Genomic DNA, 70,756 nt, shown 5'->3' with positions numbered 1-70,756 from the left:
TTTCACATAAAGCTGGTATAAAATTAATCGTAATTGCCCTGTAGAGCGCAATAATGCAGCATGATTGTTGCAACCAAAGTCGAGGTCACTTGCAGTATTTCTTGTAAAGAAACTATGATTGCAGGATAATAAAGTTTTTCTCAATCACGATGAGAAACGATCGTTTCGCTTAGATATGCTTGTAGTTTATTAATAGATCTCTTTATATATACACCTGTACGGATACATATTTATTTAAATTGCTTTTGTGTGTCTAAGAAGAGTATTTACAAAAACTTATCAATACATACGCCGAGTATGTGTACGTATATTATTATTTATATATATAGGTTTAAGATTATTTTTATCAGTATTTTTTCATCCTTAAACTTCAATATTTCTATGAAGATTTTGTAAACTCGTTGTTCTTGGAACTTAAGTGAATTGTTTACACTTTAAATCGTTATTTTTAATATTTATATATGATCATATTGATCTTTTTTTTTATACGTCTGCTCTCTTTTGATGTTACAATATATGATCTACTTTTAAGAGTTTTAACAGTTCAGGTATGTTCAGTTTTTTGTGAAACCGTTAATGGGACCTACAAAGAGGAAAGCCTTGGTGACGATCTTATGATTTCGAATATAACAATAGGGAGAACCATAAATATATTTAAAAAAGACATAAATATTCTTTTAAAAGGCGAAGTTTGCAAACGCTATTAAATTATGGTTCACGACCTTGCATTTATGTGTGATTATTTCCTTTCTAGTCCATTTTAAGAAAATTCTGTGCGGACAACTATATTTATGAGATCGATAGACTTTTTGTACTGATTTATTTTGTTACCATATCTATAAATCGTCTCTAAAAGAAAAGAATATAACTTTAAGAAACATAAATTTTAATGAAATATAGTTGGTATAATGTATCAATCCTAATAAAATTTATAGGAACTATTTTTTTAAGGATTTATAGCTGGAAATTAGACAATGAGAATAAGTCAAATAATAGAAGGACTTCTATTTTTGAATGAAGGAGATTTTAGTGCTTAATAATATTTGTATGCAAATTTGCAAATATATTTTTCATTTCTATAAATTGATAAAGAACATAAAAAATGTCGACACAAGTTTCAATTTTTTATAAATAAAATTAATTTTATAAATTTTATAACAACATTAATTTTATAAATTTTATATTAATGCAATCCGAATTTACGTTATATTTTTAGTTTTTGTAAAAATTAACTACAAATATGCTTTAATTATTTATTTATTCATTCGGAATTTGTCTACGGTAAAAGGTTAATTTAATGGAATAATTAAGAAAAGAATAAAAGACTATTAAAAAGATACAAATGTTTTCACATAAAAATTGTAATTTAACTCGTTCACGATGTAATAATGGTGTTGTCCTGACCCTTCCTTTATGTTTTGTATTTTTAACCTTTGTATTTCTATTAAGCACTTTTTTCTGCCTATGTCGTAAAACCTATATTTTCGCTCGTTTCTACAATCATAAATTTCATCAGCTGTAATACCCAAGATACAACAATTCTGACAGTTTTGATTGAAAACGGGTCTCACGCGATATACTATATCTTGATATGATCATAATATGAAGATAAATGCTATGACATCATTATAAAATTCAAAGAGTTCCGTATGTTATTTATACTAAGTATAATTTATCAGCTATTTATGTTTCCTATTGTTAGTTTCACATTTTATATTTGTTTTTGTATAGAATTTTGTTTAAAAATATTTGTTTAAAAATTTTTGTGATGTCCGCAACTTAAAGTTTCAGTATGATCTTACTGTATAATCGAAGAATGTAATTAAAATTAAAACCAGTGAAAATTATTCTTTGCACAATTGTAAACGCTCTAATGTAAGCTTTACATTTCATTCTTAAATATATAGTCATGAATAAACATAACATGATTTCCCAGACACATGGAGATACGAGTGTCTAAGTTGAATATAATACAGTAAATTAGTTCCTTGCACATTAATTGTTCTTTGCACTTTTTTATTGTGTCTTATTAATAACTTATCTGATGATAATATCATATGCATATCGCTAGCGATTAATTCTTAACTAAAGTTAATTCTCGATATAATTGGTACTTAGGGTTTATTTGACAAAAATTATTTCATTATGCATTCAGTATTCTCGTCTATCTTATCAAGTTATTACTATATCTGAATTTTATTGGATAATAGAGATTAAAATAAAAAACGTATTTGAATAAAGGAATCTCTTTAAAGAGAAATTTACTCTTTTAGTTATAAATAAAAAATAGGATTTAAAAGAAATTAAATATTAGCAAACTTATTATATTACATCAAAATGATTACAAATAGATGGTATAGCAAAAATACACGTCAAACACTTTATAAGTTGTTTCAAATATTTAAAAAAAGCTGTATACAAATATATTCGAAATGAACGATAAATATATAAACAATTTCGCTTGTATAATGAAATTATTATTATTATTATTATTTGTATAATGAAATTATTAATGTATTTATATGCTACGCATTATAAATATACTTCTAGGTCGAATTTCTTTGTTTAGGAAAAGCGGTTCTTTCGTCATCGAAGACTATGAGAGAATGATCGAGTCCTTGGAAACGATCCCCGTCTCCGAAACGCGGAAGCTGCGCGTAGATTACACGGACCACAGTTAGACGAGGGTTGTGAAGAGAACGGGAGAAATGAAGGTATAAAAAACGAGATGCCGTAACCACACCACCGCCGCTTAAGGGGCAGCTTGCCGACGAGCTGACCTAACGGGACTACCGTAACCGCCCCTCGTATCGCAAGGGATTAAAAAATGGGATGAAAAAAGAAAAGAGATTCGGAGGTACCCTCAACCCTTCCGCATACCAGTGTTAATCGCGAGCCATTTGGAAAGCACCTTTCTCTGATCCGGTTCTCGGCAACCCCTTCTTTTGCTTTTCCTGCTGGTCCACGCATCGCTCCAACTTCGAATTTGGAGGAAAGGGGAAGGGAATTACCAATTTTTTTTTCATCTTCTTCTACCGTCTACCTCTTTACGCCGCCTCTTCCAGATCGCGGCCAAACCACTCGAGAAAGACTACTCTTCCTCCACCAGGTGCCTGAAATTTCGCCAGCTGTGTATTCCTCGTCACTTCCTGCTCCAAGAAGCAATCGTCTTGAAAATGTCTTAACGCCGCGAAACTTTAGTCCTTTGATCGTGGCGCTTCGTATCGTTTAACCAATTTACTTTTACAATGCAGCTACAATTTATATATGTCTATCCGACAACTCCAAAATTCACGAATCTCAAAAACATTTTTTATGTCTGCATTATTCAAATATTCTTACATGGTATTGGAAAATTTGTCGCTTACATGCTTATATATCAATTCTTTTAAAATAATTCTAAAAAATATATTGTGGATAACGCGGAGCTTTGTACAGCGAATAACCTTTTTCTCTAAATGAAGAATTCACGATTCGAATAATGCAAAAGGGTTTATTACATCTTACGCGACACTGAATACGTAATTAGCGACATGCAAAAAAATAGTGACAGTGTAATATTTTAATCGTCGTACGTAGCGAATACATTAATCCAAGTGTCTCAATCGGCGCTCATGGCCACAGAATTGCAAGATACCTACCGACGTGGAGGATGTTGATCAATATTAAAACATCATCCTATGCGCCTCGTTCAAATATGGCACGCGATTTATGTTAATTTGAAATAATTACGTGTGTGTCTTTCTAAAACCGGATTTTACAACTACTTTGTATATTGCGTTCATTAATTTGACATTAGCATTCCCGATCAATTCGCATAAGCGACACTTTTTTCACGACTGAAAAAAATGTCATAACGAACATCGTTCCTGAGTACGCAATTTCACGAAAATGCGTAAATATACATGTCACGTATCTCAGTCGACAAGACTCGTCCGTTAGTTTTTTGCGTCAGGATATTTAACTATGAAAGAAGCAGACATAGCTATTTAAATGAGGATATTTATTAATACACATTTATTAATAAGTCAATTTTAAATTATTCTTATTTAAATTATCCTTATTCTAAATTCCTTTACGTCATTTTATAATTTGTGTTCTCGTATACAAATCGTAATTGATATCATTCATATTTCTAATTCCTTATTTTCTCTCATCGTAGGATAAAACACATCATACATACAACTCGTTTAATTCTCTCCCCTAGCTGATGAGTGTCTCCTGTATCACTTTCGGTTTTAAGGAAGCCTCCTACGGCGTCCATGGAGGAATGTATGAAATCCATGACGGCACCACGTAGGAATCTCCTTTCGAATCCTCGAGGAGCGAGGACGACGAAGAAGGCTCAAAGGTTGCTGGTGGCTTGTACGCGTATTTACCGCCTTGATGATAAGGTTGGTTTCGTTATACTATCAAACCATCTGAAAAGAAATTGTGCGAATATTCTCTCGTTACCGTGTCTCTTCGCTTTCTGATATCTGCCCTCATCCCTTCCTCACATCGTTTCTGTGGCATTTGTTATTTTTATTTCTCTTTGTCTGTTTTTTCACTGTCTAAACCGCAAGTAGTATGCGATGGACCACGGCGCACTGCGAACGAACTCACTGACCCCTGAAAATATGCGGATAAGCAGAGGAAACCTCTGGTATCCTAAGCACCCTCAACGTTTCATGGCGCACCGATGTTCGAACACGATGCGTTAATCGCCAATATACGAGCGTATCGCGAATATAAGCGATATCATATGGTAATCGCGTCGTTTAATATTCCTTATTAATCTCTCCGTTACAGAACCGCGGTAACATACGACAAAATAATTGGTGCCACGCATTCCCGATTCTTATTCTATACGATAAAATCGATGCCGCCTAAGCGCCTACCGATCTTGGATCCTCTATCGGATTAATTGAACTAAATGAAGACGTCTGTGCGAGGGACTTTTTCTAAATAATAGTCGCCCATGCGCAATTCATTTCGCCCGATTAATTTGTCCGGCCGACGCGACGGAAGACAGGCGCGATGCATTTATGATGAAGATTCACTCACGATTCGCAATTTATCATCGGCGAACGAAGATCGAAGACGCGTTCGTCGAAGACGAGTTGAACTCGATGAACCGAGCCGCGATGGCATTCATATGTTACTGGTGGTCTACAGAGGGTGGGCACGAAAGCACGCGGTACAGAAAGAGCCGGTTACATTTAGCAAACACGAAGTCCATTGATCGACTGGTAACGAAAATATACGGTCATTCCTAATTGTGCGTGTCGCCACGTCTAGACATTCCCGATTAGCCAGGAGAGGCATTGATATTCATTCATTAGTGGCGCCAAATGCGTTCGCTTTCGAGCGCTGCTCTCTTTTTGATTCTGATTACTTCAGTATTTACATTTGAAACAATCAAATTATAGAAACTACAGATTATAGAAACATTTAAAAGAAATCAAACCTGTATTTTTTTAATTAGAAGTATGATAACTATTTATGAAGAAATACTTTTAACATAAAAATAAATTGAATAATTAAGTCGACTGGGACATTAAAGAATTGTGATCTTTTTAATTAAATACAATATGCAGTTAATTAATATATATCGAACAATATTATTATAATTATATGAATGATCGTGTTCGTGGCATTCGGGTGAGCCTGTTTGATTACGTAAATCGAAGGTCACGGCTGCCTTCGTGAAAAATGCCGATGACTCAATGGCTCGCCACACGGCGCAAACTCAAAAAAAAGGAACCGACAAAAGACACAGGAGACTCGAACATAGAAAAAGGAGCGAGCAGTACGTCCTTTCGCGGCAAGGACAGCACAGGTTCCTTTTCTCTGTGAAATATATATTGAAATGTACTAAGTCGGCTTGCTCGTCCGCTCCCACCAAGATCGTTATTTATATCAAGAGTCGAGTAAATTTTGTGTTTCCGCAACGTCAACCGTTTGATACCAATCGCACGTGAGTCTGACGATGGAGATCGCCTGAACAACAATGTACCGCTCATTTTAAATTCTCGCGTGTCCATCGTCTATCTCCATTCAGATAATGATCGACTGATCATGAAAGAAATCCGCTCAACAATCTTTAGAAAGATCGACACGCGTTTTCACCCAGTCGTACTATTTGTAAAAACATAAGAAAGCCGAAGATTGCAAGCCCTTTACGACCAACCCTTCGTCCCAAAACCCATCGATAAACGGTGAGAGAATCAGGAGAGAATGGAGTCGTTAGCATGTGCCAAAATAAATAACTTAAATTGCTTGTCGGCTTTTACCTGTTTTCTGAAAGATGTGCACCTTTCTTTCACGGGTCCTATTATCCGACATTCGTCCTACCTTATGCTTTCTCTCAAGAATTCGTTATCGACGGTATTAGATCTAGCCAGCAAAATATTGGCCGTGAACTGTGAAGTCGACGACCAAATTTGCTGTACCTAATACGGTAGAAGAAAAACATTCGACAGTGTTTCTCTTGAGAAAAATTTGCAATGGCGGATGCATGAAATGTCACGTCGTCTCGGGATTAAATGTCGTCCTGTACTACGTAATGCAGTACGCAATAGTATCCTAAGAAACGGTTATAATAGAAGTATTTGTACATGTACCTCCAACATTTCTCTTTATATACATATGTAAAAAGTGCTTTGAAATAAGATATTACTAAGAATCTTTAATAGCTGATATAATATGTTGCATGTGATAAGTTATCTTAAAAAAAATTGTAATTAATTTTAATAAAAGATTCGGAAAGCATTTCGTCAAGAATAATGTAATAGTAATTAAGGAAACCCGAATTATTTAATAATAATATGAAATATTTATGAAAAAAAATATTGTAAGTAATCTACTATTACATAAAAACTTTTAAAACGTGTCCATTCTTGAATAAAAATCTCTTAAACTTTTTTGTTAATAAAATAAAATTCAAGGTTTATAATATTATCAAGGTTTTATATGATTCTTTGAAAGCAGATGAAACATACATATACTCATTATAAAGTAAAAATAGAAATTATACCTGGAAAAAGCTACTAACAAGGGAAGTAGAAAATACCTGTGATTATGATTCACATGTTATTTCGAAGGTCACGTAGATGTAATTGTTCCGGTATGCCTGGCTTAGGACATCTTCGCGAAAGAATCACATTGAGAGGAGCCTGTTGAGAAAAATTCGCCGCGACATACACATCAAATGTCACATCTTGCACGATTAAATGTCGCCGTATTATACAAAGTAATGGTATTATTCAAACTAGCCATATAATTATGGTAATTGTACGACAAGGTTTGCAGTACGCGCAACGGGTAAATGTGAGATTTACATGCTTTATTAAAATTCAATTGGTCACGCTCGCTGTATGGACATACTTATACGAAAACATTATTTAACGAGCTGAACGATATATACGAAATTACACAATTTACCAATAAAGCCGAGATGCATAACCACTGCATAATGAGTTTGCCGAGTGTCGAGACGTCGAGTATCAATTTCACATTACATAATGGAAAAAAAGAGAAATAGGAGGCAAGAAAGAGACAAAACAGGCAGAAGTGTGTCTCGTATCCGCGCTAATCCACACAAACTTTCTTATTCCGCCCCGTAGCTTCGCTTCCGGTTGTGTAACAGGCGCCTACGCCACACATTGCATCTATCGCGTATATGCATCATTCTCTTCTTCATTCTATTTTCTCTTTCTCTCTTGCTGTCCTTTCCGCACGCACTCGAGCACCCTTGTTGCACATTATGTGTACCTTCACAAAAGATCGCGTTTTCCAGCTTCATACGAGCTTTTTTAATAGAACTCGTATAAAAAGGAAGGCAGAGGGTACATGAGGAAGAGAGAAGACTCGTGCAGCTTGTCGATAGTTCGACAAACGCTGGTGGTTTTTTAGTTACCGACCGACTGTCCATATACCAGAAATAGGGAATACAAATGCAGGAAGTAACGTATCCTGTGCGACCGATAGCTCAAGGGCCCTCGTGCGCTCTTTTTCTCGTCTAGATCAATTTACCCACCTGCGTAACGTATGTCCCTTCTCGATATCTTCATACGATACGTCGCGCGTCGCGTCGAGAAGATTGGGAGACTTTAATTATAGTATCTTCCTGCTGCGCGAGTAACGATGCATCGCTCATCAAAGTGAATGTTATCGTTAAGTAATTACTGCGATTCTCGTTAGAGATCTTTTTCGTTAGAAGAATAATAAATAATGTTTTCGTATAAGTATGTCCACACAGCGAGCGTGACCAATTGAATTTAATAAAGCATGTAAATTGTAAATCATCCGCGAAACTGAATCGCATATTCTGTTTGTCTCAACGATGTAAGCAAAACTTAAAAAGTCAGAAAAACTGTTCCTTATCGACGAATATAATTGTTCCTTGTGAAATTATTTAATACGATGCCACATCGTTATTCACAGTGCTTAATTCAGATTGTAAATGAGTCGGATACAAAACGAAGGAAGAAGGAGCGCGGTTTTGGTCGACCGTGAGAATGTGGTCGCGCAAAAGAATCTGAAAACCGCTCCTTTCGGGGAGTTTCGGAAGGTATTAAGGGCGATCATAGGAAGAATGTTTTCCGGGAAGGGTTACGAAAAGCGCGTCTATTCTGTCAGGAAACACATTTATCATGCGTAAGTTTTGACAAGATTGATGAGTCTGATTTGATTTTCATGGGAAGATATAAGAAATTCTTCTAAAGTTATTGCATCTAAAAAAGGAAAAGATAAAGCGATGTGAATTATTTATTCGAAATTTATTTAAAAATGTGAAACAGAGTTATTTCTTTTATGTATCTATATATATACTACAAATTTCTTTTTTTATTAAAATTATTTTTATCATTATTTTATTTCATTTAAATAAATTATATGTTTGCACAAAAGTGTGTGTATAAAAACAACGCATCTAGGCAAGTGTTTTCGCATACGTAATTAACAAAAAATAATTTGTTTAAAACATATTTAATTTATGCAAATATATTATAAAATACTAAGAGTTATATACTATAATACATGTACGCAACACTTTTCATATGTGAAAACTTGAGTCTTTAGTGGAATGTGGCATTTTTTGTCAGCGTTAAAATCTCCCAATGCGATGAGAAAGAAGTTATGTTGTACAACGCGGAAATGCAATGGAAATTGAAGGTATATTTGAAAGAAATTTGCAATCTAATGGCACCAATCATTACTCGTAAAACTTGATCACGTGAACGATTCTTTCTATGTAATCGCCACATATGCGTCATATGCGGGTACCCGGAAACTCTCCGTTCAACACTGTAGATTATTAAAATAATACACGTACTTTTTCAGCAATATTGTTAGCGTAATGGAAGGTTTCACAATCGCGCACGATCTTGAGGATGCGATAAACACGCTTTCTAAAGAATATGTGCCCTACTCGACGCAGGATATTGGCGTATGCGGAGGCAAATTGCTTACGTAAAAAGGGATCATATATAAAGTAGACGCATCCTGCTGTTGATCCCGCAGATCACTTTATCTCAAGCGTTCTCGGACGAAGAGAAATCGCGCTTTCGATGAATCAAGCTGATGCGACTCCTCTTCGCTTTCACTGATTGCTTTTACTTATTTCAAATGTGATATAGCGATGACATGGCGAAACGTGTTGGGCGGTCTCTCTTGGAGAGAGAATCAGTAAGAATTTATTTTCTATAGGATGATCCTAAAAAAAAACTTAAAGCAAGTTGCTCCAAAAACCCTAAAATCTAAGAAAGACTTTTTCTAAGACATCCTAAGCTTTTTCTAACTAGCGGATATTGAAAATCCTTTTGGTATTACCCAAATTTTACCTGATAGCTTAAATAGCTTGGAATACATCAACTTTTAACGTGTGTCTTCCGGTCAATGTGGTTTTTTTGGTATCGAAGAAAAGTGAAAAGTGAAAATATTGCTTTAACGAAAAAGTGCTTAAACTGCATATTATTGAGAGCAAACAATTCAAAGAAAAATTGTTTGACGGGAACAAAAAAATTGTAGATCCGGAAAATTGAAAATCAAGTTTATTTTAAACATAATTTCTTTGTTATTGGAATATACACATAAAAACATACCATAGCTTTTAATACTATAAGTAACAAATTATGCGTAATCAATTATGGCAATAGATTGTAACAAAAATTAAATATGTTAATAGTCAATTATGTACTACTTTGAATATTTCAATTATTCTATCTTATCGTTTATAATATTTTGGAAGAACACAATTTACAATCTTGTTATATCTATTGGTAGAATAAAATAATTTTCTGCCTATTAACATCAGAATGAAGATTATTTTGAATGAAAATCAATTATTCGAAATTATCTTCATAATATTTAAATACAAATAAGTTAATTAGGATTATATATGTTTGTAATTTAATATTCATAACATAACATTAATGTGTACTCAATGAAACTTTAGAGTAATTTTTTATAAAGAAATGTAACGATTCATAACAATAAATTATAACGGTCGATAAAGAAGATAAGTTGTATCCATGAATCATCTTGGATCGTTCCAATGATTTCATGCGCCATCTCAAATTATTCTCTTGATCATGATACTGTAACAGTATTACCAACTGAAGAACATATAGTTTCCAAAACTTAAATGTTTTCTTAAATAAAATATATATTTTGTTAATAATAATATTACTATTGTTACATTCATTTAGTTTTAATTATTTAAGTGTATGTAAATTCCATTCTTGATAATATTGTAATTTTATTGTTTAAAGGATTGGCGACAGACTTTACATACATCATAGTACGTAGCAATCATCTTACAGGGGCTTGATGGATCTGGTGAGAAATTAAACTTCTCAAATATATATTTTACTGAAATAATTACTTTTTTTTAATTTATTTATACCAAAAGAAATTTAATTTATTAACCTTTAAGAAAAAGTGTTTCAGTATACTGATTACTATTCAATAACTGATGATATTTCATCAGTAACTGATGAAATATCATCACTTACTAAATATTTAATCATTATCTTTATTGAAACACTTTTTCCTAAGGGTTGATTTGATATATTTGTTTGAGAATATTACAGAAATTTTATAGAAATGAAATGAGGAAAACATAAATGTATACGAAATATCAATTTATTGTACAAGAAATGCTTTTATTAACAATTGCGAAGATAATAATAAATAATTATGTTACACGAAAAATAAATAGTCAATGTCCACCGAAGAAATAATCTTGCATCGCCTCGTAAATGTATTTGGCAACATATCTATACATTGTCAATATCTTTCACGTATTTTTATATTTGATATAAAGATGTTCATTGTTAATTATTCTTTGGTGTGTACATGTTACACTTAAAGAAAAATAGTGAACGGCTTGTCGATGTTCCGAATAATTCTCTAAAGAAATTTAATTAATTCTAATTGCAACATATTCTGAATGTCAGGCGATATTAGAATATTACGGATTCTTAGACTTAATCAAAAATTTAATTAGCGTAACTAATTTCTCGATAAGTTAACAAATCCGCTGTCGCTCAATGTAAGTTTTGTTGAATCGACAAAACGATTCTACAATTATAGCCGGCATGGAGCCGACAGTCTTTGAATGAGCCGCTTTCGTTAACGAAATTGACATCGCAATGTCATCGATCGTCAGCGAGTTACTTGATTATTTGGCGTTTCTTTGGTCGTAACTTATTTGCTGACGTACGATCGGGAATGCGTTCATAAGGGCAATATCGATGATGATTGATCGATGCGTCATTAGTGAGACTTTAGGACGAGTTCAGTTGTAATTCGTTGAGCTGCTTGAAGATGAAGACGATGAAGAGGATCCTGCTGAGCTGTATGAATTGGAGCTGCCAGGCGAATAATAACTATAAGCAAGGTTTTGGGCATCCGCACCATTGGTCGGCGTCCAAACACGGGAATAAGGACCGTTACCATCCCACGTATTGACGGGATCGTAGCTCGACGTCGTCGAGAGCATAGATGGAACACCATATGTCGATGCCGGTTCCATAGTCATTCCTACGATCGAAAAATTTCACTTTTCATGCATTCTATGAAATTTACACAGCGCAAATGTAAAACTTTTCTGCTGTAATTATTCTCTAAAATTTAATACAAATCTCCATACAATATTTAATACATATCTCCTTTACGTTTTAATAAATATTGAAACATTTAATAAATTATAAAATAATATTCTTCTTATATACAAAAAAGTGAAATTACTTTATATAACTGATTATGAGAGAATTAAGAAAAATGAGTTGGGGTTCTATATTGATAGCAGTATATAATTACCTGTAATTCTCGTAATAAATATAGAAAGTTACTCTTTATGTTAAATATTAGAGCTACTACAATATTAAATATTTATATATATACATACCCATCGGCATCATCATGCCGCCTTTCTTGAAGAGTTGTATAGCAACAAATCCAATCACGATCAAAATGGCAAGCTTCGATAGAACAAGAGCTTTTAGAGCTTTTATTCCAACAATAGCAACAAAAATAGGCATTAGAGCCTTTAACTTCAATTTCAACAGCAGCAAGAATGGTAGCAGAAGCTTTTTTTTCAAAAGTCCTCGAGCTTGACTAGTGTCTACGTCATTGTTCTTAAATTCAATGTCAAGATCAATCAGACTTCTGCTAGGTCTGTATTTCAAACTAGCATCGACGAAAGGTAAATCAACTCCGTAATCGAAACTCTTGAAATATTTGAAGGTCCTGGCGACGATCGCCTCGTCAACGGTTTCGAGCGATCTCACTTCCGTGGTGGCCCCCAGTTTGTTATCGAGATGAGTCAAAATTTGATGCTTCAAACAAGATGTCCAGGATTCCATCTTTATACATTCATTCAAGGAATTTATCAAAAAGTCCTGATTAGCCGCGCAAGATCCAATCAACAGAATGATCGCGCCTACTGATGCTGTCAGTCGCACGTTGGTATCCATTTTCTTTCTTTGGCACGTTTTGTAAAAAATTATTTGAGTTATCCGTGTTTTCTTCCTTGCCGTCTCGTGTGGATTCCACTCGTTGTTTTCGCGGTACCGCGTGTCAATAAAAGCAATTGATCGTCCACCTGTGCAAGTGAGCGATCATCGGCAATCGAACTGCGACTGACGGAGGAGTGGCCCGTCCCTTTTATTTAATTTGTCCCCCTTGAATCTATGTTATTCGGTCGCGCATGTCGGGAATCTACGATTGAAGGGAAATTATTCAAATTTCACTGGCATAGAGCATCGTACCTCCAATTCCCCCCTCAAACTTCCCTCACGCTCATTCACTCATGCGTATACATGTATCGATTGTTGTGCGTCGCGTACGTTGTACATGATGGCATGCAACGCATACGGGAAACGGAACTTACGCCTCGCGTCTCTTCACCTTCGCGAGTTTTCTTACTTGACTCGTCGTAAAGTGCCAGGCGCCGTTTCGCGGGCCATATGCCTTCTACATATAATTATAATTTAACAGAATGAGTAACTGTAGAGACTCTCTTAAAAATCACAAGCCATGTGTATATGCATATATATGCGCTACACAAATACAGCGATACTACTATTCTAGCGTTACGATGCAATACATTGTTTTACGATAATTACAATGATTTACGTACTGTTAATGATGCCGTATACCTGCTTCATGCATATGACATCATGAATCGCAATAGTATTCGTTGAGAGAAAGCAGCATAAGTATAAATTTTATTATGATGTTGAGAAAAATAAAATTTTTGTCTCATAAAAAGTTAGGAATTTTATATATTATATATCCGCTACATTATTTTAATTCTTTACAAAATATTGATAACAAATTTTTCTACTGAATATTGATTTATAAAGTTACTTTTATTTTCGAAACTAATTTTATGCTGTTTATATGCAATACATTTGTTTTCTCTATGAAATTATTGAAACGTAGGTACTTCAATATTTTGTTTTCATATTTATTTCTACTTTTAAATTAAAAAAAGTAACAGTAAAAAATAGATTTATTACTGCTATATATATATATATATATATATATATTGTATGTATGTATTTGCTAAGTATGTTTGAGCTCAGATTTATTAATTAAATTATAGTAAATAAGAATAGTTGTAAAAAGTTATAATTATCACGTCATATACAGTAACAACATTATTAAATATATGTACAAGTTAAAATTTCAACTTGCTTATTTTCATTTACTTTAATTTATTCAATCTCCTATTCTTCAAAATATCTTAAAATACAATATATCAATCCATAAATGTGGACATAATGTAATCATTCATGCGAATGGCTAAACATAATATACATACATACAAATTGATATATACTTTAGATGCACGTATAATGTACATACATATAGATTTTCTTATTTTCATAGAAATTGCAGGTCACGTAATATGTTAAAATAGAGTGAAATGACTTTTTTAAAGTAGTGATTTCTCCAATCAACTTTCGTAAGAAACGAAAGTGATAACTGATCACATTCGCATATATGTGTGCACGCTTTTATAGAACTTCTTTAAACCTTAATTAAAATCTTACAAGGTTTTGATTGATTAAAAATATAAGCATTTTATTAAATATGAAAAAGAAATATAATTAAAGCATAGTGTGAATTAAATCAGTCGTGAAAACACAATATAATGTATAGACAAAATAATTATCTAACTTTTTCTTCGTCATTAAAAATAAAAAATAATTTAAAATAAATTACTTATATTTTTATAGAAGAAGAAATGAACATTCTTAAAACGACATTTTAAATCTTTTTCAAAACTTCAAAGATGTTTAAATGTTTTAATAAATAAATAATGAACAAATAATTGGTCTCAAATCTATATTTCTTTCTTTTAACATAAATTGTAGCATTTCTAATTTTATTATGTATATATAATTTTGTAATGTAAAAAAGTGCGTTGATTTAATATTATAATAAATTTATGAACATTAATCTGACTAATCTTTTATTCTTTAATAAATTTTAGCATCGAATGGTAAGCGGCATTGGAGAAGCAGGTTTTCAAATAAGCATAGATTGAAATGATTTGCAATAATAATTTATTAAATAGATAGTAAAAATAGGAAGCTAAGTATTTTACAAAAGCATCTATAGGTCGATAGTGACATTAAGATTGTGCATGAGCGGAGTATGCGAGATTGTGCGCAAGTTGCGACGTCGAGAGTTGATCCTGATCTTGGAAAGATCTGTATTGGGTTTGATATTCCCATCCGTGAGCAATAGGTGCAGCGTGAGTATCGGCGGCAATTTTTTTGCAAAGTTGGAAGATGGCCATGCCGACAGAAACGATGAAACTGAAGAAAGAGAGCTGCAGGGCGTTCCAGGCCTTCAAACCAAGCACACCTATGGCTAGAGGGATCAGAGTCATCGCCTTCAGCAAGACGAACACGAGTATAGGGATGATAACTTTCTTTAGCTTGGATCTACGAGCCTCATCGACAGCACGACCCTGACCGAACTTGACGTTGAAGATGAGTTGATTGTCTTCGATGTTGCGCGAGCTCACCTTCACGGTGGAGTCTAGTGGCAGCTTAAAGGTTACGTCGTGAGAGGCCAAATAAGATTGTACAGTATCGAGAAAAGAACTTTCGCTACGGGCAGACGTTGTCTCAATGGGGTACGAGTTATGTGTAACTTCAACCGTTTCGGATATCTGCAAAAATAGAAACAGTAAAAAGGTTATATTAACGTTATGTATAAGTTATTTACAGAATTTTATTTTTACAAAGCAAAAATTTTTATTATTTATTTTCACAAAGTGAAAAGAAATAAAAAATAATAAATTAAATTCTGATAACTGTATCACTATTTGATTTATATTTAATATATGTATTAAGAGAGTTACTGATACTTACCTTGAAGTTATCCTTGCTGAAGATTTGATCGAGCAGATTAAATATCTTGAACTTCATGCAAGCAATCTCGTCATTCTTCTGCGAACACTCGGACCTAGATTGATCTACCATCTCATCCATAGCACTTTTCCAGTTTTCATTCTTGGTTGGTTGTGCAGCAGCCAACGCTAATAGGCCGCATAAGATGAAGATCTTCATGGCGTTGACAGAGAGTATATCCGTTCTGAAGATTCTTGAAGAAAATTTGTATTGTACACTTGTTCGTGGATAATGAATAAGGACGATCGCAGCACGACGACTGATGCCAATGAGTTGGGCAGTACGGTATTTATACGAAGGCCTATCATTGAATCACACAACGCACATTGAAGAATCGCGTAGCATGCTCCCGAACACTTCCCCACTTCCATCCGGGCATGGATTTTCTTTTCGTTCAGTATGGTCTTCGATTATTGAGGCCTCGCTACAGATCATGCTACGACTACCTAATGAGGGAGGAGGATAGACTGAGCAAACGTGAGATCGCACGACACGCGGCACGCGACGCCGAATCGGGATGGTGCCCCCGATAGGTCATACGTTTCGCTCATGAAACGCGATGGAATCTATGATATTAATGAGCAGTAGAGTTTGCTTTCCACGAACGATATCGGAAGACCTACTTGTGACGGTAGTCGTTCATGGAATATTTTTTAAGCACAGCTTGAAATTAAATTTTTTATAATGAACGCAGGTAGATTTTATAATCAAATTTGATTCTTTCAGGTGAGAGCGGATTTAAAAAAGTTATTAAAAATGATAGGAGGATAGAACAACAAACTTAAGGTTTTTTACGACATTATATAGAGCTTTATCATTGGATAAAATTGAAATTTTAATTTATAGCCAGTATAAATTACAGTACATAATAATTTTTTTGAAAATAGTATAAGATATACAAAAACTAATGTAATAATATGTAATCAGATTATTTAATTCAATCTTTATTATTGTAAAAACAATATTTTGTACTAAATGATGACTTTCAATTTTATTTACATAATTTATTAAGTCATTCTTTAATAATTTGCTTGATCTTTACATTCGATTCGTGCAATAATTCTAATAATTTGAATTTTAATTATTTAGTCCTTTTAGTCATTTGTTCTTTGTAGTAAATAATCGGAAGTTATGTATACATAGTAAGAATTCTTTATCCTTGACACCAAAGTTGTTGTAACATTGGCATTGAGTCAATCACTCATTCATGCCACGATTATAGCTTTCCACACCAGCGCTACGTTAAAATTCCCTCCTATCTCTTCATGTTCTTTTCACGTCTCCTTATGTCGTTAACCTGATATCTAGACATTACTAATTTCACTCTACCAGACCTAATTAAAATAGCTCCTGAACGAACCTAAAGGAAAATAGTTCGTTCGGGACACATCAGCAATGCGCATTGCGTGCGAGTTTCTCGCGCGAAAATGCGCATAAGGTACCATTGAAGACTTTTCTGTCTTCCTGCCCGACTTCTTTTTTATCGTAACAATGAAACGACAACTGGAATTTTGGGTCAAGTTTGCATAAACATTCAGGCCATCTATCCGATGAAATGTTGATCAATATCTTTCGTATTTTGTATAAATAATCTATTCGTTTTGCTCTTAATCTGTTTACTGGAAATAAATCAAGTTTACGTATGCCAACAAACGTTCCATAAACTGCAAAATAATTCCTGTATTACTATATATATTTAATTTTCTAGAGAAACAATATTTTTAAATATTTAAGGATCGAAAGCAATAGTACAGATTACATAAACCAACAATCTGCATAAAATTAAAAAAAATTTTATTTAAAACAATTCTATCTTAATATTTTTTAATGTGTTTACGCATTTCACACACTCCACTAATTTATTCTATACATATGCAACTTCAATTAATATTAAATTATTATACTGATTTTACTAATAATTATTTATTTACATTACGAGAAAGCAAAGAAAGAAAGAAATCACTTTTTCAGTTTTGAAACTTATTAAATGTTCCATTTCTTATTATATATCTATTTTTTTATTTATTTGTTTATTATTCTTTTATAAGTTATACTATTTTTTATTACTAAAACAATAGCGTTCTTACATCTAAAGAAAACGATAATTTATATATGTATTAAAACAAAATATTGAGACCAAAGCGATAAAATTTATTTAATGAATTCATATAAAAATTTTTATTTTACATAAATAATACAGGTGGAATACTAACTATAATAAATATTAAATAAATCTACACATGATAAAGTGATCAATTTCGTTTTACACTTTTATTTTCTATAAGCTCTATAAGGTCCATGAGCTGCATTGTCCCAATGAGGGGGGTGTTCTATAGGTGGATGTCCGTAATGAACAACCTCATAAGCAATTTTCGGTTTAGTCAGCTTGAAAAGTATCATCGCTCCGCTGAGAACCATCGATAGAAGACCCAAAGTCAGTGCTTTCCATGTTTTCAAGGCGATGAGGGCAAGAGCAAGAGGTACTAAAGCAGTGGCTTTGAACTTGAGACCAAGTAAAAACGGTATCATTACTTTCTTGACGAAACCACGACCTACAAGTAGAAATAAAATCTGCTTAAAACGTCCTTCAAGAAATCTTGTATTATTAAAAATTATGACATATTTATAGTTATTTTTCGTTGCAATGGCAACTAATGAGTTTATAGGTTTATACTATAAACATGCAGATTGTAAAATACAGAATGTAAGATAAAGTCAACCGGAATTTGTGTTATTTGTATTAAGTTACCTTGCTCATTAGAAGAATCACTAAGAGGAATCGTAAGACTCTTTGGCATGCTGTCAACTAAAGATCTAGGGACGATAATGGATCCCACAATCGCTTCTGGTAGTTTAGCTTCAAGTTGATGGCTTGACAAGTACGCATCCAATTTCTCAAGCATCATTGTCCGTAGGAATTTACTCTTGGATGAATCTGCGGCATCGTATTGTGAAGGAAAATAATCTTCCGCTTTATGCTCTGGCACGTCACGAGATTTAACTATCGCTAAATCCTCTGTAATTGCTAATTTGTCTTGTTTCACGGCATTGGTAATGTAAGCTAATACTTTTGGTTTAACACAAGATAATATAGATTCGTTATCTGTGCATCTGAAATATTTCAAATTCGTATGTTATATAAAGTATCATATATTTATAAGATATTATTATTTTAATCTTGACATTTTAATTTGATTTAATACATATAATTTTTAATAATTAGAATTATAAATATTGGAGAATTATAAGTTTAACTTACTTGTGATAAATGTCTTGCAAGACATCAACAGTAGTTTCTGTTTGTTGTGCGTTAATGAAAATGGCCAGAAGAGCTACTGACGCAAAAGTGGTTAAGATCCTCATGGCGGTACCACCGATTCGCCAGACTAAACACCGAATGCCAGTACGGTCGAAGTCAACCGGGTTTTATAGCTGATGGCAGTCGCATACGGTCGATGAATTTTGATCACGGACGTGTTGCTGACTGGTTGAAAGAAAAGAAGAAAGCCTCATTATCTAGGGTGTCAGTATTTTCACGACTTTGTGCGCCGTCATCTTTCTAGAATGATTTCGATTTCGATATCTGCACGAAATACTAGTTCCGTTTTTAAATTATGTCCGTCAATAAACTATATTAAAATGATATTTATTCAGAATACTTTTCAATAAATTTATAATTCTTTTGGATATTTCTACAGCGTGACTTTTACTGCTCAACAAAATTTAAAATTTTTTTCTGTTTTTGCAATTATAATAAAAAATACGTTTCTGTTAGATGTATTAGTCAAAATACAAAACATTATAATTTTATATGTGATATTGTAAAATTATAGTTTTTACTTTTTTCTTTTCTTAAATTTGAAATGCTTTAATTTTAATGTAAATTTTAATAAAATCAAACGAGTAATTCATAAATACTTTAGTTTGAAGAGCATATTTTTAATCAATTGTATTTATATTTTATAAAATTAACAGATAGGATGATTTAGTAGAGAAAAGAACAAAAAATGTAAAGAAAACATAATTTTATAATATTATAATATTTAGAATGATATTACATTTTTTATATTATTTTTATATTTACTCAATTTAACGATTTTTTAAATGCCTCTGTCAATCAGGAAATAGAATAACAATACAATAATGTATTTAAATTAATTTGTTAATTTAATTAAATAAATTTAATTATTTTAATTATTATTAAACAGGAAAGTTATAAAAGTTGTTCACATAATTACTCATGCAATGTTAGAAAGAAAAACAAATAAATAGAATTTTAAAATATTTATAAGGGACCATTTTCATTCAAATATCCTATGTCGTTTAAGAATTATTTGCTGTTAATAGTATCGAGTACAAACCTTGTAGATGTAAAGATAATACATATGAAAGTATAACATTAATTTAATGTTTTATTGCGCATAAATTAATATACGATCAGGCTATATATATTTAATTAAAAATATTTATTTTTTTACATTGTTTTTCGATATTTGTATGCTGCGAAGGTTAACATAAAGTTTAAATTAATAAAAAATAATATTTTTGGGTATGGCACCCGAATATGTAGCAGTATCTAATTAATTATCTACAAATAGTTCTTACATAATAAACGCACTCTTAATTAATTTTTATATAAATCACACGTATTATGCAAAATTGTAATACGTTTTTAATATATTTTTAATTGATTAAAACAGCGTTTTAAAATTTTTTTTATACTTTGCACGTAATTATAAAAGACACAAAGTCTTCCTGAAATGATCTAATTAATTTGTTTTATAAATAATCATTTAAAAATATATACATGTATTACATTTGTAAAGAAAGTTCCTTTTTTTATTTATAAAATATTATAATGGATACCTTATGTCCTGATTTTGAATATGCGTGCTATCTAGGCACTTTTTATATTTTGACCAAAGTTATTCCATTTTGGTATTTTCTAGTATTTTATAAAATAAAATATATATATATAATATTTTATAAAATAAAAATACTATTATATAAAATACTAAAATGGAATAAAACTTTGTTCAAAATTAAAAAAAAAATGCCTAGATAGTACGCATATCCAAAATCAGCACATAAGATGTCTTAAAATCTTATGTTTCGATTTTGACATACATACGTTCTGTGTGAGCATTATCAAAATTATCAAAGTTATTCTAAGTTTAAGCGAAAGTTACCCTTTATTATTATTATAAAATGGATAAAAGTTGCTCGCATAACTACTCGTACAATTTTAGAAAAAACGAATAAATAGAATCCCTGTGTGTTTTCCGGACATGAATCTATTAAATTAGTAGGGGAAAAGATTGTAATATGGGCCCCTGCTAATGTATAAGTGCCAATTAAAATTTTATTTCACCTAACATCATCTTATAAAAGATTTTTAATCTGTTCTTAAATAAATATCGAAATTATGAAATAATTATTGCCATGACTAGCGCAGCCTTTTTGTTGACAATAATATTTATTTATTATGACGTAAATCAAAGTTTCTTCATTTGATTTTCAATGTTAAGTTTAACATGATTTAAGGTTCGTCAGTAATGAATTTTTACTCTAAATTAATCTTTAAAATATTATTCTGCTTTGAATAAGTAAGAAAACTTGAATAATTTTTTTTACTGAGATATAATTAAATGTAAGTTATTTATCAATGGTTCTATATTGAGTCTCCTAACAAGTGGGTAATGTAGGCCCTAGGATTTTAAAGAAAAACATTGAAAAGCATTATTTTCGCTAAAAATCCTTATGATTATTATTTTAATGATTTTAAGAAGTCTCTAGAAGTATCTGTGAAACAGGAAAGAAGTGGTAAACACTTTCACAAGGGCAGGATCAACGTGAAACTGTTACTAACAGAACGTATTCATGAAAAGAAACTTCTGAATCTGATAATATCTCAATATATTCATAATTTTCTATAAATTCAATTTTAATTTGGACTTTATGAGAAGTCCAAATAACTTAGAAGAAATCAGATTCTGTAAAAATATAAGAAAGGGTGCCAACTTTACATCGCATTTAGATAATGTCATCATAATGTCTTTTTTCATTTTATGAAAACTGTCTTAATCATTGCAAATGTGTTTTATATTTAACTTAAATCTCTCTCTCAATAAATTATATTGTTTACAATATTATTAACTTGAATATAACTAAAAAAAATGGCGCCCACATTATCACTTTTTCCTCTACAATTTCTCCTGTTATTTCTTAAAATAATATGAATTTCGAAATCACATGAAAAATTATAAAGCTCGCTTAACTCATAAAATGCCACATAATCCAACATAATATGAATCTTATTATCTAATCATATTTAATGATAAATTATTCTTGGAGACAGTGATTTTACTGACAACGCGTCAATAAATTAAAAACTTTGACACGCCATCACAAAATTCACTCCTTTTTTTACTCCTTACTAAATTCGGTCATTAAATTCGAAAAATTGACATAAATTACAACAAAGTATAACGTTCAACGTGTTGATCAGCATCTTATTAACTAAATTAATTGCTAGGATTAGTACGACAGATGGACCTGTCCGCAGGATACCTCAATTTTTTTCTAATAGGAAAATTAATATTCATATGATTCACGCACGTCTCATACATAATATATTCATAAATTAATGCATGGCAGTATATCGTCGTCTTTCTTATAATGATATTGCACAACGTTATGACGCTGAGCTTCTAATATAATTTCTTCGGCCTCATTGAGCAAATATATATGTTCATTAGTATTCATATGAGATACATCCGTTACGTTTTAATTGCAGATTATGTGAGTCGATATAAATTCCACATTACGAAGTATTTATTCGATATTACTATGACACGGATATGTTTTAAGACAATCTCCACCATTTTGACCGTGTCTGGCTGCATTCATATATCTATAGAACTTCTGACTGGACATACTTCCTGTTACATCATGCCTGAGTTCTTGCGGATCTCTGAAAACATATGTAATTTTTTAAATTAATCTTCAAAAGGCATAATATTTTTAAAAAGTATCGTGAGAGATTATACGTCTCAATTAACGTGCTTGTTTTGAGCCGTGTCGACCCGATTCATGTTATTTTCCTTGCTCGTTACCGGATAATTCGATATACACGCATTACTTTGAAACGTAATTTTGTTGCTCCTAAATAGAAAGTTACTTTTCAAACAGCTACAATTATGCGTAAGAGGATTGCCCGGCGAACGAAACGGAACTGTACTATATTTCCGGTCTGTCGCGTAGCCGGCTTGAAAAGTATAATATTTTCATTTCATATATTTCATGCCAATTGTTAATAACATTCTAAACAAGCATCAATACTCAAGTTAGGTAAGACTAGTATGATGCGCGAAATGGCATTCACGTCATTAAGAAATGGCGAAAAAAATGATATAAAGAAAAGAAAGAAAGAAATAGAAAAAAGAGAGAGATCGAGGAAGAGAGAGAAACCAACATGACCCGATTAATGTGATTCGGAGCGCGCGGGCGATCTCCACCTTTCTCTTTGTGATGTGCGATTTAATCGATAAGCCACGTAGTTGCTATTTGTTTTATACCTGGAAAGTTCATTCGACACGAGGTTACTGTGCGGTGAGTAACCCGTCGGATTTTTGTACATGCTGCAAACAAGCATCTCTCTGCATGTCTCCTCATAGAATCTCAATTGTCCGAAGATATTCTCCAGTCGAGCGATTATCGGGCCGTAATACTCGTCTTCTGTGTCCTTTCGCGAAATCGACATAGAAGAAGATGCGGCAGGTGTCAAAAATCTCTGGGCCTGATTTGGGTGAATCGGGCGTATGTTTGGCGCAAATATCGCGTAAGAGTTCTTGATCGGTGTCTTTGCACCAGACACGAGGCCTGGATTTACCGAAAGTATAGCGGCGGAATTTGGCTGCGCTGCGGGTCGTCGGTATCCGGAATAGACCAGGTTGTGGGCACTAGTCACCATTGAATTGTCTAAGTACGAAGATGCGATTGGCTTTACGTTTGACGCATATTGAGGCAATCCGTATGGGCCTGAGTACGTAACTCCCGAAACTGAAGTTGGAGCTGGTACTACACGAGTTATGGTTTGACTGGAATCTTCATAGGGTTCATTCTGAGGCTCGATACCCCATTCCTTTAGTTCTTCCAAATCCTTCCGATATTGAATGTGAGGATGAGCGTAATCGGGGTAAGCGTTTAAAGTGTCATGAGAGTGATCGTAGTACGTTGGGAGAGGTACTGGAACCGGTACGTGATGATGATGATGAGCTATCTGAAATAAAGATTTAGATTGTTTTAACATTAATTAATACTGATAAAAATATTTCATACGGGTATTTTATAATTAAAATGAGAATAATTCGTATGCATACCTGATGATGATGATGATGGAACTTGGTGGCTTGGCTTGAATAGTAGCTAGAGCAAAGCTTAAATATGTGAGCAAATGCGGGAATGAAAAAGAGTAGCAATTTTAGGAAAAGTTTCTTGGCAGCTCCCACACCGAAGAGAAATGGTATTATGAATAGAAACTTCACTTTAATTAACTTGATAATTAAAAGGAGTGCCAGAAAGCTGGTCAACAATTTATTTTGTATGAATTTCTCTAAAAATAAAATAAGACATTATAATCTCCATCCTTAATATTCTATAATAAATATTAAAGAATTTGATTTTTCTTACTGATTTTTTTAAAAATTCGTCCCTGCTCTTGTACACCTTCAGTTCCAAAATCTACCCTGAGCAGTGCACCGTTCTCGTCTATCTCGCGCGGGCTTATCTTCATTGTGGCACCCTCAAAGAAAAATTGCGGAAGTTGAATTTCATAATTACGAGTTGACAAAAATTTCACTGTTTTCCGCCGCAGAGCGTTCGTAATCTCTTCAAGTGGCGATTCATCACCAAACTTTCGATCTTCTATCTCTGCTTCTTCGGCTTCATTTTTACAATCATCCATGTCGATATCCACAATATTCTCATGAACATCATCACGATTTTCTCGCTTAGGACACGTATCATAAGTGATATTGTTTTTCGTAAGTGTAAGACCATCGAAGATAGTGATATTGTCCCTCTCGATGAATGCATTGTCAAGATACGTGTATGCATTTTTTTGTATGCAAGAAAACGTCACTTTCTTTTTACAATCCCTAAAAAGCCCGTGCCAAAGCTCATTTCCGGTCTCGTTGACATTTAATGTGTTAAATTTTAAGAACTGCGCGTACAACCTGAATTTTTCAGCACTAAATAACTCCGAATACGACAGTGTCATCGAAAGACACAACAGGATTAACGTCGTTCCCCGATACATCTTCAATATCACTTGCGGAGATTTAACTACGTTTAATGTATATGCATATATTTTATTTGACTTTTATTTATGTATGACCAGAAGTGTGAGGTAGCGTGCCGGAAGTCTCAAACATGTGTCTTAAACTGCACGCTCTGAATATATATGACCGGCACCAACTACTTGTTTAGTAACATGAACCGGTACACTTTTGATTTCGCGAAAGGGTCATCATCACTAGTCCACGTGCACGTCGGATTCTTTGGTATCTACTCGTAATCGTTACACATCCTTCCTACTTATTAGAGTCGTCGCTCAACGATCGATTCTCCCTCTCTTCTTCGTGGCCGAAAACTTTATCGCGACCTTCTCTCACCTCTTAGCGACATCGATGGTCCTCTTCTTTATGATTCGTTAGCTCTGTCGTCGTGGTCACGTTGCATCGCAGACGTCAATCGTCATCTTGATGACCACTATTATTCGCATCGCCATCATCACATATGATTTAAATTCTCTATGCACTTTTGAACCGTTTTATCTTCTTCACCCTCCTTCTTTCTTCTTATCTCGTTCGTCAAGATGCGGTACGTTCAATCTCTCGCTTTGCACTAACCACGAATCTCTCCGTTCTCGGTTACAATTCACCTGAGCGTCAAGTGTGTCAAAGGCCCTCCTACTCCGTCAGCGAGCTCCTCCGTGGAAGGTCATTATCGTCTCCTCTCGGACTGCAACCAACCATGCCTGTACTTATACACACACATGTTTAAGACTGTCCGGCTCCTAACTACGGACCTGGTACATAAATATGCAGTGGGGTACTTTTTGGAAGAGCTCGCACTGTCTCTCGATCGAGTTTGAATGCCACGTCTGCTCGTCTTTCCAACATACAGAACATTTAGAATATCCGGTAACATTTAAAACATAAATTATATACATTAGTGTTTATAATATTTATGATCTAATTACCTTAAGTTTTATTAGTACACTGAAAAAAAGATTGGCTGCTGCAGCAAATTAGATGGTAAAATATGGCATAGCATTTTTAATTGGTTGCAGCAGATAATTTTTGGTTGTGTTAGTCTATCGGAATCCTATATTGACATTGCAGATAGACTAACGCAACCAAAAATTGGCTGCTGCAGCCAATTAAAAATGCTGTGTCATATTTTACCATCTAATTTGCTGCAGCAGCCAATCTTTTTTTCAGTGTATAATTTAAAGATATTTTTTACTGTAAGTGTATAAGTGTAAGTTGGAATATAACATGCTTGCAAGAGATAAGAATTAAATAAATTAGTGAACTTTTAAATTGCAAAAAATTTACCGTTTTTATTGTGACGTGATATACTTATGATATACTTATTATTAGACATGTTATAAATTTGTATTATGTAATGTTATAATTATTATATAACATAAATGTATAGGTTTATAAAATATAATTAGAATGTATATATATATATATATGTGATACGCAATAACATTATATATATATATATATATATAAATTGATCGTAACTTCTTTTTGTAATTTGCTTTTTTGAAAAATAGTAATGACAAAATTTTTCCCGTAAGCGATCGGTATATTAAACTATTGCATATAGCATTTATACAAAGTTATATATGAATCTAGTATGCGTCCCGCTGTAAATCCAGTTTAACTTCCTTATCTTATTTATAGCAAAATAATAACTGGATTTTAAATTAAATTTTTTATTAAATGCAGTTATATATTATTTTGAACGTGAAAAGCTCTATATTCAAATTATTTATTTTAATTATTAAAATTGTAAAGTGAATAAAATTAACCGTAACATAATCAATTTAAACATAGATATCTTAAATATAAATATAAAACAAGTGTGTGTATATATATATATCTTTGTAGATATATTATAAATAGCACTAAACATTTTTCTTTTTTAAATTTAATTATTATTTACAAAATTAATAATGTGTCTTAATAACATGTATATTTAAAACGCAAAATATTGTTCTTTTATTGAACTAGATATATTACAATTTTATGATAAAAGGAACTACTCTAAAAATTTAAATTATATCTAAAATAAAATAATTTTTTGTGATATTCAAACAACTAACATTAAGAAATAATTGATTAAGAACATATTTTATTTTTTGCTAAAATATGAATATAATTATAAGTTATCATGATGATTAAAATGATTAATAAATGTATCCAATTCCTTCATAAATTAAATTATTTCAATTTTTAGGTACGTATCATATATTGAAACATACTTTTAGATCCGTTAATATAATGAAATCCATCAGTAAATCACAAATTAATGATTCATTCTTTAGGCTAATACTGCATCATACATATGCCGTATCTCTTTACCGCTACGTTAGAATAATATCAATACAAAAGCGTAAATGTGTTAAAAAGTGTAATAATGATAAGTGACCACAAACATTATTATTACATGTGCAAAAAGTTATGTTAAAATAAGTAATACTCTTAAAAATTACTTATTTATTTTATTACTAATATCGCAATACTTTTACTCTAAGAAATAATATTATTTATTTTGTAACTAAACACGTCTTTAAAAAGGCATTTAATCGAGCAAGTTAAAAACCTGCTTTATAATCTCCATCAATACGCATTAATATCAGTAAAACTTTATAAAATAAACATCACTTTACTACATTTCTCTCATACTCTCCAATCGCTTTTCACTAATAGATTCTTGGTGAAGGTGTTCTCCTTATTCCAGCTAAAGAGGAGAAGAGTAACTTCGAGAACATAGAATCCAACCTATATCTGCCTAATGATAGATGTATCTTCTTCAGTATGCTAATAATGTTCATAAACATCGATTTGTATCAATATGATAATTATTAAAATATGAAGATGTTTGTATGTAGCATCCATCGTAACATTTAGATAAATACAAAATCTTGAAATGTGTTTTAAAACTTGTTTCTTATTTTTTCCGTTCTATTAAATCAACTTTTTACAATTATAAAATGTCATAAATATACTAAATCATTATATTCTTTCCCATTTTCCCCTCTTTTCCTTTTCTCTAAATTTAAATTTTAAAGTTTTATTTCTACACATAAAATAATAATATTGTTAAATGTCGGACTCTTATTCTATATAATGTTTCTGTAAAAGTTTTCTGGATAAATTATTTCTCATATAAGAACAAGTTTTGGAAGTAGCGCATTCATTTCTCAGAATCTGAATTCAAAAATATGGAGGTCAAGTTCATACTGGTACCAACCTCTAAAGAGACTAAATTTAATGTCTCTTGGAAGCCTTTGACCAAGATGATCTGGTGGACCAAGCGAGAGGACGCAGTTTGACCGGATAAATTCCATTGACCCACTAATGTAAGGCGCTAGGTAGGTAGGTTGAGGCATATGACCGGCTTACACGTTCGTTGCCAAAAAACGATCGTACGCACGTGTACACACGTGGAAAGCGACATTCACAGTGTGACAGAATTTTACACTAGAAATTTTGTTCCACCACAGAGATTTGTCTTTCTCTCATTGACGAATGCAAAAATGTGCATGCAGGTACGCGTACTCTCTTATTTTATCTTACTTCTTTAGAGCTCTCGATACCCATGGAGGAACAAGGGGCTCGTTCAACAGTCCAGCATAACCTAGTTATTTCTTAGTCGTAATTTATCGAATGTAATTTATGGGCGACAAGGTTATCGAATATTTTTCCATTTTATAGAAATGAAGACAGCAATAATATTAAAATTTGCGTGCTTTTAATTTGCCCAGTTTTAAATAATATCATTAGATAAAGACTTATTTATAAAGTGTCAAATATTGATTATATGTTAACTTTAATTTAATTTTAATTTATTATAGCACTAAAGTTTTTAATATACAATTAATTACCGTGCGATTAATTTGATATTAAATAAGTGCATCAATTACTAAAAATAAACCAATTGCAAAATCTATCTCAAGTAATTCACAACACAAACAATTTATTCTTCAAAAAAATCCTAATTATTCTTGAGTGTTACGATATTACGACGCAAATTGTATCTTCGATGAAATTTAATTCGAAAGTTTTGTGATTTTGTAATGATTTCTATATTTATTTTTCCAATTTTTCTGTTTTTTAATTATTATACTGAGTTGTATTTGCCGGTTTTTTATACTTATTTGTCATTATCGTGAGTTCGATTTGACAGTGTTTTTAATTATTATATTATATCTTACAATTTCTACAAAAAGAAGCAATTTGTGTCGATCTGACTGTGACGGATTATTTGAGATATGCCAGTCGCTCGTAACTATGTTAGAAAGTATTTTGAGTTATAGACATAGCTGGAGAAAATCAATTGTGAATCAGAAGTGTAAACTTCAATGGCGACAGATCCGACGGAAAGTATTTGTCTGCGGTGCATCGAAACTGGTTTGTACGTGTAGTACAAAGTGAACCAAGCAACTGGGACACGCCACATATTGGGTGACCAAAAAATTAGCTTAACATTTAAAAAAATCCATTGTATGGTAATTGATAATTATGATCATAAAAATTTATGATCTTCTAATAATCTACTAAGAAATCTTAGAAAGAGTAACTTTTTATTTTCTCCAATAACACATGAGAAATATTTTCAAATTCTACTTATCAGAGTAATTAAAAATTTTTTATACTATGTATAATTTTAAATCCAATAATAATTTATTTTATTTCAACTGATTTTATTAAATATAAATTATATAATATAATAATTTAATTTATTTTAAATCAAATATAATATATTTTTAATCGCATATTAAAATTATAATAATACATTAAAATATTATAGTTAAGAATAGATGAACGATTACCCGTCAAAGCGTCAATCATTATTTTTTCATACTCATTTTTTTACGAAGAGTGACAACATTTACTCACCCACTTACCTGTCTCCTACTTTTTACCACAAATCAGAGACATGCGAATGCAATATTATCGCACGTCTCTGACGGAACAAATAGCCTACTACACATTGCCTCATATTATGCAGGACTGCTGTACAATTTCCGTTACGTCAACTGAGACAGGGAAATGGCTTTCGACTTTTGTAATAAACTTCCAGACACAGATAAATAAGTAAACGAAAATATTATATGAAATACGTACACAGAAATAAATATCAAGAATAAATACATGTACTTGTAATATGAGTACTTAAGTTAATATTAACACAAATAATATATTATAAAAATTTATCTGAATACCGAATTTTCTTTAGTATAAAAATAATTAATCTTGCAAATTCTTTATTGCTATTTTTATAAAGGAGTATAAACTTTTATTTTTTCTAAGGACAGTAGCAAAAACAATGTATTACGATATTTTCGAAATAATATATAGTAAATTAAAGTTAATCATTATTGCATAGATTCTTTTTAATAATTGATCCTGAAATGCGGTAACATAGGAAAGTGATCCTCAGACGTAGAGTTGCGCGTTGCACCTATTTCCGGAACAGTAGGAATCTTTTGTGTGTGTCGAGCGGCACGAACACTTTCGCCGATTTTCCTGATTAGTCGCGAAAAGTAGTGAAGCAGTCAGTAGCATCCTGTTGATCAGTAGGTTACCTAACGGTGATTGACAGATAAGCTTGCGGTTTAAGCAGGCGCTTCCCCATCAAAGAAGCTAAAGGAGAGCGCCCCAAGAAAATCAAATGTGCGACCATAAACACGCATGCTCCATGTATCGTTCATGACTGACAAATCCGTCTACCGTTTCTTTTTTTGAATCAGATCGCATTGCCACCGAAAAGACGTGTCGTGAGTTTCAAACAAACAGTCAATATATTAAAGTAGGCCGATCATCGCATGAGTAAAAACTTCAGACAACTTAAGAATTCGTATGTAACATTTGCCATGCAAAGTATAACTCTAACACTGAATTTATAAACCAAATAACCTTAATTTTAAGTAAGTAAAATATTAAATTTTAATTCAAAGATGCACCATGTCGTATATTTTTATATGTATACAGCGCTAACTTAAAATAATATTTTTTAAACATTAATTATAATATGAAATTTATAATTGTACAGTGTCTTTATTTTTCATATTTCTTACAAATTTTTTTTTAATTTTAATTTTATTCAACAAAGAATTATTTTATAAATTTTATTGAAGAATGCTTCTTAAATCGTGCATTAAATTTTTTAATTTTTAATCATTATTGTAATTGTTTTTATAAAGTACAGATAAATGTGCTGAATACCTTGGTACCAAGCTACGTCATTTTAATATTTGAATAAATTAATGAATTTCGTCAAAAATAAAATTCCAAAACAAAATCAGCTTAAAAATTTATGTGATATTTAAATTTTGAAAAGATTTCAATGATACACATATCCGCGGTCACACAATTTTTGCCTTAAAATAATATGCACACATGTCGAAGAAATAAAGCGATGAAATAAGATTTATGGAATATGACGCAAAAGAAAAACCGTTATAAACGTAAATATGTTTTAACTGTTCTTCAAAGTAATCCGTACATACATCTATTCAATCTTGAACTTGATTGACTATAAGAATAGCTTTCGACACCTAGTGTCGATGTTCTTCGTACCGGAGCCTCTCAATCGGTATACCAGGTGTACCCGATAAAATGGATTCCGTATACTTCCAGCAACATTCAAGGTCAGTTACTTACTAGATAGAAAGTCGTAGAAAGAAGCTTGGAAGACTCTTCAAAAGATTGCGCCACTATTTTGCGCACCAAATTAATTAAAATCTTCATATAAATGCTTCTATAAAATTAATATATTATCGTAAATTCTTCACACATACAAGAATAGAATAAACAAATAAATAAAAATGATATATTTCTATCAAAGAGAAAGTCTTTTTTTTAGATACTATTTTCGTTCTTAATTTAACTTTTATTTTAAATTAAAAAGTATTTGAAATATTATCAGTAAAATAAATTTTTTCGTAAGATGTGTAACAGTTGCAGTACCATTTATTTAAAAATACGTATACATGACGATATAACTAATAACTGAAGATCTAAATTTCACGTAACAAAGGTATATTTTTAGGTCGTAACTCGGTTTGCTGTAATTTAATTTCTTCATTTGAATTTGTTGATAATACATTAGAATTTGTTTTTTCAGCTGTAGCCTGCCACTCATCTATATATACCGCATTTGTGGCGAATTCATGAGTAACAGATTGCTCCGTGGTTGTCGTTGTATCAACAGTCTTTTCAATTACATTTACAATACTAATAGGTGGAGTCTCGTTGAAGATGAAACTTCTTCCTTTTGCATTTACTATCGCTTCTGACTTCAAATTATTCTTTGCCGAACTGGTACTTACGTCGGTGTCTCCGTCTTGGTGGAAGGCGGAGTAGCCTGGGGTGTTCCAATTAGAAATTCGAGAACTGGAGTTTATAACTGATGATGGTTCTTGATAATCCTGATAGTCCAGATAATCAATACTTTCTGTATTTGAAATAACTTCTCCTGTCATTGGAATGCGATTAAATCCATTCGCAATTTCTGTCTTAATTTCTTTATCGTATATCATCGGCCGTTTGTGGAAACTACGACCCCATCCACCGCCTCCATAACCGCCGCCTCCTGAAGGTGAACCATAACTACTTGATGGAGGTGCACCATAACTACTTGGTGGAGGTGCACCATAACTACTGCTATGTCCGCCACCGCCACCGCCACCGCCCGAAGATTTTGTAAGGAGTACTATCTCTTTGTAGTCTGGAAGCCGTTATGATATCAAAGATGTTAATCGTTACTCAATACTTTACAAGAGAGTATTATTTAATTTTACATTACTTATAGATCTTTTTGAAAGAAAATTTAGACAATTGACTTCTTGCATTGTAGACGTTAAAATGCAATTTATAATTATTTAAATTTTTTAGTAGAGCACCAACCAAAAATTAGTGAGAGCATTGAATTAATTATAATTAAAGGAGGGAGTCTAAAAATGACCAAAATTGGCCCTGAATGGACACCATTAAAACCTATGTAGTTATCATTTTGAAAGTCCGTACATTCATGGAATAATGCTTATTATATCTAGAAAAGCTTGGGAAACCTTCCAAAAATAATAAATATAATAGATCGTTTAAACGCTCTGCAAAGAAACTCATTGTTTCTAATAAATGATGATAGATTTCAAAATTAATGATGTGTTATTTTACATTTAACACAAGTTGGATTATGAAATGCTATAAGAATACACTACCAGGAAGATTTACAAATATACAGGATGTCCCATTTTAAATAATGCATTAATATTTCTCGAAAACTATAATAGATACTGAAAAATATTTCAAACAAAAGTTGTATGGTTTGGAGGAGGACATAAGAAGGTACCATTGATTTGACCTTGGGTGGCGTCTCCGAAGGTCAAGATCACGTCGATTTTTTTAAATGGAACCCCCTATTTTTCATTACATTTTCTTGTAGCTTACCTCGAGAACTTTTAAAAACACTATAATAAAGTTATTTTTCATTAAGTACTTTTCGAGTTATAATGCTTGAAAGTTATAGTACAGCCGGCATTAGCATTACGCAAGGTGTCCGATTGACAGCTAAAACCTCTTGAATGTTGTTCAGGATCATGTGCTGGATAACATTTGTCAAGATCAAGGCCATTGGAGATTATTCTTCTTATTTTCTTTTTTGCATTAAAAATTCATTTTTACGTAAAAATGAAAATAAGAGATACAATCACCAATGGCCTTGATCTTGACAGATGCTATCCAGGTTATGATCCTGAACAACATTCAAGAGGTTTTTAGTCGCCGATCGAACATCTTGGGTTAATGCTAATGCCGGAGGTACTGTAACTTCCAAGCCTTATAACTCAAAAAGTATTTAATGAAAATGAACTTAATCATAGTAGTTTGAAAAGCTCTCAAGATAAGCTACAAGAAAATGTAATGAAAAATAGGGTATTCCATTTAAAAAAATCGACGTGACCTTGACCTGGCCTTGACGACGACACCCAAGGTCAAATCAATGGTATCTTCTTATGTCATCCTTCGAATCAAACAACTTTTGTTTGAAACATTTTTCCGTATCTACCATAGTTTTCGAGGAATTTTAATGCATTATTTAAAATGATACACTGTATATTTGTAGATCTTTCTGGTAGCGTATTCTTATAGCATTTCATAATCTAACTTGTGTTAAATGTAAACACACCATTAATTTTGAAATCATCGTTTATTAGAAACATGAGTTTTTTTGCAGAGCGTTTAAACGACCTATTTTATTATTTTTGGAAGGTTTCCCAAGCTTTCCTGGATATAATAAGCATTATTCTATGAATGTACGGACTTTCAAAATGACAACTGCATAGGTATTAATGGTGTCCATTTGAGACCAATTTTGGCCATTTTTGGACCTTCTTTAACACAATTAGACACTACAATTAAACAAAACATAAAAACGGCAATTTTACCCCCTCCTCCTCCGCCGCCTCCTCCTTTCCAAGGGCCTCCTCCTCCTCCTTTTCCGAATTTGCTCATCAACATCATCATTGAAACCATTAGAGACATTCCGCCCATCATCATACTTTTTAACGACATCAATCCTATCATATTGAAAAAAAATATTAATTTGACTATTATTTTATCATAATTTGATGCAATTTTAAAATTTTGTATAGATATAAGCAAAGTGATTTTTATATCGTAGAAATATATTTGCACGAGTAAGAGAAAATTCGAAATGGTATAACAACATTACCTATGAGCTTCATTTTAAGCATCATCATCATGCCCATCATCATCATCTTGCATTTTCCGCCTTTGCCTCCACCACATCCACCTCCACCTTTCTTTCCTCGTCCTATAACAAATCACATTTAACAATTTAGTACTATAGAAAAAAATAGTTTCCTGAACAATGTAAAAGTTCTAAAAATCTCTGAAATCTCTGAAGATCTTAGACCGCGATAAATTTTAGCACATTACTTAAATATTTTTAAGATATTCTCTTAGTTTATACTTCATTTAATGGCTTTTGTGCTAACCTTCTGCTACAGCTGTCTCATCAAACATCACATCAATTTGATTCTTTTCTTGCTTATTATTCCATCTAGGCAGCGTGATACGCAGAGTAAAGGAATCGAAGAAATCATCTACGCTGCGCTCGATACTGACATCCGAGTCATTCATAGATCGAGCATTGTATCTACGTGCTATTCCGGTCTTCACCAACTTTACATCTCGTCCAAGTAATGTGATTTCATCGAGGCGACCTACTGTTTCTATGAAATGGATAAAGCGTTTTTTGATGCAACCAAGCGAAAATTTGATAATGCATTTGCCTATGTCCCTTATGGGAAACTCCGGAAAATAATCATCGTTCTTATTTTTCACTGAATCATTCCTAACCGATGGAATGACCTTTAAGTCGATTTTGATGCCATTCTTTTTGAAGTTGAATATTTGACGTTCGATTGGTATCCTATATAATTCCGTATCAAGAATGTAATCCTTAACGTTTCGAATTTCATTTTTTTCGTACGTATTCACGTGAATCACGCACGTGATCAACAAACAAAGGATGAGCATAGATTTACGCACTTTTGCACAATAAAAAAGTAAACGTTGATATCAATTCCAATGACAATGACAACGAAGATAACTTTGGGAGGAATACTGGCTATCACTGACTGATCTATGGGTCATGACAATCGTTTATATATATTGAGATTTATGTCATTCGCGGTATTCTCCCATCGTTTTGTCACGATTGTCATTACTTGTAGCGAGACAAATAATCCTCTAATAACAAGGCTGAAATGGTAAATCAAAATTATTTATCAAGTTTTAGCCACAACCATGGATCGTATACGTAACAATAAAACATATATTTCCAGATATTGCATTGTGATCTGCTGTAATAAGCTGACACGCTTATACAAACATTTAAGACAGTGACAGTTTGTGCCACTTCTAAATTAATTATACGTGTAGAACAGAAATTTAAAACATAAGGATTTCAAAGTTCATAATTGCAATAAAAAGACGAGAATAGTAACCAATAATAAAAACATATTTAATAAACGTCTGTTGATAAAATTTGTATTATTTAATTTATGGGAATGTTTGATTATAATTTTTTATCATTACTTTTACACTTTCTGTTTGTTAAAAGAACCTTATTAGTTTAAAAAGTTCTTTAATACTTTTTTTGTAGGAAATATGATATAAAATTATTATTTCTATTACATTAATAAAAAAATAATGATACATATTAGGATTCGCATGCGCCTTGAGAATCGCAACACTTTATGATCTGATGCAAAACTGACGTCTAACGACCATTCTGATGGTCTAACGTGGTGAAGGTGCTGGCCTTATTACTTCTTAATTGGTCCGTACATTCACCTTCAGAGATATCTATGTTTAACAGTAACGCAAATGTAATTACCGTAACAGAAAGTACGCGTACTTTTTAGCGCGTGATGTACTTGTATAAATGTATTTACGCCAGATAGGTAGAAGAGTTCAGCATAATTCCTTCATTCAAACTAACAAGTTCCTGATGATTATCGCTAAACAATAAGACAAATGTTTATTTTACCGTAGATAAAATGTATCGTGCGTACTCTGCGATTTATTAACTTTTTAACTGTTGCAGTTGTTATAATAATGACAATACTAATGTTTTTACAAATGTTTTTTTATTATTACAACTTTACAATAACGAAATAAATAATTTCCAAAAATCATGTACATGATCTTGGGCAACTCTGCGTACTCGGCGATGATACACTTTCTCGATAGGTATCAGTCGAAAATGCAACAGTGGCCGCAATAAATACCTATATGACTATGATAATAAAGGTGATAACTTGTAGATCAATGAAATGAGATTGAACGAGATCTTAGAAGGTAGAAAGTGTGATGGCGAAAAAGAAAGACAAGAACAATGAAGAGCAATAGAGTGAGATGAAGAAAAGACGTAGACAGATAGAGAGAAAAGTTGATAGTGCTTGAGAATGAAAGATAAGAAACAGCAAAAAAAAGTCGGTGAGGTAGAAATGTGCTAAAGATTTTATCGTGTATCAGTGGTGTGCAAACACCTTGAAGTTGATTAGATGATTTTAATTCTGCAGAAGCGATCTACGATCGTGCGCGTTGCCATATTTCAACACGGCCTGTTGAAGAGAGTCATGGACGGTATCGAGAGACCTTCCGTATCCGGAATGTCCGTATCCATGTCCGTGATGCTCCTCTGAGCTATGCGTGTGCGAGCTGGAATATACCGGTTTGCTAACAATTTCGTACGTAGTCTTTTTATCACCACCGCTCGCTAAAGATTTTAATCCAATGATTGCTGATAACATTAACGCCATGAGACCGGTCATCAGAGCTTTTCCAGCAAGAAGCGCAAGTGCACCGAATCCAATCGCGCCAAGAGTTCCCTTCATCATCATCAGACCGGCCATTAAGCCGCCATAACCACCTTTATCTTTCTTACGTCCTGTTAAATATATAATCATTATCATTATTATCTTAAATTATTTTATTTTATATTATTTTTTATATATGTATAACAAAACAGAATTTAGTGATTTGAAAATATACATTACAATTTTCATAAAAAATTATATGAAATTGTAAAATAAAACATCTTACAAACCAATGTTAACTGATGCGACTATACGAGGATTCCATAACTTAATTTACAGTTTTGCTAATAAATAAACAATAAAATTCTAACCTGTTTCAACATTTTGGTTGCCACCCAAGCCGAGTTGCGTAAGTGCCTCTTCGTTGAAGCTTCTGGTAGCTTCAAAAGTTTTCGGATCAAAAAGTTTGATGGAAATCGAATGACTGTTAAGATAACTGCCGACTTTGTGAACCAAATAGGCATCCAGCCTCTTCTCAACATCATTTGGGAAATCCCTCGCCAAATTGGCGACTACATCCGAAGCTGGAACGTCAGCGGAACCATTCTCTTTGATCACAGATACACCCGGTAAGATACCGATGTTTTCCTGCTCCGACAATTTATCCAGGAAGGATACCACGTCCAACTTAAGACACGTGGCACTATATGACTTCCCGCAATCTTTGTTCAAATTAGATGCCAGATTTTCCGGCGCATCTTCTACCAATTGCCTCGTGGTGCGTCTTTCGATTTCTGCGTTGGCGCAGCCCGAAAGAAAAAGTACCAGAAGAAGCAGATGGCAACGTGATAACTGAACAACGTGCGTAATTCCTTTCATTATGAATTTTTGAATGTTTCCCTGAAGTCTGACTGGAGAACAAATTGGTGCAGTTATTTTTTTTCGTCCCAGGTCTACGGATCGCCAGTAACGTGACGATATCCTTGAAGACGAAGGACCTTGAAGCTGACGGATGAGACGCGTATCGTGCACTGGGCATACCTTCGGATACTTGCAGTATATATAGAGCGAGTCAACGGATAGTCCTTTTTCCTTTTTGCCTTTCGGTCGTTTCATACATTCTCCGTAGTCGAGAGCACCAGGAACTCTCTTCTTTGCGGACGTTGAAGAGGAGGCAGGGGCCTCTTGCAACCGTCCAGCAGCAGTGGCGAGAGGGAGCGTCAAATAGAGCGGAGAATTCGAATCTGAGTCAAATTTACGGAAAATAACGAGTACCAATGAACGAATATGAGATGATGAATGAGAGCGAAGGCTGATCGCATCAACGCTAATTCAATCGTGTTAATGACACAGTTAATGCATACGCAATCAATCTTAAACAATGCAATTATTTTTTATGAGTGCATCGTTACTATTTATATGTTTACCGATGTTGCAGTCCATGTAGATTTTCTCCATATTATTTTCACTTTTAGGCACGTTTATGTTGTAACCAACTAGTTTATAAATATCGAGAATTACATTACACAATTTTTTTTTGCAATATATCTTAGCTAGAAGTTATTCATCGATCAACGTCAAATCGATACTGATTCAACGTTAATCGACTAATAATTTTTTACTGGGATTCGTAGAAAAAAATTATAATTTTTTCAATTAACAAAAATTATAAAAGTATAAAAATGTTTATGTAAAAGTCTCTACAGTCTTTTCATATAATTATTTTACAAAATAATAAACATCTGGACTATAATGTAGGACATATAATATAAAGTATCTCTGATCCGGATGCCTAGAAATCGCTGTTGCACTATCCCTAGTAGCACAATTTGTTGGCACAATATTGGCCCAATATAACATTTAAACAATGTATCGCCAATAAGTTGTTCCTAAGGGTCTCGCAAAAAGATTAATAACTATTTTATAAAGGTGAAATTAACTTGAGATTAGAGATAATACTGTGATAAAAGGATCGATTAATCAAAGCATACGTTAATTACCCGGATCGACAATCGCTATTAGTGTTCGATTGCCCAGTGCGAAATCACTTTCGATTTCAAGAATGAAACCAAGAGAGCGACAGCATACATTGTGTTTGCGAATTTTGCGAACTAAGCGCGAGTAGAAATTGCGAATTGTTTGAAAAGTTTATCAATAAGTATATCGTGAAAATTATCGCGGGCGAGGCGAAACGAGACGGGAGTCCTACTTTAAATCAGCCCAGTTTAGCTAGCTCGTAGGAGATCCGATTTTCGCGCGCTACGCTCGAGCAACGGCGCTTCAGACGGATATACCGATGTGAAAGTACGCAGTCGATTTTCACGGGTAATCCGATGAGGTCTTATCGTTGCGTGCGTGTATGCGTATGCACAATACGACGACGCATGCATATTTCGATATCACACGTTTGCATGCCATGCGGCAGGTGTGTCGACTTAGAACGGACTAGCCTTCTTTCAAAGGCATCCATTTCACGATTTGTTGCTTCCTTTTCACGTCGTGCCTTCCTTTCGTTAATAATTTCTAACACGTCATGTTGATTTTATTCTCACGAAATTATGCGCGACAAATCGAATCGATAGTGGGTGTTGACTTTACGATCGTAAACATCGCCGAAAAGAACAGCGTGGAACACAATTCTGAAAATTTTTTTTCATTTATTTCTGTTCTTTATTAAATAAAAAAACCACAGCAATGAAAACAGGTATCTTACGCAGATTGGATTCAGTCGCGCTCATTCACGCATTTTGATGTTGCAATTTTTATTTTATCCTATCAGATCTCACTCAAAATAATCCGTGTTATTAATTTGTTTCTTATTGAGTTACAAGCATTAGTTGAAACCGTAATATTGCACAGTATTTGGAACACTTGATAAAAAATTCAGTTGTTTTTATCTCGCGATTTATCCTCAAGTAACTTATGACAGATGAAGAAGGATAGAAAGAATGTATGTAATAAATAAAAGTTAATATTTATTTAAATTTTTTTAATAGACCTTATATTTTCAAATTTTTCATATAAATTTTGAAATATGTTGAATTTACATCAATTAGATATTAATTTATGTATGTAAGTTAAACATTATCAAAATCAATTTTTCTAAAATAAAAATAAAATCTTTTTAAAATAAAAAAAAGTACTTTTTAAATTTTAAATCTTTCTTTAAATAATTTTATAATATATGAAATTAAAAGGAAAGATACGAAACCTTTTTAAATATAAGATGCTCTAAAAATAAAAGATAGCATATATTCACAAGTGCACATAACGTCAAGGCAGATGAATTTATATGAAGACTGTGATTGTGCGTTCCGTAACGCCATAGTTACCCCATTTTCATCGAAATTGAGAAAATCATTGTTTCAAGAAAGTCGCTCGCACTCACCCAACAATTTGCGACAATACAGGGAATGTTCACGCTGGATCAGTAAATATGCCAATAATTTCTCCTTGATGACTTTTACTGGGAAAAATCGTATTCTTACGCATTGAAATTGTTGGAATGTCAGTATAGTAGTACTGTCAGGAATTTAGAAAAATATACATAACATGGAGAAATTGATTGTCTTGGAAAGCTGGAAATTATCGAGCTCGTTTGTTTACTATATATTGTCTGTTAATAGACGGTACCTGCAAAATTTTTACGGACGACCTGTTTGCTTTCAAGAAAATAATTTTTATCCTTCTCTCCTTTGTATTCCATACGCTCAGGAATACAAATTGTTATTATGTTCTATAAATGGTTAGGTTACCGCTCCTTTATGCTCTTTGCGACAGAAAATTTAAGATTCTAATGCTTTAACGGGAAAATCTGACATATTATTTTGATCTCAGACATTTCTGCATTTGTATAAAACTAGTATGTTATATTTATTTTTTCTTAATTTCTATAAATATTACAATAAAATAGTTTTTGCTATATTAAACATATTTAATAAGTTAATATATATAGCAAAAAATATATTAGAGATAAAATTAAATTTAGATATATAATAAATAAAGATATAGTATATCTGTATTATTTAACTGCTTTTAAAACATTTCCTTTAACACTTTCTTATTTATACATTTATACATATTAATTTGTGTTGAAAATAATATAATTTTCACAATTTGATAGTATAATATGAATTTATTTTAAGAAAGCGTATAATATAAATACGCGCATGTAGTGCATATATAATTTATGTGTGAAATAAGAAGGAAAGAAGAAAGGTGGAATTACCGCATCTCTAATACATTGGGTGCTGCTCGAGTGATTACATAGACCTCGTTAATTTGAAATCGCATATCCGTTATGTACTCGAAATGCATTGCGTGCATTTATACTTTCGCAATTTTTACGCAGCAATCTAAAGTGAACGTTACATACCGCGAATTTCTTCTGCTCGAAGGTGGGGATTCATAAGAATAGACTAGTCTAGAGCAATCATATTATATTGCAACCGATTTTCTCAGTGAGTTACATTTTAAGCAAATTGGTCGCTGCTAGCCCAGTAAAATGCGAAATAATTTATTGTCGCAATAATAATCTTTGAATCAAATAAATCTACAAGAAATTCGTAAATTAATTTTTTTAACTAAAATAAAATTAAATATTTCCGTCACCACACACAAATTTTATATTATTTTGTATTGCATATATAGGATACTTTTACATCATAGCATATAATATTTATAAAAGTCTAAATAATTTTTATAAGATAATTATATATTATAATAATAATATACTACTGTGTATATTATCAAACAATACATTTGCAAATAAATTCGTTCAGTATATTGTTTCTTTAAATTTAAATATATATATATAAATTAATATATTAAACTTATAATTATATAAAAAAACACTAAGTTTTACATGATACATATAATATATACTTAAAAAATACAATAAAAAGAAATAATATTAAAATATAAGAATGTAATGGAATTATAAATAATATAATATGAAAGAGAATAACATTGAAATATCACAAATTTTATTTTTAAAAGTATATTTCGTTATTGAGAAATTTATTTATTTTTATTCTATTCTCATTTTACATATGTGAAACTATATTTTTATGGAAAATCATTTAAAAAATTTAAAAACAAAGAAATTTTTTTATACAACTCTACATTTGCAATTTGACAACTCGTAGTTTATATAAAATATTTATATTATCCTACAAGAAAGGTTTACACAACAATATTCTCAAATTTATTAATTAATTCTATTATTATATATTAAATTTTATAGAATTTTTCTTATATTCTTTTGCATGTTTCAATTACTATTACTTATTACCGTAATAAAGAAAGTCGTTGAAAGTAGTTGTTTGATAATATAAATGAATAATTTAAACAAATTGAATAGTAAAATTGTAGGTAATATTTTATTAAAATAAAATTTGAATATAAAATTGTACATAAAAAATGTGTTCACTACTTGCAGAGTGTCTGCGATTTTATAAGTATATTATTAAAGAAAGAATGCATAAGTATCGGTCAATCAGAGCTTGCGTTCTCCATCTTCGCTACTTCTCGATGGTGCTGGCCTCTCAAACAGCCTATATATACCCGTATTCACTCTTCCACTCCTCTCGAGCGACTCGACTAATCACAACCGATGCCGTTATTTCAGTCCCTACCACGAAGACCACGGTGATATCTACTGGTAGAAGTGGAGAACCACGTGGAGGCATTGACACACTGACCTTGATACGTGTGAAGCATTGAGGGGGAATTCGTTAGACCAATCACAGCAACAATCCGCTTTCCTACCTTGCTCCCGACACAGTAACCTCATTTCCTTCCTCTTCCTAGTTCCCCACCTTGATCCGGTCTTTCTCCGCTTCTCCCACCCTCGCAACATCATTCTATCTTCTCTCCGTCCATGAACCTCCATCTAGGTCATTAGCCTTCTCGTCTGACCGACAGAGTAACCTGCTTACGGCTATAAATTTATGTGTGTGTGTGTGTGTGTGTGTGTGTGTGTGTGTATAGCTCTCTTTTTCGATATTTATTTATTTACAAATTGTAAAATCCTTGCCGCAAATAATCCTTATTATTAATGTCTTCAGGATAACACATGTGTATTTAGGTCGAGTCTTAATAAGATATGACATATCTGAGCTTGGCAATTTACCAATGTCGCAATGATATGACGTTTCTGATAGTACGTCGATGTCACGAAGTATCCAATAATTTCCGATATTTCACAATGATCAAGACAACATTTTATAAAAAGATGATTTATTTTATTTTATAAAGCGAGCATACATTTATGCTGCTACACAATAAATAAATAAATAAATAAATGGATATGATGACGAAGAAAACATTGCATTTTATGGAATGTCATGATATGGATAATGTTCGCCATTGTATTCCGGTGTCCAGCCTCTGTAAGGTTGATTGACCTCTTCTTCCGACCTGTGCCAGTGATCATGATGAATTTCGTGCGGCCTTACAATTCCGTAGGAGACTCTTGCTGGCGGAGGTGGTGTAACAAGGGCCTTCAAAGCTACTGCGCCAGAAATCAAGAGTGACATAAGACCTGCGCCTAAGCCCTTCAAACCTATCAGTGCGATCATGCTAATTACGATAGGTAGAACGATTATTGCTTTTAGTTTCAGCAGAATCAAAAGTGGCATAATCATCCTCTTCAATTTCGTGCGTGCTGTAAACAACATATACAATTATCTTGTAAGTAACAACATTCCTTGAAATATTTAATTGATGTATGTATGTATATTAGTGCTTAACAAAAGGAAATATGTGAAAATACTATTCAGATATCGAATTATAATGCGAATCTTATTATATGTGTAGTATATATATATATTATATTATATATATAATATATATATAGTATACATATATAATTGTACATGTAAAGTTTGTAATACCAAATTATTTATAAAATTTGTATTATACATAAAAGTGCACAGAGCACAATTAATACAAAAACATGATATCAATAATCGTAGAATATTATGCGGATGTATGTGAATGAAGATTTCTAAAAGTCTATGACGGACGTTTATCATCCAGTCTACTTTCTTCGAACGCGCGACACTCTCGTTCAAGGTCCTTCTTAGACGTCTCGCGGTAGCCGTCCCAGAAACCCGGAATCCCACCAGATCTACCAAACGGTAACCCACTTTGGTCCACTCCCACCTCCAGCATTTGTTTTCGCGAATATGGTAGAAGTGGAACGCGTTGCTGTAGCTTTCTATGTACGAAGATCTTCCATTTCAGTCGCTCTTACATCCCTCTCTCAATAGTTATTAATAAATATTTACTATGCTTACTCAAATTTTCCAGTATTTTTGCAAGAAAAAAATTTTTTATAAATATATGAGTAAAAAATTTTGAGGAAATTTTTATAAATATGAGAAAAACGGTAAACTACATAAGCGCTAGAAAGAGATACATGGAGGATGCGTGAATGGTATTTCGGCCACGATCGAATTGAAAAGAAAGATCAAGTTACACTTTTCAGCCAATGAATCCTGAGATTCATGAGCTACTTAAATCCCATTGGTAGGGCTTTAGAAAGGTGAGGCACTATAAGTTTGCGCCCATTGAATGATGTATTCATATCAGATCGGAACGTAAGAGAAGAAGAACAAGAAACTTTTGTTAGATCCAAGTATCTAACACAAGTCTCACGAGGTTCTGACAAGAACTTTGAACAATAATGTTACTATCGGAACTTAGTTTTAAAAATGTTATTAAAAACTTAATTGTAAAAATTCTTGTGGAAGAAAAGTACAAATTTAATATGCACGTATAAAAAGATGAAGAGTAAGATCGACCTACAAATTAATTTATAGATATAAAAAATATATTAAACGTATTTATCAAATAATTTATATAAATATTAAAGAGAATTTATGTTATATATTACGTTGATCTATAAAAATGCAGCGTTCGTGTAATATTAAGTAAGATTATTATAGATTTAATCTCATAACTTAATGAATTAATACTAGTTTGCGAGTACTTAGTCAAAAATATTTGCGAAAATTTTGAAATATTTTTAAATCATAGAAACATAATAACCACTACGAGAGAGAGAGATATTTATTATAATATGTTATAGTGAAGATTGTAATACCCCCCTATAAATATTTTTATATTTAAAAAAATGATTGCTTTTTTAATTTATTGAAACTATTTTTAAAAAATGTAATCTTTCTAGAATTTATAGAATTTAAAGAAAAGTATTTCAAATAGCCTTGCCATTACTAGCAAATTTTCTCAAATTATTCTAATTACAATCTCGTTATGTAAATTCACAAAAATTTGAAAGGGTAAACGCTCCAGTTACCTCTAATTTACAAATTTGATAGCATTGTTCTATTAAATACAAAACAATCAGTTCCGTTTAAAAAATTCAATTTATAATAATTTTTTGTAATACATCGTTTACCTTCGGATGTTCCACGTGCCAAGCTTTTAAGCTCTATATCGATGTTTCTTTGACCGAGAGCGCGTGCAAACAAACCAGCAGTTGAAGCGTCATTAGGAAGATTAATTTGAATTTTTCGACTTTTCAGGAATTTTTCGATCCTGCTTACGAGCGGATCCGCGCTCTTTTCTGATAGTTCACCATCCTCCGCAACCTTTTCCAGGGTTATTATATCGCCGTAAACGTCAATAATGTCCTTTCTGTTGATATCGTCCATCGCTCTAATGAGCTTCCCTTCTAGATGCTCCAAACTATTTCCATCTTCCTGGCTTGAACCGGCTATCACCAACGTCAGCAATTGCAACGCTAAGAGGATAATTACTTTGGTCTTCATAGTTACGAAGTGCTATAAAGCGTGACTCCGAAGAAGCGTTTTTGACTGTTTGCCCCCAGAGACATTTTTCTTTTATATGAACCACAATCGACTAGTGGTGGGATATTGAACCATTTGGCAAGCAACGTGCAAGGGCAGTAGTGTCAAGAATTTTAATTCTGCCGACTCTCTGAAGAGCTAACTTGAACATGCAATGCACAAGAATCGCGTGACGAAGAATACGTCGACTCAAGCAAATTTCCCTTTTACTTTCAGAATTTTACTATCTAACCTAGGAAATTTCTTAAGCTTTTCTCTCTCTCTCAGGTTAAAAAGTCTTTTTGAATAAAAAATAATTATAAATAATTATTAAGTTTCATATATAAAAGTAATAATTAAAATTTTCTGTAATAAAATTAAATTAAATTTCAAAAATATTGCATTTTATTGCTTAGATATTCTTCTTTTTTAATATATATTACGTTTTTTTGGATAAATTTATTGTAAAAAAGAAATCTGTTTCAATTAAGAAATTTCTAATTAATTTGCATATATCTACGGTTTATTTGCATCACATATACATACAATAGTCCGTAAGGCTGGCTCAATTATCATCTTCTACGTTTACGATCAGCGTACATCATCAACGCCTTCGTACACACAGTTTGGTGAAAATTAGATTTCCGTGTCTCTTGGTGACACGGCATGGTATGTAAAACTTGTGTCCCAAATCATGCAGTCGGAAGCCGCTTGAACAAGAGAAATGGAACGAGTGACAGAAGTGGCAGCCAAGGCGAAAGAAAGACCGAAGAAAAGAAGTGGGAGTGTAAATGACCTGTAGGAATGCTCATATACGATTGGAATCGGACATGAGCTCAACCGGCTACAATTGCACGCCGAAAGCTGTCAATATTTCGTCTTAGCAGAAACTAATCACGTACGAGGTTTTCTATGCACTATGTTACATCGAATCTTATTGTAACAATAATTTCTTCAAATTAGAAATTTTATTCTAATTTAATTTCACAAAAGCGGAAACAAAGAATTTTTTACAAATATTTTTCTGGGATAATAAATAATTTATTAAATACAAATAATTTAATTGCTTAATACATACAATTAACCAATAATTTATTAAATTAATAAATTACATACGATGTATATATAAATATTATAATCTAATTGTAGGTGGGTCCAATGGCCTCGAGGAGGTTTTTTGGCTCCGTGGGATATGGCTTTTAAGTTTCTCCATGGCAGATATAATAAAAATGTCTCAATATTTTTGAAGTTCAATCGGTATGTCAGTCGGTGCATGAGCAGAATACGCCAAATTTTGGGCGTTAGCATCGAAGTTTCTATAGTATCCTTGTTGCTGGGACCCACTTCCAACGGCCCAACCTCCAGAGGAGCCGTGGTCATACAAAATAGGCACTTGATTTTTATTAAAGAAACCACCCACATTGCTACCACTAAAAAGCTTCTGGAATATCATGTAGCCGGCAGCAAGTAAGGCGAGTTTACCGAAGATTAAAGCTTTCACAGTTAACAGACCTAAGCCAAAAAGCAAGAGTGGTGCAAGTGCGAAGACCTTGAGACCTGCTGCAGCAATCAATGGCAGAACTAGTTTCTTGATCTTGGCACGTCCTAATTATAAAAAAATTAATTAACATAATTGATTTTAGATTATGAGATTATGAAATCGATATAAAAAAATACATCAACAATATAAAAATGTTAAAAATGTAGAAATATCGATATAAATTTAATTTTAAACTTAATATTAAGCTTAATGTTAACTTGTCAGAATCTTTTGATATATTATATAAAATTATTTAAATTAATAATTTTATGCCTTTCAAACTATAATACTAATAATACTAATTGTCGATATATGTTTGGAAGATGTAAAGATTAAGTAATTAATAAAAGTGTGATTAATGGGAATATGTTATATTTTATTTTTAATAATACGATTATGATTTATTCAAATATTTTAAAATACATTTGAGAAGGAAAGCGAAACATTTTTTCTTGAAGAACGAGTTTACCCGGAACAGGTTCAGACGTCAGCATCGTACATATAGATATCACGGAGGTGAAAGGCATGTTGAGATGCTTATTCGTTTATACTCATGACGTCGCGAATCCGTAACATTAATCGAATAGACATAATCAAGGAAAGGTGAACGATTACGTAACTGAGATACTTAGTGAGTACTTAGTGAAGACAAAAGGAATAAGACTTACCTTCAGTCAGGGCGCGAGAAACTGAACCTTCGGGCATGTCCAATTTCAAACTATGGCTCTTCATAAAAGAGACAACGGAATCGTACAGCATAATGGAAAGTTTTATCATTCTATCGGTGATCTCGCGTGGTAGTTCATTCATGATTTCCTTTTCGTTCATTTCTAAATTCCTGCTAAGGCGCTCCACTATAACAATGTTTTTAAGAAAAATGTTTATCAATTGTTATCATAATTATTATCTCTTTCAAAATATTACAATGATATAATTTCATCGAGTGTGTTTAGAAGCAGATGTAGGTAATTTTTTTAAAATTGCAACATATTCTTCAATTTTTATAATTTGTATTATATTAATTCACAATAATATATAATATTTGTTATATCTTATAGTGTATAAATAACGCTACAGTTGTCACAATCGGAAATAATGATAATTTTCGCCCATCAATACAAGAACTACAGTACTGATAGATTGTAATAAACGTAAGATGGACATATCTTAACAGCTATAACTGTTAAGATATGTTAATCTTACGGTTATCACAATCTATCAGTACTGTAGTTCTTGTAACTAAAAATGTATTGGTGGGCGTCTGTCTTTTGGTCATGACAACTATAGCCGTTTTTTTCCATGTAATATCATTTAAAGTTAATATTACTCTAATAACTTTATTCAACATTTTATTCGGGATACATCCTGAGGATGCCCTTAAGATGTTTAAAGAACATACGGACATCCTTTTGACGTCCTCAGGATGTTCCCTGGAGGTCTTGTTAGGGTATGCATTGATATAATTAAATTTTTTTAAAGAATGATATACTATATATGTAATAAATACAAGAACTTACTCGGGGTATCTCGTACGAAAGTCACACCATCGATGATTTCGATGTTGCTCGATCGAGTCGCTCTGTTAAGAGCACTGATAGTCTTCACGAACATACAGCTGAAGAACGCATTGTCGTGCTCCACACAATTCAGATTCTGAGATGGCTGTACGTCTGTAGGTCCTGCTGCAGTATATGCAGCAAGAAGTATTAGCGTCAGAAATTTGTTCATCTTCTCGTCGTCTAATCACTCGTCACGTCGTCGCGGAAAGGAATACAGAGATACAGTGGTCGGAGACGGAACAAACTGCTCCCCGGAAAATTTTCGGAACAAAGTGTGACTTGGCCCTGCGGCGCTTGAATCTTTATAGGTGTGCACCATGTAGGACCCTCCTCGGTATCCCCACTCTGGATGAAACGACGACGTGTATGACGACAAGAAACGATGAGACGAACGACTCATTATTGCAGATAGATGCCGTCGGCCACTTCCCCAGAAAACTTTCTTCGGTAATTTTTAAACAAACGAATGACTGCATGGAAAGATGTCACCGCTTGGGCGGACCTAGAAGTCGCTCTCCCTAACGTCATCGAAATAAGTTTACGTTTACCACAGTAACCACTCAGAATTTGGGTTAGTAGGAGAGATAACATTCGTTATAAATTCAGGGATTATTTCTGTGTAAGGGAAGGATCTTTGAAAAATAGAATTTTTCGTCATTATATCTAATAAAAAAAATTCTTAATATTTCTAGTGACACTTTTGATTCATTGTTCTAAATATATATATATATATATTTATGTGTAGATATGTATAAAAGACATATTTTATAATTTAGTCTTAAAAAGGTACATTGATACATTTACTTCTTAAAATACTGCTTCCTCTCTTTTCGTCTGTAAGATTAATAACATTTTGACATATGCCACTTTCTATTTATTCTTCACTTACAACAAATTGTTTAGAAAACCGACGGTGGTGACAAACGTGCATTTCGCACCTCGCCGCCATTCACGATTGCACATGCTTCGCGGTCGCGGATATACACTTTTCTTATGAGTAGCGTGTGAGTGTGCATTTAGGTGACGCTAAATGTGGACAATTCTTAGTAGTAATTTTCCGAATTGTGAATAAAACAATCTTATTCATATTGCAGAATATATAATTTTAAATTATATTAACTAAAATTAAAAATAAAACGAATGTGAAATATAAACAAAATTTTTTTAAATAATTTATTATATCTATTTATTAATGATTTTGTAACGTGCTAGTTTAGCTTTAAATATCTTTTTTGAGGAATTTAAACATCATAATTTTCTTTGTGAAATGGACCGATGCATTCTCTTCTATAACCACGTACATCAGGCTGCTCACCTTGACCCAGCCATGAGTTCATTGGTAATACGAGAATAGATTACATCTCTGATATAAGTTTAAGGTTCTGATATAACTTAAATTAATAAAATTTTTTACTTCTTTTTTAATGTTTTTGTGTCCATCTGATTATTTTATTATGTTGTTATTTAGTATTATAAAATATAATTATTGTAAATAAGACGAAAATATGTGATTAATGTCTTATATTTAAACAAATCTACATCTTTATAAGTAATACATGCATGTATATAATAAACTATTATTATAAGTTCGTTTTGTTTTTCATTTTCATCACAATTATTTAGCTCGAGTCTACAAGAATTTCTATCATTGTGTATTAAAAATTCTATTTCTCAAGAACGTTAAAAGTGTCCAAGATAAAAGAAGGAATTATCACATTTGCAAAATTATTACGCAAGAGACATACACAATATTCCTTTTCTGGAAAAGAAAATAATGAATTTATAAGAAATCGCACATATCTTTTTAACTACATATTCTTTTAAATTACATATTCTTTAAATAGAATTTTGACATTATCAATTGATTTTATATATTAATTCTATTTTTAAAAAAAATATATAGACCCCCCCCCGGATTATGCGTGAGAGAAATTAATGTAATATACTAAAACAATAATGAAGACATCATCAACGTTGCTTTAGGCAACCACTTGGAAAGGTAACAGATAATTTATTCACAAGAGGTATTCCATTGTACTCCATACGAATCTGTTTAAGTATTTAACGTCAGATATGGAAGGAGCTTTGTCATCTTCGTTTAACGGTATCCGAAGGAAGAAACGAAGACAATTTTGAGATTAATTTTCTGGGTTATGATCACCATTAGTTACTTTCTTCTGCATATACTTCAGAGGAATTTGTATGACAATTTTTACCTATAACGAAGTCACCGATATTTTAAAAATACATTTTTTTTTTTAAAACAAAGAGTCCTAATAACTAATTTGTTTATTTGTACAATATAAATACATTGTTAACTGATGCATCTATCGGTGATATCTAACACAAATGATTGTGAATACCTACATGCATTTGACATATGCCTATGCAGAATTTTTTATTTCATTTATATCATAAAATGATATAACTACGATGAAGCATAAAAGTTCTTTAAAATATTTCTAACTACATAGGAATGTAGAAGATTTAGAGAATCAAAGAGCAATGACTTATATTGAGGTCAGTTCCTATCTTATTTTCTTTTTTTTCCCCTTATTCTTCACGTGAATAATATGATGTGACCACTCCTTCTCTAGAAGATTTTCTCAACTGCCGAAAAAGCGGTTGAGAAAATCAATCATTTATTATACAATTAATAATGTTAATAATTTCCTATTTTTGATCATTTAAAAATCTCATGTTTAATAGATATTCTTTTTTTTTAGTAATTACAATATTTTATTTTCTCTTAATAATTAATAGTAAAATTTATATTTTCATTACACAGAATTATATAATATAAGCATATTGTAATAATAACTTAAAAAATTTTGTTGAAAACATATTTATTTACATAACTGAATAATTTAACTTCGACAGAGAAATGGAATACAAAAGAGAAATGTATATACTATCTACAAACTAGTTCCTCACGGAATCATGAAACTTTCTCTCCTTCTTACATCACGCTAGTGAAATGTGTTAATATACATTGTGATTACTCATCTTTAAAAAGGATTTTGTTAGCGATATTGAAAACTGTCGTCGAATTACTGTACTAAACTAATTATAAATAGATTGTAATTATAGTTTTTAACAACTTTCGCCAATGTATCAACATTCAATTATTCCATTTAACATAATTAACGCTAGCAGTTAATGCATCTCCATTGTAAAGCTCTTCATTGATGTTAATACAAATAACTTTTACAACACTACATATATACGACATTGGTTCGTACATTGATTATGCTACTTTTTATTATATTTACAATGTTTGATCTTAATGTAATCTTATCATAGCCAGACGCTGAAATAAATATTATAAGTAAATAAAATTGATAGAAAATTAATTAATTAATAGACTATAAATAAATACATTTTATTCTTAATTTTATATATTGTATAACGTCGATCTTTTCAGAATTGTTTAAAATTAAAGTAAAACTAATATTTTTCTACGACAAATATTACTATAAGAATAAAAATAATCGAAGAACCAACAAAGAATTCTATCGTCCGTTAATAATTCTTTTCACTTCTTTCTACGTCGTTCTTTGTAAAATCGATAAGGTTCGAATTCTTGCACGTCGTCAACGAAACCGTATATATCCTGTCGTCTGTACTTGTTGATTGATTCGTAGCTGCTCTCCTTCTGGGCAACCTTTTTTAATCCAACTATAGCTGCCAGAATTAAGCTCATCAAACTTAGCACAACAGCTTTCCCACTTAGAACTGCCAATGCCTTTAACGTGATGGGCAATAGAATAGATTTTATCAACAAAAACCCAATAAGCAAAGGCAGAACATACTTATTCAGTTTCTTGAATTTCTTATCTTTACGCCCTGCAATTAATAAAAAAAAAGATACTATAATAAATACAAATAAATATAATAAGAAATATATAATCGTGTTACTTGCTTTTAATTTACTAATCTCTTTTGTATTTTATGTAAAACATGATTCATAAAAAATAAATGTAACAATTAATCATTTAACGTTTATATTGCTACTTGATATAGCCTATACTACATTGCCCGCAACGTTCTACTAAACACTACATATGTTATGACTTAAAAGTTTATATTATATTAAAAGTATTTTGCTCCTTCGGAAACAGGATGTGCATTCCTTCACACACACATTGAAGTATATCTTCCTTATTAAGATCGTCACGGAAGTTAATAAAAATGAACTAGAGTAGAAAGCACTTATGTTTTTGTATCGCGGGACTCCGCAAACCCGTAAACCCAAAAGTATCATAATATAATGAGCAATATGTGCAATTACACGCTTCTTTAGCAACGTCTGATTAATACGCGGTCTCATAATTCCATTTACAGCAAATTATTCAAATCTTTGATTACTAAACTTGAAATACCACACTAGATTTGCTATCTCATGTCCCTGTAATTCCTTATCCAAATATATTACAATTTGTTATTAACAAACTTATGATTGTTATTGAGAAAAAATATTTGACAATATATATCAAAGTTGACACTTATATACCACAATTGACACTTTCGCTAAAGTTTAATGCTAAACTGCATAAAAATATTGTTATAAATAGCCATACATTTTGTAATAATTTGATCTTTTCTATTTGACATTGATAAAATTAAAATGCAATTATAAATTTAGTAGTTTATAATAATATTAATTTAATAGTTGTAAAGGTATAATATTTTTTTCTCAATGTAATGATCACGTATTCCGTCCGTATTAATACGCCCATCATATATTGTGTATATTAATTTAGCATATTTTTATGCATATATATAATATAAAATTATATGATATATCAAAATATTTAAATTTTATAAAAACGGATAAAAATTTTTTTGTTATAAAATCCAGAAATTATTAAAAATTTAACAGTAATTAATATAAAAAGAATAATTTCTGTTAAGTCTCTTTATTTGATTATATTATATTAATTGTTTCTTCTCTATACACTTTCTAATAAGAGATTCTAATAAGAGAAATAAAACAAAATTTGAACTTCTTTTTTTATCAAACATTAAATATGCAAGATTAAAAAATGGATAGAATTATTTATATTTAGCCACAAATAATTATTATTGTCAATACCTTCTATATTACCACACGATTTTGAAACTGGAGAAAATGTATCAACGATGTTCAAAAAGCTTTCACCAATCCAGTCTAAAGAGTCTGTAGAGTCGTTCCGCATCATCTCTCGGTCCAGTGTCTTCATTGATTGCGATCCCTGTGTTGCGACGAATACAGGTAGAAATAGTAGTATATACAGCAGTAACATCTTTCCAGCATCTAGATTTCTTTTATTCCTTTTCTGTATTTTTTTTTATAACTCACTTTATGATCACGTTTTATCTCAAAAACTTCACTTATCTTGCAATTGCGACCGATCTCTTCGCCAATAATATGTTAACTGACATTCGTGCTATACCGGGCTATTAGTTTATATAGTGGGACCGCGAAAAGCTCAGAGGAGGAGACTAGTCATCTAACTTGATACTGATGCGTGACGAAGGATCCAACGTCCACTCCCGTACCTCTTGAGCTAGTCTACCTCGATCATTGGACGCTGTTCGCGTCAATCACTCTTGAGAATGAAGAATCTTCCACGGAATATTTCGACCGGGGTAAGTAGATCGTTCTCTCCATCAAATGTCTTCACTATTATTGTCTTTTGTCATGAGAATATACAGCATCTATTATCAATTAAGTTCGTTTTACACTCGAATAGTTGTGGCACGAAGACTGCCACGATCTATGGCCAGCTTATACTGAAAAAAGTAAACTAGAAATAATTCAAATTAAACCATTTCATTCTATAAACGGATCTATAATTAAAGAGGATAAGTAGCGTTCCGATTATTGTACCGATAATAATTCGATATCTAATTAAATTGAAACCAGCTATAATTTTTTAATGATAAAATTTTCTACCAATATTGTATTATACTATAAAGAAGTTAAAGAGTATAATAAAATATAATTAATAATCAATTAATATTAAAAAATTTTGACAAATTGTATTAGTGAATAATATCATTTCTTTACCGTAAAGCGTATAAAATTGGTTATTAATCATTAATCACAGAAGAAAGTGTACGTGTCTTTAGAAACCAACTTTTCAATTAATAGGTAAAGACTATAAAAAAGATTTATATTTATGCTCATCATTAAGTGAAGTATTTTCTATCAACATCAGAAAAAAATGATGTTACACGCTTGAGTACGATGGATAACCGTCGCAAAAACCGGTAAAGAGCAACATTTTTATATTGATTTAAATACGAACGTCATATCACAATCTTTTTTTAATAAATTTTTAATAAATTACAATATTTTTCTGAAAATAATTTTAGTCACATACGAAAGAAACATTGTTATAAATTATCATCAAGTACATTTTTTTTAATACACAAACATAACTTTTTATTCAGAAAGCAGTTTTTTAAAACTTCCATGCGTGTTTTAACTTATAGCTTAGTATCTTTTATTATTTCGTACCGTTATGTATACTTACGTAGGTTAACATTATTAGCCTAATTTATTTTTTACACATGCAAAGTTATTATATCGTTAATGATAGACTCCTCTTTCGTGAGCGCCTGTTATTTGTTAAAATTAGGACTATGGCTAGCAATAGTAATAACAGTAATAATAGTTCCATGTGAGTAAGCTCACAAATTATATACATTATGCTTGTAAAGTTAGTACAGTAATCATATAATAGTGACCGAAATTTTTTTTATTTATTCTGAAGACAATTTAATTTCTAATATTTCAACGTAACAATTGTTAATTGACTAAATATTCTTAATAATCACAATTAATCATAACATAATAATATCATATTTTGCGATTATCTGAAAATAATGTATTTCTGTAAAATCATGTAAAATTAGTGAAAGCTGAATCAAAACATGATAAAATTAAATTGGAATAGATAAATTGGAGTAGTGCAAAATGATTTAAAAAATAAATTTTTAGTCGAAAATGGCTCAAATCTTTCTTTTTTCGGCTTTTCTATAATTAACTTTGTGAATATTAATGAAAAAGGTATGATAACTACAGCTTTTTAAGAAAAAAATTAATCATTTTTAGCGATTTTCGACAAAAAATGCATTTTTCATTTTTTTTCTATTTCAATCACTTTAATTTTATTATTTTCTGATTTAGCAATCAATTTTACATAAAAATGATTTTTAACAATCACAAAATTTCATCTTGCACCGCGGCCGAAATGACCTTCTTTAAATGTGCATAAAACATTAACTTGATATTGTAAAATGAAATATAATCCAATGGATTTCGTCTTCACTTTCACGAAAACTTTAATTTTTTCATGTGCGAAAAGAATTATTTTTATCACATGGTGTTATATAAGAATTTATCATAGATTGTAATAAATATAAAAAATAAACAGTAATGAGACAATATGCATAATCAAAAACCATTACAATAACAGAACTAACATTTATCATTTCATCATTTCGTCTTTTGATATCTTCCTCCTAACGATCATTATTATTTAGGCTACAAGATCTTAAAAAAAAAACAGCAAATTATTCTTTATTTCCTCTTTCCAAAAATCTGAAGTAATATACTTAGGAGGCATATGAATAAAACTACTGTACCGATATGTAGGTTGTCGGCTTCATACACGAGGAACTCGACTAATGCTCTATCATAATCTATCTTTAAATAACCAGTCTGATAATTTCAATAGCGACAAACATTATAATACACAGGCAATGTCTTTTATTAGCGACGCAAATTAGAAACAACGTATCCAAAAAAACAATTTTGCTACGAGTGCGTAATCAGTGCGTGCAAGTTACCTGCGTTAGTAAATATACAGGTTTATTACTTGTGAAACTGCCTCGATGTAATATCCGAGAATGAAGAAAGTCAAGGAGAGAGTACATACATATGTGATAATGATTGTTAAGTACCACTTTATTTAATGTGGTGCATGTGACTCGTGATTTTCAGAGCAGATAAGAACCCGATAATTGCTGGAAACAGTCAGACCATTAATCATTTAATAAAATGAAAACATTTCACGCTATATCTAATGCTTTGTTTCATCAATCTCGTACGCGAGCATCCGATACATGTTTCAAATGTCTCGTGTTAATTATGCAAATTGTTATGATTTCACTACATTTTTCCGCAATTTGATGAATATTAAACACATTAATAACTGTCTACTCTGTAGGTGCTAAGTAATATAAATTCATTCTATTATATAAATTGTCAATCTCGCGTACACTTTATCACATCACTTTCTTATTCGGTAAATGATGCAATAACACAATCTCCGTTTTATTTGAATTTCAATAATGTATAGCTTCATAGGGAAACATCTCTCTATCACTTTAAATTCTATTGAAAAAATACAAAAGTAATAAAACCTATATTAAATCAGTTAAGCAACACCCATGTTCTCATTATGTTAAAATATTGTAATGTCCTTATCAAATTGATTTTAAGATAAATGAAAAGTAACCATAAGAGCATAATGTGTATAAGTATTTTTGGACCCATATACCTACATACGCAAATTAATACATTAAACGCAACGAGAAGAAAATATTATCAGGTTGTAAGGATCATTTAAAGCTACCGGATTATTAGCAACCCGCATGTTTGCCGGGCGTAACTAAAAAAAAAGATCCTATCAAGATCATCTACGTTCGGTCAATCTTTTCATGTAGATTTCTATAACGTGTATACACGCAGATTTCTAATTTCTTATCCTACGGGCAGAATGCTCAATAAGATGCTCATTTACGTCGTGGTTAGAGCAATGTGCAATATTCTATTGTGCACTTAAGCGGAACCACGTGCTTCGAGTGGTTCAGATACCTCAGATAGCTCAGATAAATATGCAGCAGATTGTAAAATGTAGTGCAGTTTGTGATGCTCTGTTACGAGTGTGGGATGATACTCTGACAAGAAAGGCAATCGATAATCTAAAAGTGGCGTAACAGAATTGAAAAACGAGTGAAGTGAAACAGTGACACAACTTTTTCCGGATATCTAGCGGATATTATTTCAATCACAAGTATAGAGACTAAACTAAAAATAATAGTTATTTATATTATTTTAACTTATAAATAAGATTATTTAACAGTGAATATGGATATCAAATAAATATATATCCTTCAATTAATTTTAAAATAAGCTTCTGCATAAAGAAACGCTGTTAAAATATTGGAAATTGTTCACGCAAATAATCACAATCAGATAAGATTATCGGACACAACATAGTATGTTAATTTGTAAATGTAAAATATCTTAGAATTATTTAGTATAAGAGAATAAAAAAATCACTGAAAGATATAAAAGTACATATGAGCATTTGATTGTAGAGATTTGAAAATTAGATCAAACATTTATAAGCTGACTTTCCTTGAAATAAGAACATCAGAGGTAAATCAAATCACGCTACGATCTTACACGACGACTCGAGACACGAAACGTTTCCAACGTGAAGACCATCGAATTCTTTTTGGCCCGGATATTTGCGTGGCGTAACTTAAAAAAAATCGCGTTTATTGCAAAACGACGTCAATACATCGTGTTCTGCAAAACGATTTCCGCCCCTATAGGGGCGTTATAATGCATTCATTCGCGCGACGGCCTCCACTCCCTTTCTCTTACGCGACGAAAACACCCGCAGAAGGTTTCTATCTTCTTATCTAGTATGACCACGTCTATGCATCGTATATACCGTTCTGCGATATAACGTGACACATATATCGGTACTGACAATTTGGATCATAGTGTTTACCGCAAGCGTATATATCGCTCACCGGTCGGAGCTCATTTTACACGGACTGCCGATTTTCCCGGCAACTGAAGCGTGCTTGGCGTGGTATCCACTGCGTCCGGTCAGTTTGTCGTCGAACAGTGGATCAACGGCGGATCAGTTAGTTCGCGGTTGTTCGTTGCACCGTTCATTCCTTCTTTCTATATTGTCCATACCTAGTTGACTTCCTCTCTCTCTCTCTCTCTCTATATGTCGTTTCCATAGATCCAACTTTAAAATCCTGCTTACGGAACAGAACGAGCGTAACCAAAGGCGGACACGAGCAACGGAAGAGGCATGTCGTGACAACCGTATCGCTCATCTTTCGTGACTCATCGTCGATCCTAGAAAAAGACAGTGCTCGCTTCGTCATCCATTCGGATGTTTCTGCTATTCGAGAAAACGTTCGTCGGGTACTCCCTGATCTAAAAAAAATCAATCAGTGCGCGATGACGTCTTGACAATGAAATAAAGTGAGATAGGCGAAAGAGTGAGATTGTAGACGAAACCGCGTACAAATATCATCAGTGGATTTCCAGCGAGAGAGCTCATTCTTCATGAATACGAGAAATGATGCTATTGAGAGTTAATCTGGTCGCGGTTTTGCTGACCTTGAATTGCGTCAGTCGCGCGAGCGAGCATTCGAAATCGACACTAGAGAAATGGCAGAAAGAAGAAAGAACCGTCACTTCCGGCGAGAAGATCCTTAGGTATACGAGTGATAATGTCACCTTCGAGAATCCTACTTCTTCGATCAATGGTCGCAACGCCAGAGATAAGGTAGCCAAGGTCCATCGTTCAATTGATGAAGACTTCTATAATGCACGTTCTAAGATTGAAGTGGAGGAACGAGGTAAATCAAAAGCAGCTTTATAACGCTTAATGACAGAAATGCTTTTATCTTGTAATGCAAGCGCTATAAAACACTGATGTAAAAAGATTGCAGCAAATGTTATGTTTGAATTGTCGTTCTGATGAAGTATGATTAACGGTACCGTTGTAACGGTTTTCTCTAATGTTATAATGGTTTTCATTATTGAAATAGGATATATCGAACATTTATGTCGGTAATTTAAAATTTTACACTAAAATGCTAACAAATAGTATATCAATGAGTTTAATGTTAATTTCTCAATTGTAATAAATTTTCCAAATACTATATATATATTATATAGAGTTTTTAATAAAATCATATTAATAATCGGTATTGTATTCCTTGTATGTTGATTATGTGATCTTGTAACATAAGTGAAATCATTTTCATATTTAGAATCATATTATTTATAAACATTAACAGTGTTAAATAATTCGATATTTCCGTTTAAATTTCAAGTTTAAATCATCGAAAATATGTTCAAGATTTTAATCATATTGTTCGTGATAATTTTCAGATGACGCACGGCGTAAGAAACGAAAGGTTGGCCGTACTATGTTGGCGTTGCTGATGGCGTATAAACTCAAATTTGTCGCTCTGATACCAACGATACTTGGAGGTTTGATTCTTCTCAAAGGAACGACGCTGCTTGCGGGATTCTTCTTCGCTTTATTTGCTGCCGTTCTCGGACTGAAGGTACACTGACAGCGAAATTAGGATCTTTAGAAGGAGCGCATCAAGAATATATTAAGAAGTGAGAATGACATATGACTTTATTTCGTAATAATTTACAATCAGATTAGACTTGTATCGCCGTTATCTTTGAGAAAGTATTAAACGCCTGTGTGCACAAAGTAAAAAAAAAACACTTAAGCCGAATTTATAATCGCTTCTCTGAGTCAAACGTATACATTTCGTATACATTTCATAGAAAATGCGTCGCGTCAAGTGTATACTTGTAAACACATTAAATTATTTTTTAGACGCTACAAATGAAAAACATTACGCGAAATAATTCGCATGTATTACGATCATTACGAAATAAATGTTACGTTTCTTAAAATGTAATATATTTATATAAATTAAGCATTATAATAAATGTTGACAGATGATGGAATTAGTATTTCTTATTCGCTACATTTTAACACTCAAGTATTTTAATCATTACGCTTACTCTACTGAACACAAGATTTTAGTAACGTAAATATTGATACAGATACTCATGTAAGTACTTGTCGCAAGCTACACATTCCAAACTCTCTCTAAGGTTATTTTATAAATCTAAAATAAATATGTACTTTCTGCCTACCTTGGTGAGGTACTAAATAAATAAATATAAATATCGCAAGTGTACTGAGAAACGACTGCAAATTCGGCTAATCAAAGACTGAAGTCTGTCATCTTTTCATTTAACCTCGAGATTGATCGCGTTTTGATTGTCGACATAAACTTCAAACAGGCACCATTAGAATTTTTCCGTGAATATTACTCTCTCGCTATCACATTTTGTTAGATTGTTTACTGGGGCAATTGACAGTTGAAATGCAAATACTTGTCGTTACCACTTTTTTATTTTACATTTTTTGACAGTTATTTACATTCCAGCTATGCATTTTTATAGCTTGCGCATTTTTTCTCGCTTTACAGAAAATTGTCTAAATAGCTTCTTTGCAGTAACTTCTTTTTCGCTCCAAGTGTATATAATAATAAAACAATCGCATTATATATTGTATTATCGCATTAAATATTTACGTCATTTATAATTAATTTAGAAGGAATTACGATGCAATTATTATCATATCGATAATCATTCAAAAAGCGATGAAGACTCAAAAAGCGATCAGACTTAAAAATTTACACAAATAAGACAGCTCGCCCATTTGAATCTTTTTTCCTATTTTTAATTTTTTTTTTAATTTTTGCATCTGCTATATTTTCGTTCATATTTTTTTTCTTATTTTAACATTAATATCACTGATATATTCCATCTTTATACTCTCTTCTTTTTATCATAATCTATGCAGTACGCATAAATGCGACGTTTTATTAATGATAAAATTTATTTTAAAACATAAATAAGCGAATCTATTTCGATGTTCCGAACTGTCTCTGAAATCGCATATTATCTGCTCCTTTGGAAACAGGCGTTGCTTCCTCCCAATACCTGAAGATTTCCCATTGTTTCTTCCTGCTGCGGATTGTTTAATGATTCTGCCGCGCGTTGTAAGCTAAAGTCTGAGCGTATTCGCGATCGGCTTCCGTCATTGATGGTACAGGTGCGTCTACGACTCCCTTCAGACTTCTGTCCCATCCACCTCCGCCTTGCTGCCAGCCGCCATGATCGTGACCCTGCTTTTGGCTTAGTAATTTCTTCAAGCCGATGATCAGCGACAGAACTAAAGCGATCTTGCTGATGATCAGAGCTTTTCCTGCCAGCAGGAAAAGCACACCCATAGCAATGGGAACTAACGCAGCGAGTTTCATCGCCATTCCCATCATCATCATGCCCATCATTTTCTTCATTTTTCCACGACCTTCCTCAATACTTCGTTTCAATTCTCCAGAACTTGTCTTTGGTAAGCTGATCTGCACATTGAAACTGTTCATTAACGCGGCTACGCGCTCGAACAGAATATCGTTGAGCATTTCGTCCATGGCCCCTCCGTTAGCTCTAGCCAAAGTCTTCTCCAGATCGGAAACCGTGTTTTTCGAGCTATCATCCGTCGCAGAAGCGACTTTGATCAGCTCGAGATTATCGCTGATCGGTAAAGTCTGTATACGACCGAGTCTCTCGAAGAAGGCAATCGCCTTCTTCTTCAAACACGGTGACACAGCCATATTGCGATGCTCGCACTCTTCGTAGACACGATAAAGAGCACGGTATCCTCGTTCAAGGAATCCGCCGTCCTCATTGGCATGAATTGCACTGCAGACTAACAACAGCAGCACGCACTTTGATATAATCTTAATCGCCGACATGTTGGACTCGGATGACTTTCCAACTCGCGAATGCTTGGGTGAAGAATTTGAGATTAAATCACAGACACCTCGTATCCTCGAAATCACGCGAGAGACACGCGACTCGAAATTCGAAGTGACTAGTCGGATATACGAATAGTTGCGCGCACTCACGAGCTAGGTGATCCTCGACTAGAGAGAACTGGCATCAGGACGAAGTCTCCGAGCAGATATATACCAGCGAGCTGCATCCTCCTAGATACCATCCTTCACGAAGGGGATGAGGTATCTCTCTCGTATAAACGGACGGATATGCCGGTGACGACACAACCTCACTTGTATGAGTGGATAATCCTCTTCTTTCTTCTCCTCATTGCGAACCCCTCTCGTCCTTGCATCTTTCTCTTTCTCTTTCAGCTCGCTAGACAGCTGCCATCGCGGCGGGACGGGGCCGAGGTAAAAATTCTCATAGTGGTAGCGCGCCAAGAGCATGTGACCCTTCCTGACACAGAGACCCACTCGCGTCTCGAGATCGAGACACTGCTGTTCAACGCGATTCGCTACCACGCGATTCGTTCATTAAATTTCGCTGTAGCGTTTATGTACTTGAAAGTACTATGTGTGCATCTTCCGCGTTATGTTAGTGTGCGGTCTCATCATGATTCGCAACTTACGCGGGAGGAGAGGCGAAGCCTGTGTTGAGATGAGACCAGAGGGGAGCGCCGTGGACTGCATTGGCAGAGTTTCTCATCACCGTGATCTCGCTGACCCCTAGCATAACGTGAGGATGCTAGAAACTGGTTCCAGGTTACGGACAGCCCGTGACCTTCCTATCGTACGATTTTCCTGCGGCGTGGAATGAGCGAGGATTATCGACACGGATGATCTACTTTCCCTGCATTTTGGTATATCATTCTCATCATGTTGTGTTCCGTATAGATAGTGGATAATGTTTTGTATTTGTATAACGACAATCGTCGCGAACCGTTTCTCATTTTTTAAATCTTTTTTTCATAGTTGATCTGGATGTAAATTAATAAATACAAATCACATTAATATATGAAGAATGTAAAATATATATCTGAAATTATATCTTTACTATCTCTATTCTTTCAACAAGATATGACGTTGAAGAAGAAATTTCATTTTGTTCCAGATTTATTGACACTGAAATACATAAAGCGAGACGAACAAAACAGTAACGCGCTTTGTAATTACATAATGCGATACTGCTTTATTGCGCAATAGTACAACTTATAACTGCATAGCGCCTCATTCTTGCACAAATTGCGTTTTGATTACGTACACGTTGCATCCCCCAATACACGTCATAAATAAACCAGCTGTCGTTCATTTTTGGTGTGATAGCCATGAAATAGAGATCACCAGTGGATGAATGAACATTATGAATGTGGAATTCTCAACCTTATGGCGTATAATTGGCTAATTTACTCAATTAGTAGCAATGTTTTGACACACATAAGCACTCCGTATACTGATAATGCATTCATTACTAGATGTTTTTGTACCTATTTGTTACTACTAAAAGTTAGATAAATAACCTTTTTATGCGGTTAAAACAAAGCAAGATTTTAGAATTCAACGACAGCTACATTTTTTATAAAATAATTATTATTATGATTTTGAAACAAACGTCTTTTGTTTCTTTTAAAGAATCGCCATGGACTGCACGTGTAAGATAAAAAAAAATCCACACCTTTCGTGTACGAAATTGTAGCACTTAGCCTCGAAAAGATTAATGACGTGTGCAGACCCACAGCATGAAATTATCTGGCCCAATGTATTCTGTTTTCTTCTTGTACCACGGTTTGTTAAGAGCGTGAAGCTGAGCGCATGGCGCATCCTCGACACACTCGATCGAGGTTAGCGCATCTCTAATGCGACAACAGCCAACGATGCATCCTCCATACTGTTACCTACTTCACGATTATCCCATAGTCAGTGCCACGAGCCTACACAGACGGTGTTTAACTGTATTAAGGCCCGTGCCACATTCTGAGCGTGCAGTTATATTCTCACGAACGGTGCGAGAAATGGATTTCGCTGCGATGAGCCTACGCACAGTGCGGTCGGGCTCAATTATTTGTTATCTGATACCGCTCAGGTCCCAAGTCACAAAAGCGGCGGACTTTCGATTGTTCGCAAAAGTAGAAAAGTAGGACGTTTCAGCCGAGACATTTATCTTAATGATGCCTCATGAATTATCCCATTCATCCCTCAACGTCTAATTCGCGGAAGTTTGCCAAAAGAATACTTGCCAAGGCGTCATTGGGTCACCATAATACTATTCTTTGTGAAGAAAATTGAAAATTAAAATTAAAATAGGCTACCCATTTACCATTGGACTTTATGATTTAAAACCAAATTATGAAGTATGGGAAAAGTAGATAATTTAGAAAAGCCTTGCGTAGTAAAAGCTTCATACGAAACGTTAGTTATTGTGCGGAACACACAGGTTTCCGGAATAATAAAAGTGAGGCAATAGGTTAAATCGTCATGAGCGATTTCCTCGAGAGATATTTTAGACAAGAATAGGACGTTTCTGTCTGTTATTAGATTCAGGTCAACGATCGACAACAGGTGGTTCTGCCAATTCGCCTGCGGAGGGTGATTTAGCTCTGATTTAGCTCATTATCGGATCATGTTTGTTCGCAAAAGCATTAAATTTAGTATGATATAATAGTAAAATCAAAAAGTTTATATCCCAAAGAGAATATCCCTATCAGAATTGATTTAAAACGCTGAAGCGGCATGTCGGTAAAAAATCGTTCAAATAATCGAGCGTAGTTACTCGTGATGAGTATAATCGAACCAAAGAAAAACTGTACGCAGAAATATCAAATTTACATAGCAGACATAACAAGATCTATAAAACAAGATTGCAAAATATTTTAGAAAGAATAATGGCTCTTTGAATTATACCTTACATTAACGCCGGGGATATACAAGGAACTTCAGACGTCTATTATTAGACACTAAAGTGCAGGAACTGCATTCTTCGTGCCATGTTAGGATACGTATAGCTGGTAACCTTCAGAGGCTGTAACCCTGCATACTTTGAGTAGTAAATCGAGGATGCTCGATTGGCCCAGTGGCATACAAAACACTCGTCGAAGAAAAAGATCATGCTTTTTAAGCCTTATTCTCCACTTTCTGGCGCGCGAGGATCGTGGGAGCTGTAACAAGTGAAAAGAAAGTTTTTTCATTCACTTGACAATCTACTTATCATCTTAATTCAGTTCACGCATTCATTTTAATAACTTTTAAATAACAGCTGTGGTGCATAATAAAATCAGAGTAGTTCTTCCACTCTGTAATATAACAATTTTTACTGTCACTTTATGTACCACGATGTGTGTAGTTGAAAATAATACATAAAACATAAGGTGATGATGATAATTTACTTCACATTAAAATACTGTAAAATAGAGTCCTATATTATAAGAGTAATGAAATGGGTAAATGGGTTTCGCTTGTTAATTGGCTGATAGCGGCCATCAATCAAAATTGAGAATATCGGACCTGTAGCTGATTCTTTGTACTGATCCTTTGTGCAAACTAACCCCGCAACTTTGATACTCTCCTATTTAACATTGTTTGTAATGTTAAAATTAGAATAAAAATATTTCTGATTGATCAAATTTCGTCAGAAACAAAACTTTTAACATCTTTCTCCGGAAGAACCTTCAACCTAACCTTTAGAATCTGACAGGATCTCCAGTACATACAGCTGCTTTGTTACAAATGATCAGCTGCGAGCTCGATCAGCAAGCAAATCCTATTTGCGCATCTCTTATAATATAGGACTCTACTGTGGAAGAATTTGACAAATAATATATATTCACAAATCATTATATATTTGACAATAGGAAACTTAATTGAGTTTCATTTGTTATATTGGAGAAAAATCTCCAAATTCATAATAGTATGCATTATATAATCATTAATGTCAAATGACATATAATAGAAACAATTAATATTTTGAATTAAACTAAACGACTAAACTGAAAAAATAGAAAATGTGTAGGTATATGTAAGATAAATAAAACATTAGTTAGGGCTAACATAAAAATTAATTATATGTTTTACATCACTTTCTACTTTCTTCAACAACGTTTCTATTATCGGTCTATTTGATATTAAATAAATTACCTTTCTCGTAAATTATGGGTCCGTAACAGTACAAGTACGTCAAAATTGTATCAAGAGCTTATATAGAAATAACTGTACGACCAACATATTCGTTGATGCTTGATCTTCGATTTCGATAAATTTGAAATTTCATCTCTTTCATCCTCCCCTTACTACTTTTCTCACTTATCTCGTTCTTTATCTAGCTATCTATCTTACTGAGCGTAAATTCGAATATGCGAGTCAACTTGCATCACGTACTTCCACAAATACATTATTCTGTATTTCTGATAGGTCGAAATAATGATACGCACCGCTGAGATTTATCTTCTCACTGCGCTTCATGCACTCCATTTAACAATGTGGCAAGTACTATATGTATACTAGATGTATATCCTATACGTATATTGGATACGCCACTATGTGCGTGCAGAAACGTACGGTTCTACAGCACCGGTTGAAATAATTTTATGCGCATGATGCATTTTATCATAGATGCATTCACGCTCTGTATGTCGTAACACCACTTTACTCCGCCATTATTACTAATTGCTAGAGCCTATAAATATGACGATCTTCACAAAGCGTCAGTTCTGATCGAACATGCTTTGGCGACTCTTCGCGGTTCTGGTATTAGGCGGTTTCATCGCCATTTATTCTTGTGAACCCGTGAATAGAAAACACCTATTGAAAGCTTCGGGTACAATCGAGTGTGCTAGCAATGAAGGTGACATCTCCAAGTGTAAAACCAATGAGCCGGCCGATACTTCATCACCAAATAGCAAGAATCAAACGCAATCTAACAGGAAAGCCCGACAAAAACTTCCAGATAATATCAATGACGTGGGTGAAGGTGAGAATTCTTGCTGATTTTTAAAAATAAACCTACAGTTTATATTATAATGTGCAATTAAGAAAAATAATAGCATGTTTTATATTCCTTTTTAGAGTAATTTTAGACCAAGAAAAAGATGTTAAATAAAAGATGTTAGATGAATTTTTCTATTAAATAAGTATATAATTTAATATATAATTTAAAAACTATATACATATATATTTAAGTATACTAAATGAAACAAAATTTTATAGCTATCCCTTTTTGTTTGCAAAATTATCTTTTAAAATACACTTTCACTGTCTATTATTTCTAGAATCTTGTATTTAATGCTCAATTTCTGAGCGGGAAAATATTCTATTGATAAAAAAAGTTGGTAAAAAAAGGAAAGTTTTAATAGCTTTAGTCGACATTTTGAATCTCCTAACAATTAAATAAGCAAATATTAAATAAAATAAAAAGAAATTGGAAAGAATAAAGGCAATAGGAGTTAGGCGCAGAAGACATCGCGTAAATAATACACCCATATAAAGCGTAAAACTTCTTTATTTTATTAAACGCGCTTACATGTTTCGACTCACTTTTGAACCTTCTTCAGAGAGTGTTTTTAATAGAATAAAGAAGTTTTACGCTTTATGAGTGTATTATTTGTGCGACGTCTTCTGCGCCTGACTCCTATTATCCTTATTCTTTCCAGTTTCTTTTGAGATTTATAAGGAGTCTTTGTTAGTTTGATTTGTTATACGGATTAAATAAAATAATTAAATAAATCAATATATGATTGAACAGAAATTGTGAATAGTACATTTATATTTATTACATTTTTTCATTGCTTTTTTAAAATATAATTCTTTTATATATATAAATATAATATTATACGTAAAGGGAAAAGGAGTTAAAGACAAAAATGTGTTTTCGCTTGCATATATAATGTTTGTTTACAATCAGTACCTTTGTTTTTTTCGTAACATATTTGATTCGATTAATTTAATAATATAATTTAATTTTTGATTTAAATTATTTAGTATAAATACTTGGTTAATTGATCAATTTATTTTAAATTTCAGTTTCTGCTCGGAAAAAAGATAAAAAAGGAAAAGGCAGAATAATTTTTTACATGTTAGCTGCTTTGAAAGCAGCACTAGTTTATGGACTATTACATGGCATTGCAGCTCTCGCAGGAAAGGCAATATTACTTGCCAAAGTAGCTATAGCAATTGCCATTGCCGCAATTCTAAAAAAGAATGGTACGTGGTAGGTAAATCAATTTATAAAAAATTATAATTCCATTTGAAAGCCAAACCTCTATGATCAAGAGAAATGCGTATAAATATTTGTTTTTTTACAATAGTATAGTTAATTAAATTAAACAGTTAAAAGTGAGAAAGGAAGAATATTAAAAATAAGTATTGAGAAAAAATATATGGACAAATTTATAAATTTAAAATAAATCTTAAAATAAAGTTTCTCAAATTAAATCATATTAATAATTGTTCTATAACAGAATTTATAATATATATTTTGTGTTTGACGGTAATATATTTAATAAAGTTTTTTAATAACTTTTCCGATATTAAATATATTCTGTAAATTTTTCTGATCGATAGAAACTTGAAAGGTTAGCTCTTATGAAATAATATGATTTTATGACGTCAAAACAAATCATTAATTTATATGAAATGATTTCATTAATAAAATTTTTTTCAGATTCTGAAAAAGTTTCTTATGAAATAGTGAAACATCCACATACCAGCTATATACAAACCCACAGTTCAAGCGTCGATTACGATCATCGTAATGATTACGGTGATGACCGTAATGATTATCTTTACGAACATCGAAAGCGACGGCAGCTTGTATTTTAATATAAATAGGTTTTCAAGAAAATAAAATAATTATTTATAGAATAATTATTTGTAAAGCTAATTATATAAATCTATTTATAAGCTAAAATATTTATAAAGCTTATCTAATTTTATAAAAAAATTTGATATTTTGAAAGGTGAACAATAGAAATGATCAATTTAAATGTGTACTTTATAAATATAAATAAAGTACTTTTTTTATTAAAAAAAAGTTTTCGAATCGAAAATTGAAAATTTTTTGTACTGTTATTGTTAGTTTTAATGAGTGGTTACACTTAAACAAACTAATGCAAGGTCGAAATTTTTTTAATGTTGTTTAATTTTATATGAGTAATATGATATTGTTAATTTAATATTGTTAATAGAAATATAACATTGTTAATTTATTTGTGTTCACTTCTTGCTTGGCTCAATGTGCTCATTTATTTACACAATGTGAAATTTTTATTTTAATCTACTTAATGGAAAAAAGCTATAATTTAGATCATATCTTATAATAGAAAATTGTATACATTTGAATATATATACGTTTAAAATTATTTATAATAACTGTTTATAAATCTTACGTATAGATATATAATATTTTACATAGAATCTAATATACAATATGTAATTATTGTATTTAAACGGTTTAAATATATAATTTTAACTTATTTTTTCTATATACTTTTAATTTTTTATGCAATTATTTGTGTATTAATCCTTCGTGGTCACACCTCCTGAAAATTATAAATCGGGCACACAGAGGACAAAATGACCCCAACATTTTA

General features: G+C 32.3%; 11 protein-coding genes across 11 annotated transcripts; 1 reads left to right on the top strand and 10 right to left on the bottom strand.

Annotated features, from left to right (window-relative positions):
* Window positions 1-11,313: 11,313 nt before the first annotated feature.
* Window positions 11,314-13,111, bottom strand: Osi20 (DUF1676 domain-containing protein Osi20). Its single transcript, XM_018455484.1, has 2 exons — window positions 12,395-13,111; window positions 11,314-12,027 (listed from the first exon to the last, which is right to left on the bottom strand). Exons 1-2 carry the CDS (start codon window positions 12,960-12,962, stop codon window positions 11,783-11,785), a joined length of 813 nt encoding a protein of 270 aa, XP_018310986.1. The 5' UTR covers window positions 12,963-13,111; the 3' UTR covers window positions 11,314-11,782.
* Window positions 13,112-15,064: 1,953 nt separating this feature from the next.
* On the bottom strand, window positions 15,065-16,164 carry Osi19 (DUF1676 domain-containing protein Osi19). The gene is made up of 2 exons (XM_018455504.1): window positions 15,879-16,164; window positions 15,065-15,676 (listed from the first exon to the last, which is right to left on the bottom strand). Exons 1-2 carry the CDS (start codon window positions 16,074-16,076, stop codon window positions 15,131-15,133), a joined length of 744 nt encoding a protein of 247 aa, XP_018311006.1. The 5' UTR covers window positions 16,077-16,164; the 3' UTR covers window positions 15,065-15,130.
* A 1,959-nt stretch (window positions 16,165-18,123) lies between these two features.
* Osi18 (DUF1676 domain-containing protein Osi18) lies at window positions 18,124-19,303 on the bottom strand. The gene is made up of 3 exons (XM_018455591.1): window positions 19,177-19,303; window positions 18,667-19,028; window positions 18,124-18,469 (listed from the first exon to the last, which is right to left on the bottom strand). The coding sequence occupies exons 1-3, from the start codon at window positions 19,278-19,280 to the stop codon at window positions 18,189-18,191; spliced, it is 747 nt and encodes a 248-aa protein (XP_018311093.1). The 5' UTR covers window positions 19,281-19,303; the 3' UTR covers window positions 18,124-18,188.
* Window positions 19,304-22,536: 3,233 nt separating this feature from the next.
* On the bottom strand, window positions 22,537-25,826 carry Osi17 (DUF1676 domain-containing protein Osi17). The gene is made up of 4 exons (XM_018455428.1): window positions 24,609-25,826; window positions 24,299-24,531; window positions 23,495-24,198; window positions 22,537-22,890 (listed from the first exon to the last, which is right to left on the bottom strand). The coding sequence occupies exons 1-4, from the start codon at window positions 25,234-25,236 to the stop codon at window positions 22,752-22,754; spliced, it is 1,704 nt and encodes a 567-aa protein (XP_018310930.1). The 5' UTR covers window positions 25,237-25,826; the 3' UTR covers window positions 22,537-22,751.
* Window positions 25,827-34,546: 8,720 nt separating this feature from the next.
* Window positions 34,547-35,973, bottom strand: LOC108727136 (uncharacterized). The gene is made up of 4 exons (XM_018455093.1): window positions 35,906-35,973; window positions 35,242-35,678; window positions 34,956-35,057; window positions 34,547-34,800 (listed from the first exon to the last, which is right to left on the bottom strand). The coding sequence occupies exons 1-4, from the start codon at window positions 35,971-35,973 to the stop codon at window positions 34,547-34,549; spliced, it is 861 nt and encodes a 286-aa protein (XP_018310595.1).
* A 966-nt stretch (window positions 35,974-36,939) lies between these two features.
* On the bottom strand, window positions 36,940-38,619 carry Osi16 (DUF1676 domain-containing protein Osi16). Its single transcript, XM_018455799.1, has 2 exons — window positions 37,944-38,619; window positions 36,940-37,703 (listed from the first exon to the last, which is right to left on the bottom strand). Exons 1-2 carry the CDS (start codon window positions 38,449-38,451, stop codon window positions 37,324-37,326), a joined length of 888 nt encoding a protein of 295 aa, XP_018311301.1. The 5' UTR covers window positions 38,452-38,619; the 3' UTR covers window positions 36,940-37,323.
* A 5,276-nt stretch (window positions 38,620-43,895) lies between these two features.
* On the bottom strand, window positions 43,896-46,410 carry Osi15 (DUF1676 domain-containing protein Osi15). The gene is made up of 2 exons (XM_018455862.1): window positions 45,998-46,410; window positions 43,896-44,239 (listed from the first exon to the last, which is right to left on the bottom strand). Exons 1-2 carry the CDS (start codon window positions 46,368-46,370, stop codon window positions 43,908-43,910), a joined length of 705 nt encoding a protein of 234 aa, XP_018311364.1. The 5' UTR covers window positions 46,371-46,410; the 3' UTR covers window positions 43,896-43,907.
* Window positions 46,411-47,512: 1,102 nt separating this feature from the next.
* Osi14 (DUF1676 domain-containing protein Osi14) lies at window positions 47,513-49,745 on the bottom strand. Its single transcript, XM_018455836.1, has 3 exons — window positions 49,446-49,745; window positions 48,597-48,782; window positions 47,513-47,993 (listed from the first exon to the last, which is right to left on the bottom strand). Exons 1-3 carry the CDS (start codon window positions 49,654-49,656, stop codon window positions 47,623-47,625), a joined length of 768 nt encoding a protein of 255 aa, XP_018311338.1. The 5' UTR covers window positions 49,657-49,745; the 3' UTR covers window positions 47,513-47,622.
* Window positions 49,746-53,022: 3,277 nt separating this feature from the next.
* Osi13 (Protein) lies at window positions 53,023-54,772 on the bottom strand. The gene is made up of 2 exons (XM_018455079.1): window positions 54,583-54,772; window positions 53,023-53,333 (listed from the first exon to the last, which is right to left on the bottom strand). Exons 1-2 carry the CDS (start codon window positions 54,770-54,772, stop codon window positions 53,023-53,025), a joined length of 501 nt encoding a protein of 166 aa, XP_018310581.1.
* Window positions 54,773-59,251: 4,479 nt separating this feature from the next.
* LOC108727680 (uncharacterized) lies at window positions 59,252-61,254 on the top strand. The gene is made up of 2 exons (XM_018455882.1): window positions 59,252-60,155; window positions 60,694-61,254. The coding sequence occupies exons 1-2, from the start codon at window positions 59,873-59,875 to the stop codon at window positions 60,879-60,881; spliced, it is 471 nt and encodes a 156-aa protein (XP_018311384.1). The 5' UTR covers window positions 59,252-59,872; the 3' UTR covers window positions 60,882-61,254.
* A 911-nt stretch (window positions 61,255-62,165) lies between these two features.
* Window positions 62,166-63,353, bottom strand: Osi12 (DUF1676 domain-containing protein Osi12). Its single transcript, XM_018455822.1, has one exon. It carries the CDS (start codon window positions 63,153-63,155, stop codon window positions 62,379-62,381), a length of 777 nt encoding a protein of 258 aa, XP_018311324.1. The 5' UTR covers window positions 63,156-63,353; the 3' UTR covers window positions 62,166-62,378.
* Between the last annotated feature and the right edge of the window lie 7,403 nt (window positions 63,354-70,756).

The sequence above is a fragment of the Mycetomoellerius zeteki genome, unplaced genomic scaffold (assembly GCF_001594055.1).
Source record: "Mycetomoellerius zeteki isolate Tzet28-1 unplaced genomic scaffold, Tzet1.0 scaffold113, whole genome shotgun sequence".
Classification (NCBI taxonomy): Eukaryota; Metazoa; Arthropoda; class Insecta; order Hymenoptera; family Formicidae; genus Mycetomoellerius; species Mycetomoellerius zeteki.
The sequence above is the reverse complement of the archived record's forward strand: the minus strand, read 5'-3'. Positions and strand labels throughout refer to the sequence as shown.

What these genes read in the sequence shown, in the direction of transcription:
- Osi20 (XM_018455484.1), bottom strand. Translation starts at nt 12,962, where the DNA reads ATGGATACCAACGTGCGACTGACAGCATCAGTAGGCGCGATCATTCTG. An exon ending in CGGCATGATGATGCCGATGG is followed by an intron (nt 12,028 to 12,394) that starts GTATGTATATAT and finishes TTTCGATCGTAG; the next exon opens with GAATGACTATGGAACCGGCA.
- Osi19 (XM_018455504.1), bottom strand. Translation starts at nt 16,076, where the DNA reads ATGAAGATCTTCATCTTATGCGGCCTATTAGCGTTGGCTGCTGCACAA. An exon ending in TCAGCAAGGATAACTTCAAG is followed by an intron (nt 15,677 to 15,878) that starts GTAAGTATCAGT and finishes CTATTTTTGCAG; the next exon opens with ATATCCGAAACGGTTGAAGT.
- Osi18 (XM_018455591.1), bottom strand. Translation starts at nt 19,280, where the DNA reads ATGAGGATCTTAACCACTTTTGCGTCAGTAGCTCTTCTGGCCATTTTC. An exon ending in TTGCAAGACATTTATCACAA is followed by an intron (nt 19,029 to 19,176) that starts GTAAGTTAAACT and finishes GAAATATTTCAG; the next exon opens with ATGCACAGATAACGAATCTA. An exon ending in TGATTCTTCTAATGAGCAAG is followed by an intron (nt 18,470 to 18,666) that starts GTAACTTAATAC and finishes TTCTACTTGTAG; the next exon opens with GTCGTGGTTTCGTCAAGAAA.
- Osi17 (XM_018455428.1), bottom strand. Translation starts at nt 25,236, where the DNA reads ATGTATCGGGGAACGACGTTAATCCTGTTGTGTCTTTCGATGACACTG. An exon ending in ACGAATTTTTAAAAAAATCA is followed by an intron (nt 24,532 to 24,608) that starts GTAAGAAAAATC and finishes TTTTATTTTTAG; the next exon opens with AGAAATTCATACAAAATAAA. An exon ending in GTGTCGAATGAACTTTCCAG is followed by an intron (nt 22,891 to 23,494) that starts GTATAAAACAAA and finishes ATATGTTTTCAG; the next exon opens with AGATCCGCAAGAACTCAGGC.
- LOC108727136 (XM_018455093.1), bottom strand. Translation starts at nt 35,973, where the DNA reads ATGACAATCGTGACAAAACGATGGGAGAATACCGCGAATGACATAAAT. An exon ending in CTCAATATATATAAACGATT is followed by an intron (nt 35,679 to 35,905) that starts GTCATGACCCAT and finishes GGAATTATATAG; the next exon opens with GATACCAATCGAACGTCAAA. An exon ending in GCTTAAAATGAAGCTCATAG is followed by an intron (nt 34,801 to 34,955) that starts GTAATGTTGTTA and finishes TCAATATGATAG; the next exon opens with GATTGATGTCGTTAAAAAGT.
- Osi16 (XM_018455799.1), bottom strand. Translation starts at nt 38,451, where the DNA reads ATGAAAGGAATTACGCACGTTGTTCAGTTATCACGTTGCCATCTGCTT. An exon ending in CAACCAAAATGTTGAAACAG is followed by an intron (nt 37,704 to 37,943) that starts GTTAGAATTTTA and finishes TATATTTAACAG; the next exon opens with GACGTAAGAAAGATAAAGGT.
- Osi15 (XM_018455862.1), bottom strand. Translation starts at nt 46,370, where the DNA reads ATGAAGACCAAAGTAATTATCCTCTTAGCGTTGCAATTGCTGACGTTG. An exon ending in GGCACGTGGAACATCCGAAG is followed by an intron (nt 44,240 to 45,997) that starts GTAAACGATGTA and finishes TGTTGTTTACAG; the next exon opens with CACGCACGAAATTGAAGAGG.
- Osi14 (XM_018455836.1), bottom strand. Translation starts at nt 49,656, where the DNA reads ATGAACAAATTTCTGACGCTAATACTTCTTGCTGCATATACTGCAGCA. An exon ending in TTTCGTACGAGATACCCCGA is followed by an intron (nt 48,783 to 49,445) that starts GTAAGTTCTTGT and finishes ACATTGTTATAG; the next exon opens with TGGAGCGCCTTAGCAGGAAT. An exon ending in TTCTCGCGCCCTGACTGAAG is followed by an intron (nt 47,994 to 48,596) that starts GTAAGTCTTATT and finishes TTTTATAATTAG; the next exon opens with GACGTGCCAAGATCAAGAAA.
- Osi13 (XM_018455079.1), bottom strand. Translation starts at nt 54,772, where the DNA reads ATGTTACTGCTGTATATACTACTATTTCTACCTGTATTCGTCGCAACA. An exon ending in ATCGTGTGGTAATATAGAAG is followed by an intron (nt 53,334 to 54,582) that starts GTATTGACAATA and finishes TATTAATTGCAG; the next exon opens with GGCGTAAAGATAAGAAATTC.
- LOC108727680 (XM_018455882.1), top strand. Translation starts at nt 59,873, where the DNA reads ATGATGCTATTGAGAGTTAATCTGGTCGCGGTTTTGCTGACCTTGAAT. An exon ending in GATTGAAGTGGAGGAACGAG is followed by an intron (nt 60,156 to 60,693) that starts GTAAATCAAAAG and finishes GATAATTTTCAG; the next exon opens with ATGACGCACGGCGTAAGAAA.
- Osi12 (XM_018455822.1), bottom strand. Translation starts at nt 63,155, where the DNA reads ATGTCGGCGATTAAGATTATATCAAAGTGCGTGCTGCTGTTGTTAGTC.